Source organism: Aquila chrysaetos, chromosome 17 (genome assembly GCF_900496995.4).
Source record: "Aquila chrysaetos chrysaetos chromosome 17, bAquChr1.4, whole genome shotgun sequence".
Taxonomy (NCBI): domain Eukaryota; kingdom Metazoa; phylum Chordata; class Aves; order Accipitriformes; family Accipitridae; genus Aquila; species Aquila chrysaetos.
The window spans coordinates 28452088-28505693 of record NC_044020.1 but is presented as its reverse complement, the minus strand read 5'-3'; the positions used below and the strand labels follow the sequence as shown (position 1 = coordinate 28505693).

Genomic DNA, 53606 nt, shown 5'->3' with positions numbered 1-53606 from the left:
TTAGCTGGTCAGCAACAGAATGGTTTAAGTTGAGAAACACCCCAGAGGAAAAAAAGCTATTTCCTGGCAATGTAGTTCCTCCAGCTGGTCTGCTGTGCATGGATGTTTGTATGAGCACAGCCAAGGGTGGCAGAGGGCTGGCAGTGACTGCTCAGGTCGGTATTGTTGCCCAAAAGCTCACTGGAAATTTTTGCTTTGCGAGATAAACTGCGTGAACTCCTCTGGGCAACATTCTGTGGCACTTGTGAAGTCCCTGCTTCTTTTGTGCTGGCGTTACGTGGCTCTATCATCCAGCCCGTGGGTTGGTTTAGCCATCTGCAAGGTGCAACTGTTTGGCATAATTTTCTTCCCTTCTCTAACTGGAAGGAAAAGATCCAAGAATTTTAAATCCCTGGTATTTAAAGAATCAAGGGAACCAGAACTACAAAGGCCTATATCTATGCACAGTGCATATGTTTATAACCCACCCACACACTCTGCTAACAGCGTCTTCACCTATGTTCAGCTCCATAATCTCCTCTCCAGAATTTCTTACCACATTTTCAAATGTTAAGAAGGGGCTAATGCATGCTAAGCAGCTTATGGGTTACTATTTACACAAGCAATGATTTTGTTTTATTACAGATGTAAGTTCCACACCATTCTCATGAATTTCCACCTCTCAGGAGTGCTGAATGAAGGACAAGCTGTTTCTGTGTCCACAGTTTCTCTACAGAATGGGAACCTCTGTAAGCAGGTGAATATAAAATAATCTTCATGTGTATTTCCTGGCTGATGGATCATTGTGCTGCAAGACAAGATTCAAAATGCATCATAACTCTTGGGAAATATTCTGCCAGAGAAATTGTTCCTTATGTACACATCTATCTCTAGAATAATTCCCTAAATATTATTGGTCCTAGTCTTTAGAGCAATAACAGGTTTGAAGTCTTTTCTTAGGTCAAGACCAAGGAGGAGGCTTTGCTGAGAATCTGTCTCAGCAGCTGTTGTTAGGTGCTAATTATTAGGCCTTTTTATGACAAGATATTAGGTCTTTAAGATGCAACATTATTTGCCACCCAGCAGTTACCAGATATAGTAATATCCATAATTGTAATTAAAAATAATAATATAGTTAATATAGAAATGACACAGCTTAAGAAAGAAAACAGTAGCCCCATTACAAACAGAAAAAGGAACTTGCGCTCTGCCAGACAAGATTTGAAAAATCTAACTCTGGAGGCTATCTGAATTTCCCCCACAGTTTGTTAGCCATGCTCTTTTTTCTTAGTTTTCTGTCTTAATAACAAATCCTTCAAGAGTAACAAATAAAAAAAAGCTAAGGTTGCAAGTTAGCAATGGCCATGGTCATTGCTGTGTCTCATTTGTAGGATATATAAAGCTGTATGGGATCTTTTGCAATAAACTGTTGCCACATACATATCAGGCCACAAAGTTATGAAACAAAACCAATGTGAAAATATAAAATAAAAATGGACCCTGTTCATGTGAAAGAGTATTAGGCTATTTGTTCTATGCAATACTTTTGAAATTATGAAGAGTAAAGGCAATGATTGTGGTATCAGACCTGAGAAGCAAATTGTAACTCTCAGGATTTATCTGTTTAACTTTGAGAATGAAAAACAGAGATCACACCAAGGAATTCAAGGTATGAAAATTCATTGCTTCTCCTGCCAGAACCAGTTACACTGGTTTCCAGCCACCCTCCAATATGAAAATATGCTAAGTGCTGAAGGATTTTTCTTGCTTTTAGAAATAAATTGACAAACCAAGACTCGGGTCACAGAACTCCGTCACTGTTTTCACTCCTTTAGCATGAGGTGGATAGCCCTTGATTATTGGTGAGTGGATTACATGCATTGTGGATTAACTAGACCCTTGCCAGCAGCACAGCGATGCCGAGTGCATGATGCATAGCGTGTGCCCCTTGCACCATGCTCTTCTGTCATTTAAAACATGTTACATTCTTGAGACAGACCTGTTTACAAACAAGCTGATCAAAGGCAAATGTGCTCAATATGTTTCGTTAGCTACCACATGTTTTGTATTATCTTTTCTAAATTTGGATTACCACATTTCTCCCTCCCACATCACTTGGAGTAAGCGAGGGTTGGCAGCAGAATTAGCATTTCAACAGACAGAATTTTTAGGACATGGGATGCACCTAGATCTGAGAACCTCCCATATATTTTGAGATTCAGCAATAGTTAGAAAATAGTAACAATAAACACAATACCAGCCAAAGTAACCAGAGAAAGTACTTCCGATATAGCTTCCAAAATGAAGTTCCTGGTTTTTTAAGAGCACACAGCTTGAAACAGGGCCTGTCAAGAGATTTTTCAAAAGATAGCCCTACTACCCCCATGCTTCAGACATATTACAGAGAAAATAGGGGTCTACTTCTGCAGAATGACTTAGTGTTGGATCCTAGCAAAAGGCATGTGAAACGGATGCTTGATTTCCCCTCCCATCCCCCTTTAAAAAAGATTATGGCAGAAGCCTAGAGAAAAATCCACAGGTTGCTTTATCTATCTGGTTTTAGATTTTTGTATTGCTCCTTTCATACAGATCTTCCTAGCTGATCTCCCGTTGCCCAAACCGGAGCCTGTTAGTCCACAATCACAACTAAAACTCAGAACAGACCTCTTAGCTTAGTTCAAAGCAATCATGAGGATTGTGCTGTGAAGCTTGGAAGCTGCGCTAAAATTGCTCAAACTGTCAGCATCTACTGTATTAGATGTGTACAAACCAACTTTTGAGATCATACTTTTAAATTTCTCCAGCTTTACTATGCACTACCATAATCACTTAGGAACATAATCACCAGACAGATTATGAACCCAAACCCCAAAATCTTACTCAAACTCTAGAAGATCAGGCCCAAGGGAAAAGCAGGTCAGTAGCTTTCACTAAAATGACCTACTTGCCATCTCTTGCCAAAGAAACCTGAGAGTAGTTAACTTGAGACCTTTGCAAGCTTAATGGGCCATGATACGACACGCAAAGAGAAAGAAATCCCCACCAAGGGCCTGTGTCTTTGCTGGTTGATATCGCTGTTTTAAACAGAACTGGAAGCCACTAATGGAGCAAGAACGATGCTTGTGCTGAGTGTAGTTTCTCTGTGAAGGTTAGTATAGAGTGTAGTGAGGGTATTTCAGTTGGTGCTACAAACAGATTAAAAACTGTGAAAACTTATTTTGGCCAGGAAAATTCAAATATCCTTTCTCTGTCCCGGCTCCCCAGCGCCACAGCCCTGCAGCAGAAGTTGGTGAAGGGAGCGGTGCAGTGTGCCTGTGGGGCCTTGGCACAAGGAATGTAATGGGATTCCTTGTCCAGGTTATGATCAGTGTTTGCCCTCAGCTCACCTCCCTCTGTAACTCAACACTTCTCTGTTCCTGCCCTGTGGTTCCTCTTGCATTTTAAACAGTAAAGGCTGTTTAACAGTCTTCTGGTCACCGATCCAGTAGGATTTCCCTTATGGTCTGCCCAAGTAGGATGATCATACAGGACAATCATACAAAAGGAGTAAAATCAATTTCTGTTATTGATCATAGTTTCTGTGACAAATTGGCATCTTCAGGGGAACATGGACAGGAGTTACCTGAGTAACAAAGATAGCATAGCCCATACTTTTTCTCCCCTGCATGCACTGAAACAAGAGGGGTAAACTCACAGCACCCCATATAAGAGATCTCAAAGGGAGCGTAAGCAATCCCTCGGTTTTGCCCTTTGGGTCCTTTTAGGGAGAGGAGAACAAGGCTTTCTATCATGAGACAAGGTTGTATTATTCACCACAGGCAACTAAACCGTGCCAACAAATGCTTTGTTTCTTCAGAAATTTTTCACAGTAGAGCATTCCTAGAAAGGTGTTAGGCAGAGATGAGGCCTTGATGTTTTTAGATTAGGTAGATTATCACTTGATAAGGCCAGAATAATCTCTCTCTCTCTCTCTCTCTCTCTCTCTCTCTCTCTCTCTCTCTCTCTGTGCACTGACAAGTTAAGGCAATTTTCCTGGGTTCCAGAAATTCTAGTAGGTACTTTGTCATCCTTCTGGAGAAGTGCTAGGCTATTGATCTGGCTTAACACTCAGCAAATCAGGCTTCTCCTCCAACTTTGAAACTGGCCTTCCTGAGTGATATTGGGCTAACTTCACTACTGTATCCCTTTCCACCTCCCCCATGAAAATGGCTATCATGATACATCAATCTCTTCTAAAATGCTTTATGAAAAGTGAGATCAATGATTACTAATGAATCCCTGAAAATCAAAAAGATCATAGAAAACATTTGCTGTTTCCAAGCAGGGCTTAGCAATCATCTCTTGGAGCTCATATCCTCTTTCTGATGACAGAAATTCTCATCAGATTTTCAAGGCTGGCCAAGATCTCAGATCTGATGACTTGCCACCTGTCCAGTAGTGCTTTTGTTACCTTCTGCTGGTGTTCTATCTTACGTGGTTCCTTTTCCTATAAATTATATCCCTTCAGCTGGCCTAGTACTTAAATGGTACCTTTCTTCTAAGGAGTTAAAGGCACTTTACGAGTGCTCTACTGGTTTCTCTCTTCTTTTACAATAGATTTGATTTAATCCGTATCTTAGGAAAGTGGCATGCCTGTATCATAATTAACAAGGTAGCTAAATGGAAAGGATTAAGGGAGAAGCTTTTGGTGGTTAAATGATGGACAGATAGCATGCCTGTTGAATTTACATGCCAGACATTGGGTTCCGTTAACATCTGTTTACCGAAGTTTGTAAGCTGCATGCAGGTTTCCTGGTAGATTGTACCCTCATCAGACTATATTTGGTTTTCATCACGTGGCCTTTCAGGCCTTACTTCATGTTCCCGGAGTTACAGGGAAATTATTACAGACTGGATTCAGTAAAGGATTTAGGACATATCTGCTACACAGATTGCAGCATAGTATACATGTAGTGATACTTGAGATAAATGGGACAATCTTGAAACTGCATATTGTACAACCACAGTAGGGTTAGTTGGTAGTGCTTGTGATGAGGTTGCATCAGTTTTCTCAGATGTCCCAGATTTTAGAGCTAGCTCCACCATCTTTATCCTAAACAGCTATGCAGGGCAGCTAAACCTGTAACTGGAATTAAATAAACAAACTGAAAAATGTGAAGAAAAAGAAGGGATTAGAACAGGTTTTGGGAGGAAGGACAATTATCTTTATAGGCCTGGAGATAAAAGGGAGATGAGATAGCCAGTGATTAGCCAAAGGTTCAGTGTGTCAAACTAATCTACCTTTTTGATGAGGCAGCTGCTTTTCCTGGGAAGGGAAATGGGATCCATCCTGTCTATGTGTACCTCAGCTGATTTTTTTTTTTTTTCCTGCATGAGAAGCTATTTGCTAAGCTGGAGATGACATAGTGAAGAAATTGCACCATCTGTTAGGGAGCAGCCCAAGAAGATAAAAACAGGTACTGAAAAAGAGTAGGCATACGCAGAAAGGGGAGTCCGGTGTTGGGAACAAACTTGGTGTTGTCTACTGGGGAACTGCAGTACGTTTAAGAAAAATTGACCTAAGCTGAGACGGGGAAGGACCTGGATTTATCAGCTGATCATAATATGAATCAGTGATTCAGCTTTCCTAGCAAAGACTGTGTAAGGCTCTAACGAAACCCCAGCTGAAGGACTGGTTGCAGGACTGGTCAGGGAGCATTTGTAGCACCTTTCTCATGAGATGAAGCTAGAGGAGCTCAGCTCCCCAAGTATCACAGAATGAGGGCTGGCAGGAAATAAGGCTTATCACTCCAAACATTGTCAGTGACAGGTAAGAGATACTAATGTAAAAAGACAAAGTACAAGAGCAGATGGTTGTGAACTGCCCATGTATCATTCTATGGGATAAATAAGACTCCTCCTAACTATTAAAGAAATGAGGTTCAGGAACAGCTTTCCAGTGACAGTCTAGGGAAAAAGAATATTTTTAAATGGAGTTGATCCCTACAGGCAAAATTGAGATTAGCCCTGAAGCACCCCTTGATGGAATAATGCTCTGAAAATCCCCTGCTCCCCTGCCATTTAATTGGCTCTCCCTGTAAAATTTCTGCAGATGTTCAGAAAAGTCCCTCTCTGAATACCTAAGTGTCACTTTTCCAAAACCATGGATTAAGAAATGGTACTCTCCTGCACTTAAGCTCCGAGTAAATAGTGTGAGAGCACACATGGAGAGAATACAAAATACAGCCAAGCTGGCCCTTTCCTTTAGACGAGAATGGAAAAAGATAGGGGTCACAGTCACCTTTTTAATGAAATAGGACTCTTCTCAGAAGCGTGGAATATGGTTTCATCTCCCTTTTCAGCTCCCTCCTTCCCTGTGAACTGAAAGGAGTTCAGTCTCACACTTTCCTCTTCCCTAAATGAAGGGAAGCGCCTAAATGACAGGCAGGATTTGGATGAGGACACTCTCTGCTCTGCTCATTGAAATGGTGAGATGATGAATGGATGAAGATGCATAGCCCAGCAAGGCAGAGGTGGCTAGAGAGCTAAGTTAGAGGTGGGGAAACTGGAAGTATGGCCCAGTGCTTGTGGTGCTCAATAAGGGAAGAATCCCGAGTTTCTCATCATAGTGTTTTGTCTGCGGCTTGTTCAGAATCCCCTTGGTAAAACTCTGAGGAAACCAGCACCTTTTACAGAGAGCTGAACCCTGCCTGGATGTGTTCAGCCGCATTTGAGACTTCCAGAGGACTTGAGCAGAGAAACATTTAGGGCACACCTCTGGCCTGCAATGCAGTACTCCACAGAAATGCCTGAACCAGTGGTGAGGAAAACAGTCTGCAGAGTTGAAAGCGTGATGGTGTTGCTACACTGACGCAGACAAGCGTCAGGGCTGGTTGACACCAACACGGCACCTTCTTCATACAGGCATGTTGTGTACCAAATAGACAGATCTCACACAGTGCTGTGCTAATAAACGTATGGGCCTGTTTGCAACTAAGTTAGACATCGTGATGTGGTGCTGCATTAAGCAGTTCTGTAAAGACAATTGCAAGTGATCACATTAATCAGCTGGTGTCAATCACTGTCAGTGTCCTTCAGATTTTCTGGAGGTCTTCAGGTGCTTAAAGATGCCATTATGACACCTGGTTTTGATGGATCAGTCAGCTGGGTACTACTGAAACCATCCGATGACACTGTTCTGGACTTTGAATGGCTTTTAGCTGCTTTGTTTGTACTTCGGTCTGGAAAACGTCGGCAGAACACGAACGCGGAGTTGTGCAGTTAGTGTTCTGAGATAGAAAAAAGCAGATTGTTCCATCACCTTCCCTTTACAGGCCTAGTATTACCATCACGAACTTCCTTCTCGCAGAGTTTATTACAGGCTTATTAAGCAGCGCTTGCTCTTACAGCAGGTCGTGCAGTACGAATGACAGTAGGCGCCCACATGACGCCTTTATTCCTCTGAGCCTCGGATAACCGGGACGGTTGCTAAACCCGCACCTCCCGCTGCCTCCCCCGGGCTGCGGGCGCTGTGCCGTGTCCCGCTACCCCTCCGTGACTGGAAGCAGCCGCAGATCCCGGCCGCTGCCTTCCTTTCTCGTCCGAAGACCGGCAGGGCGCGTTCCGGCGTTACCACAACCCGGCTGCCGAGAGCCCGGGGGGCCCCGTTTCCCGGCGGACGGCTCTGGGTGGGCTGGCTGGTGCGGGACGGGCCCGGCGGGACCGATTCCCTCGGCGGCGGGCAGAAGCAGGGCGGAGAGCCGGGGCCGGGGAGCCCGCGGCGGCCGCCCTAGGCCGGGGGGACTGTGAGGGGCCTGTGAGGGGCCTCGGGGCCGCGGCCCCGCGCCCTCCCTCTGACGGGAGCAGCGAGAGGAGGCGGGACCGCATTTGCATCTGCCCTTGGGTTGGCTGGGGCGGGCTTGGGCCGCCGGGGCGCGGCGAGCGGCAGCGCAGGATTGGCTGCTGCGCGGGGCGGGCGGCGCCGGGCGCGGCCGCCGTGGAAACCGCAGCGACGGCCCCGCCGCCGGCGCCTCAGTCGCTCGGCGGCGGCGGCGGAGGGCGAGCGGGTCCCGCCGCGGCGGTCGTGGCGCCGGTCCTCGCCCGCCGGTTGACGATGCTGGACCGCGAGCGCGGCTGGAGCGTCTCGTTCGCCGGCTGCGGCTTCCTGGGCGTCTACCACATCGGCGCCGCCACCTGCCTGCAGGAGCGCGCCCCGCACGTCATCCGCGACGCCCGGCACATCTACGGCGCCTCCGCCGGGGCCCTCGCCGGCGCCATGCTCGTCGGAGGCGGCTCTCTGGGTCAGCGTCTCCGTCCTCCTGCCCCGGCGGCGGCGGCGGGGGGTCCGGCGGGCTGAGGGGAGGCGAGGCGGGGCCGGCGGGAGGGGGCGGGTGTGCCGGCCCGGCTGCCGCTGCGGCTCCGGGCCCGGCCCCGGGGAGCGCCTCGGCCCGCCGGCGGGGCCGGGCTGGCTCTCTTTCTCTCCTTCTCGTTTTGTGACCCCTTCTGGGAAATTAAATCCGAACGGGTTATGTGGCCCTGTGGGTGCCGGGCCGTCTTTTTTTTGGTTTGTTTTTTTTTTTTTTTTTTTTTTTCTCCTGTTCCCGTACGTCCCATCCCGTGCACATCTTACCTCCCGGTAAAATACACGAAAAATTGTGTGTTTCCTTGCGGGCGGGGAAAGAGGCAGGTGGTAAAGTTAGCGTGTCTTCACCTTGGGTGGGCTTTTAGCAACCTCCCGGGCTCAAGAAATGGTCTTGACGATGCCTCAGTCGATTTCAGCCCCTGGGTAGTCAAACGGTCGGCGTTTACTTGCGCCGGGTACAGGGACAGGTACGTGTGCCCGGCTGAGGAGTTCTGTGCCTCCTGGCCTCGGCGTTGCAAATACGGGGTTGCTGACGGCTGCTCCTGCCTTTGCGAGAAGCAGAGGAGTTAAGAGCTGTCGGGAGAGCGGCAGGCAGCTCAATCCTGACACCCTTTAAAGCAAAGAGGCTGGCTCTGTCGTTAGCTTGCAACGAAATATTGGCACTGTACTGGGAAATAATGCATCTCTTCTCTAGTTACATTTGCACATGAAGTTTCAGTTAGCTTTAACTTGCTTCCTCTAAAGCTTCTCCTTTCTTGGGGTAAGGCTAAGAGAGTTAAGGTCAGGGCTTAGGTTAGCTTTAACGTGCTTTTCCTCTTTAATCTGTGCACAGTATATATTGCATAGGTCACTTAGGTGTATGATTAGAAACAGTGGATTGATTAAAATCACTGATTTTAATTGTGATTTAAGTAATAGAGTTAATCTTGTTTTGTATTTATACCGGATAAGGATGTTAGCTTGCAACTAAATATAGTCTCTCTTGTGAAATAAATGCTTATTTGTAGCAGTAGGAAAAGTATACCTTGCTTTTACCTATTTAGGGCTCATGAGAACCCAAATATACACTTATCTAGTGAAATAGACATGCTAGACATTAAAGCAAGCTTGATACAAGTAAAATCAAGGTGTTTAAGATAGTGACTGGAATGCAGTTAAAAAGGTGTATGAAACATCTGGAAAACTGACAATGTTTTCCTTTTAAACCAAAGAAATCCACTGAATAAAAGCTTGTCTATTTCATGACTCAACACTGATTGTTAACAGTACCCTTAACAGGTTTAGAACTGGGAAGATTTTTGTAAATTCATATTTCATCTTATTTATAGATGGAGAAAAACAATGAGTACTTATTTTGAATTTGGAGAGGGTTTGGGTTTTGCTTTTGCTTTTAAATTTCTGAGGGAACAATTTACTGACTTAAAAAACCAGAAATTCTTTGTACGTGCAAGAGAGTGATGCTGTGGAATGCTTGTCCCTGCCACTTAGCCACTGATCTCTATCATTCACATATGCTTGATTTCTTCAAAGCTTTAGCAATAAACTTGTGCTACTTAAACTTTTTAGTTTAATTTTGCTGTAATGTCCTAACATAACACGCTTGAGTTGTTATGAGCCTAATACCAGCTTTTAAAACAAAACATATTTATCCACAATAACTATTTATTTTTAGAACATATCCAGTCTTAAGTCATTGTAAATGATTTAAGAGGGAAGCTGCTTTAAATATTTGAAGTGCTCTTAAGGACAAAAAATGTATATTGTTTACCTGAAAGTGCATGTTATTAACAGCTTTTGAAATTTTTAGCATTTTAATAATTGAGACTTGCAGACTTCAAATTATTCCCTTGTCTTTCCCTTCTCATATGCCAACTGAGATTTTTGCTTTTCTCTAACTAATAGAATAGCTAGTCTGTGTGCGATGACTGCCCACTTCATGGGCAAGTGTATTTCTTCTGGAAACTTTAAAAAAAAAAAAAAAAAAAAAAGCCACTTGGGAATGTTGGAAGATAATTCAAAACCAGCCACATTCTAAAGTCTGTGAATCACTGTAAATTTGTCAAACTAAGAAGGTATTCCCATGTTAATTCTATATCTTTTTAGCTGATAATTTTTTGTGAGTTTGTGTGAAAGCAGAGGATTGTAAATAAGCTCTAAAAAACCCACTGTGTGGTACAATAATTTGATATATTTCATCAGTTTGTATTGTACACCTCCCTCACATTGATATACTTTAATATGCAGTATTTGTTATTTCTGCAGTTGTGGTTATAAGTCCCGCATGGTTTCACTGTGGGAAGACAGAGCCAGACTCTTCTCAGAGATGGGTAGTTGAAGGATGAGAGGCAGCAGACACAACCTAGAACGTGGGAAATTCTGATTAGGCATAAGGAAAAGAAAATTACCTTGAGGGTGGTAAAATACTGGAACAGGTGCCCGGAGAGGTTGTGGGATCTCCATCCTTGGAGGTGTTCAAGACTTGACTGGACCCAGCCCTGAATTAGTACGCTTGTTGGCTCACATAAAACTCTGAGTGTATATGTATGAACAGGGTTTTTGACTAAAATTGACATGCATATTTCATCTCATCTTACAGGTTTGAAGCCAGATGTTTTAAGTAAACAGTTTTCTTTGTGCTTCATGTTACCTGTTGGGTAGGCAAACAGAGAGTCCATAGAATTTCAGAATATTTGAATAAATGTAAACATTAGCCATTGAATGGAAAAAGAAGTGTACTTTTCCAGACTGAGGAAGAAGTTTCCTTCACTGAATTTGGGGAAAGGTAGAGAGAGAAGCTTAGAGGTGACTGTTCTGAGGATGAAGTGCATTCATCTCCTGGAACTGTTAAGGTGCACTCCTCTTGTTACATCTTCCCCATGGATGTCTTGGAGATCTGGTATTTTGTTGGCAATGTGGTCATCCATTCTAGTGTGACATGAAAGAGAACAGGTTTGGTGGGGGCTGTAAATATGATGTCAGATTTTACTCTGTGGGAAACGAATTAATAGTTATTTAACCATTAAAACTAGGAGTATAGAAATATAACTAGGAATATAGAAATATAACTAGGAACAGTTCACATTTAATAGGAGCATTAATTTCTTTAGCTCTCTTGTGTTTCAAAAAATAAAACAGATGTACCTAGGTCTGCCTAAAATCCCAGTCTGACTTGAGCTCTAGCCCTCTGTCCCTTCCTGAGAAGATCCCATTTTGGAATACACCAGCCTAAGAGGTAACTGTATTTTAGTCCTGTTGGGGAAAGAAGGGAGAAGGAAAAGGAGTTGGAATACTTTGTTGAATTAATAATGAACAGCTTTTTAAATTTTCAGTGTTTTAATACCACATACTCTTGGGTAGACACAACATATATTTTTCTTTTTTTGCTCAGGAGCCCTTCTTGTATTTAAAATAGCTTACAATAACTTAAATATGTAAACTTGTTTTTTTTCTTTTCTCCTCCCCCCCCCCCCCCCCCCCCCCCCCCCCTACTACCTCAAATGTAGAAATTCTTGTATGCGGAAGAGATGGGTAAATGGAAATCAGATTTCATTTTGATGGGTATTTATTTTCTGAAAGGAAGTTGAAATGAGAGGAGTTCAAATCTAAACTTTTGGAAGTCATTGGTTTTGCAGCCCTTTAGTGGGTTATGTAAAGTGAGCTGATACTTGTCTGACATTTTTTACAGTGAGAGGTAAATAATGGCAACGCAAAGGTTAGTAGAGGGCACTGGTTTACTTTGTTTTTACTGCAGAAACAGGCCTGCAGTGCAAATGAGTGAAGATGTTACCATGCTTCAAACTTAAGTAACAGCTTGAGCTTCAATTTGACAGGATGCTAGCCAGAAAAACAGGGTCAAGACCTGGCAGAGAAGTGAGAAGATGTGTATTTGCTTGCTCATGTGTCCATGCACCCAGTGCTCTTTGTCTGGTTTTTAGGACAAGCAATTTTCTTGCTTGATGCATAAGTGTTTGAAACTGTACTTATTTTGCAAAAGGAAATCAATGCATGCACTAACACTGCTGTTCCTGGACAGAGTCCTGGTAGTTCAGTATCTCAGACTCCTGCAGTGTGCCTGATTTCTCTCTCTTTAGAAACTTCAGAAGATTGAACGTTGCTAAATTAGCTTATTAAAAAAAAGAGAGGTGGTAATTTATATCTGAGTGCATGAAGAATAGAACTGCTAAAACTGTCTACGTAACTCCTTTTGGAAATAACTTCTTCACTTGCCAGAATGTGACTTGTGCCATTTTTTTAATTGCATGTAAAATGTGTTTTACTAACATAAGCATATATTTGACCATGAACAGTGAGCTGTGTCTAAATTGTTTGCCATCTTCTGGGGTGGGAGGTGAGGTCAGACTACTGGTATCAGTGGATTCATGGCACAAGTCTTCACTCTGTAAGGATGGAATGAAAAAGTTGTAGTAGTAAAAATGGAGTATGTCTGATACCTCAGATATTTTGAGGGATACTCTTTTGAACATAGACTCTTGGCTTACTCTGTTAAGAATGAGAAAGGTTTAGGTATTGCTATTTGAGGGGGGAAAAATAATATTGTAGAAAGATAATTTTTTGGAAATTAATCTGAACTCAGAGGCTTAAGCAGAGTTGTTTCCAGTGCAGTGCTCACATTTAACTTGGTAAGTTGAATCCTATCTATTCTAGACAGAGTCTGTGTAAGTTAAAATATGCAAGTTCTGAAAATACTTCTAGATGACCTTGTAGCATATCACTCAGGTTAATAACCTGTTACTTTGACCTTCCTTCCCACCCCCGTTCCTCCACCAAGTTGACGAGCTTATCAGGCAATTTTCTCAAAGTATGCTTTGAAGAAACACGACATTAAAAATTCAAACAAAACATTGCAGGTGGATGAGCGGCTGTTCTTACTATGACTAGGTGTGTGGTTGTTAAAATTATTTTAGTGTTCTTTGGGAACAGTTGTGTCTTCTGCAGTGGTTTGATCTAGTTCCCAAATGCTGATTTTAATGTGAGAAAAAATTACTATGTGTCTGTTACATATTGGTAAAAGTGCACCTATTTAGGTAGAGACCTATGTGAGAGATGTTACAGGTCTCCTCCACGTTCCTTACCCCCTGCTTTAAAAACTTTCCCCTGAAATGCATTACAATAAGTTCACATTTAACGTTCCCTTTATTGTGTTTATATATAAATTAAGATAAATGGTGCCCTGAAACCTTAAGTTTGGTTAAAGTCCAACAAGTGTTACTAGCTGTGGTGAATCCAGGTGCTCTGCTTCCTCAGCAGGCAAACTGTGGACCTTAAATCTGTGCATCATATGCTGTAGGTTTTTATGGATGTTGCATATGGAGTAAGTCCATGTATACATGCTTACAGAAGGTCACTCATCTTTTTTTTTTTTTTTCTTAAATAATGCGTTTCTGGAATGAATAATTCCTAACAGAAGCATCTTATATGGGTATTTTACACCTATGGTCTATGTATAAATAACATGTGAGGAACTTGGCACCTGAGTATTCACCAGGAGTTCTATTTGAAAGTCTGAAGTGACTTTTTTTTCCCTCAGAAAACTCCTAAACTCTGTTAAACACTAGTGGACAGTTATTTTATCTGTTAAAAAACTCTTGAATTGTCATGCTAGGAATCAGAGAGAAAAGTTGGCGCTCTAGACATGCTTTATTACTGGAAGTGCATTTTTTTGGTTTTTGACATATCTTCTGTTCTTAAAATTCGTTTTATTTTCAGCTCAGGCTTGTGCAGATGTTCTGGCATTAGCCAAAGAAGCTAGAAAGCGAAATCTTGGTCCTCTTCATCCTTCCTTTAATGTGATAAAGATAATAAGAGATGGACTGATGAGAAATCTTCCAGAAAACGCTCACCAGTTGTCATCGGGCAGACTATGTATTTCACTAACCAGAGTATCAGACGGTAAAAATGCATTGATATCTAATTTTAACTCTAAAGAAGAAGTTATCCAGGTATGTTTATTTTTGGCAACTTTTAAATGGACTTAAGATTATAGAAACTTTTAACATCATCCATTGGATTTCCATTTTAAACATTTTAGGATATTGTGACTTTGACAGTATTTTACAGATTAATTCAAGCTTCATTACGCTAAATTCACTTACTAGTTTTCCCAGTCAATGTATCTATGAACTATTTTAGTGAGTGGGTGTGAGGGATCAATCTTAAAAAGGATAAATGCCTTTAAAGTGCAGTGTATCTAATAAAACTGTATCCTTCATGAATGAGATTTTTTTTTTTAAGGTCGTTCTTACAAAAGGGGTGATCAAAAATAGCTTTTTCAAATTCTTAATACCAGTTACAAAGCTAGTTTAATATGATCCTAGACTGTTGATATTTGAGACCCTGGTTAGTTACTTCGATTACTCAGAAAATGTATAGCTTGAGTGAATGATCATGAACTTTTCCTTGCTAATTAGCATTTCTAGAAATGGTCTATTAGTGAGTCTTACAATTTTTTTAGATGGAGTGTGGTTACATTCTAAAGAAGAAATATGGAAAACCTTAATCCTGTTTCAAATAATGCTTGATAATACCTTTTTTTTTCCCCTTTCTTTTTATTCAAGTGTACTTACTGGGGGTTTTTTTGGTTGCTTGCTCAGTTGTTTTTGCTAACATCTAAAGAGATAAAGATAAATGATAATTTCAATAACAGAATAGTTACCTTTTAATTTACATGGTCTCATTTTCCTACAGGCTTTGATCTGTAGTTCATTTGTCCCTATTTATTGTGGCCTAATTCCACCGTCATTTAGAGGTGTGGTAAGTATTGTTAAGACCTAAAAATAGATCTAGCTATTCTGAAAATATTAGGAGACAATGTATATGTTTTTTTCAGTTATCCTACTGTAAAATAAATACCTTCATCATAGCTTCTAGTACCGTAGCTGTTTGTTACAACTTTTCAAAAAAGCAAGGAAACACTAAATGTGTGGAAGACCTGTTATGTATATTTCTTCTCCACCCTGCAAAACACATACATGCTCTCTCTTCCCCCCCCTCCCCCCGATTTCTTGCTTGCTGATGCAGTAATTAAAAGAGGGTATTCTCAGTTAGCAAGTATTTAACTTAAGGATAAAGTGCTCATTCATCTGCACAAATTTATAGGAAGGGTCATTTATACTTGTTTGTTTAAAAAAAAAAATCTTGTAAGATAGTTTCTTGTATATCTTTGTGTTCTTGCTGTAGGTAGATCTGCCTTAAAACTGGATTGAAGTTCTGTGTTCAGTTAGATATAAACAAAACTTTTTAATGTCTTCTGCCATTTGTATTCAGCATAAGAAAGGTTGCTTTTTAAAGGTAAAGTGTCAGTATATTAGTCTGTTCTATTACTTCACAGGAACTGTTGGTTACAAAACCTCTTAATACTTCATGGCTATACTGGGTTTTCTAAAATCCCCCATTAAAGGGGCAACAACTGTAGAAAAGTTAGTATAAAATGCTGTAGGTGTTTTGATTAACAGGTCTGGAAGCAGACATGCATTTCAAATCAAGGCAGTGACATTCATGGCTTTTTGTTGTAGTATTGTATTAGCTTGCATTTGCTTTCCTTCCAACTTTGGTGCTCCTTACACAAGGAGACGGGAAGAATATGGAAAGAAAACTCAAAACATCTTTAACAGTGGTTGATTACAGACTGTTCTCAAGGCAATCTGGAAGTGCTAAAAGGTCAAGGAAAGACATGAAATGTATTTTCTTCTTCATGCTGAAATTTAAGCAAAAGTGATTAGAACTGTATAGGGATTTTTCTTTATCTGTACTTCTAAACCTTGTATGTCTCCTTAAACTCTTCCAGATTAAAGGTGTTATGAAAACAGGATGTTGGACTGAATCCAGGGTTTAGGTGGATCCAGGCTAATCTGGCTGTTCAGTTCTTGTCACCAGACAACAATGTTATTTTAAAAGGCTTAGTTCAGAGTACAAAAAACATAGGAGTGATGCTTCCTTTGGTCCTATTTTGAGGGAAGGAATCATTGTATCCTTTTGATCTTGCCAATTATTTTGATACGATTTTAACACTTAGGAAGCGTTTTTGATGTAACTTGGTAAGAATACCACAGTTGCACATGCTTGGTGTGACTCCTGTAAGGCTTAAACACAGTAGAATGTCAAGTGTGTAAAATTTGTAGCATCTTGCTGTTTACTGGCTTGGTGTGTCAGGCATGTGTACTTTAAAACAAAGACTTAAGGATAACTTTCAATAGGTATATCTAACAGCCAGCTGTGAAACTTTTGGGTGTGGTGGGTTTTGTTTGAGTTTTTTTAGCCCTTTCAAACACATCAATGATTTTAGACTAAAAAATTACTAGGGGGAACAGACAGGCAGAAACTCCAAATAATTAAAACCATTTACCTCTGTAGAACAGTGACCCAGATGTGTACTTCCACCTTTTAATAATTTCATGAGAAGGCTGCATGCTATGGCTCCTCCTTTGCCAAACCTGTTGTATTGTACTTGAAACTTCCACAAAGGACTTGGTGATTGCATTGTGCACCTATAGGAAGTTTGTCAGTAGCTGCATGCTGCTGGGTCTAAAGAGTGCCCAAGAAAGCTGACAGGCAGGAGCAGGCTGCTGTAGAAGAGTATGTTGGATAAATTGCTCTGAGCTGTCCTTTTCCTAATTCCTAGTTTGTTTCTTAGAATGGTCGGGGAGTGAGTGTGAAGACAGATGAAATTGGTAATCCAGGTTGCTCGTGGTCAAAACACCTGCTCTGTTACCTTTACGTTTTACAAGGACCTACAGTTTATGTCTGTTGCCTAGTTAGGAAGAAGGAAAATGCAGCCACTAAACCAGCAAAGCTGGTAATGTGGAGTGGTCTTCTGCCGCTGTCCGAACAAACTGGCTACAATTGGTTATGCTGGAAAGATGGCTCTTGCGAGTGACTGGAGGAGTTGTCTTTGGCCATAGCAGCTGCTGCACTATAGATTAGTTACCCTGATATAGAACTCTTCAGTTCTTGGATTTTAACACGCGTGAGGTGATGATGCACTAAAACTGCAGAAATGGGCAACTCAACATGGAGACAAAAGTGCAACCTGGAACAGCTTCTAAACTTGCACTCAAAGCAGAAGAGATAATCCATGACTGTTGGCAATGCTTCTGAAGCATTATCCATTTTACTTGCAGTTTCTTTATGTCCAAATATTTTTTACACTTTATATCATATTCTAATTACTAAGACTAATTTTAAGTTACTGTTATTCTAACTGAATGGTTTAGTATCATGGAACTTGAGCTTTGAAGTGTAGAGCTATTCTTTTACTCGTATTCTTTTTAAAGTACCCTGGTAGCTCTTAGGTTGGTGCTCGCCTTTGAGGAAGAAGACAGCTGCACTACTTTTTCTCTGCATGTTGTGTAGGATTATGATCTTTAAAATGGACTTGCTCTTTCTTAAACATACAGAAAAATCCCAAATAGAATACTCTTAGGCTGTCTATGGAACAATAGGTAGGAATGCTTTTTAACTGGCATTAGAGGACAGAGCATGCTACTCAAAATGTTTAGCCTGGGAGCATAGGCAGAGACTGTTCTGTTACAGTCTTAAATGCTATTTAATTCTTGCATGGGAAATCTGCTAGTTAGAAATTTTCAGCCTTTGAAACTTCTTATTTCTGTTAATTTTTGTAGCGCTATGTGGATGGAGGAATCAGTGACAACTTACCTCACTATGAATCTAAGAATACCATTACAATTTCGCCTTTCGCTGGAGAGTGTGATATCTGTCCAAAAGGGAATTCTGCCAACTTTCATGAAATGATTGTGACTAACACCAGCATTCAGCTTAGTTTGGGGAATCTTTATCGTTTAACACAAGCGCTCTTTCCACCAGAACCTAAGGTAACTCACTGCCTTGATGTGGTTACTAAAACATCTTTCCATATAAAAGCCTTGCTTTTGCAGAAAGCTACAGTAATCTTAGCATTTCCTCTAGTCATTTAAACCTTTCTGGTGACATTTCTCTTCTTGTTTCTATTTTTTTCATACTTTGTCTTCATTCTCCTTATTTTCAGTCTCTCTCAGACTAAAAATGCATGTCCTGTTGTTGGCTTTCAGTATTTATTTGGGAAGTAGCACAGGATTCTGTCGTAAAATCAACATTGGTAAATTAATAACTGTCAGTTTGTAGTCCTTTCATGCTTACCTGCTAACCAGGTGCTTCAGAACTTAGCAGAAGTTCTAAAGCTTCATGGTTTTGTAAGGTTCTCAATCAATACTTCACGCAGGCAAGTTGCCTTTAAACTTCAAGTGCTGTTAATTGCAGATCTGATGAGGGAAATGCTCTTGAATTGCTGTTGTGGAAGCTGAAAAAATGAAAGCAGACTTTGACAATTGGCTTGGGATATATTACAGAGGAGAAGTAATGTTCCTGACTGCTATAGATATATTTTTTTAATTGGGGGCTTTTTGACCGCTTGAAGAAAAATGTTAAATTCTACTTATGTAGGCTTTAATTTTTACTTTTTTTTTTTTATCTAGGACTACTGTGTAGGTGAGCTGGTGTTGCATCTGGTGAAAGATATTTTCATATGGAAGACTAAGTCTGAGTTTGAGCATGAGAATTGCACAGCTTACTTTTCATAGTTTCGGGAAGTGGGAAGCACTGGGAGGGAAGAAGGGGAATTGGCAGACTCCAAGCTACTCTCTTTCATTGTTGCTTGCATCTGCTGAAAGGCTAGTCAAAGAAACAAAAGGGGAGGAAATTCTTGCAAACTGTTAGAGTGCTGTCCTTTTAGGTGAACAATTCAATGCATCTGTAATAGCTGAAAGATAAGTTCATGTACACGTGATTGTGTATGCATCATCACAGTAGGCATATTAACCCGAACCTGTTGAATTATAGCAATTTGTAATGTAAATTTTTCTTACAAGAATGGAGGGTGGATATAAGTGGCTTTTCGTTCTGGAAACTGTTGATCTTAAGTTGAATCTCCTTTTATTTGTCTGACTCATTTACCCTATGCTTGCAGGTACTAGGAGAGATCTGTGAGCAAGGATATTCAGATGCTCTTAAATTCTTGAAAGAGAATGGTATGTTACACTTGGCGATAATTATTGATGATGTGGTCTTAACCTGAGTTAAAAAAAAAAAAAAAAGGATGAGGGAGGGGGTTGTATGTAGCTAAGAAGGGGCTAGGTCTTTGAGTTTTTTGAAGGGATCATGGTAGGTGTAGTTCTCATAGAAATCACATAGTTGTAGTAACTATTCACCTGAGGTAAGTTGTGGTGCCACACAGAAATTGAACTTTAGGGTTTCTGTCAAATTTGCGTGAAGTGAATGTTAAGGTATTGTTAAGTGAAATTACCAAATAATTCCAATTCTAGGGAAATCATATTATTAGTTTCTTTTGTGTTAATCGTGAAGGATGGGAATAGCCTATTGTTTCCTACTCCTGTGAAACCTGTATCTTCTTATTACCTCCTCTCTGCTATCATCCAAGTGAATTTCTAGATAAAGCCTTATAGTCCAGAACTGGGAGCTGGCTAACAACAATATAAACTCAGTCATCAGACAAATCCTTAGTCTGTATTGTGAAAGATTTTAGAAGACGACAACTTGTAATGTAGCAGTTGTTGGGACCCAGATAAGTTTAGGAAGAAGAATTGAAAGTTGCTCTGCTCTACTCCTAGAATTCTAGTAACATATTTTATATAAATAAATGTTATTGCTCTGCACACTTTGAGACAAATGAGTTAACAATAGTAACTTGATATTAGCATGAAGTTAACCATGTGTTAAATGTACCTAGCCCCTGTAGTCTTTGGATGCAGAAGCAAATTGGTACTGGGTTGGATTAGAGGAATGGAAACTGAAATGTGATGTTTGCACTAATACAGGTAGTACCAGCTGCAGTATTGTAATGCAGTCATATATGGATGTGCTCACTGCTTATACCCTGTTGTAACTAAACATTAAATATTCATGTTTTCTTGGAACAAATTTCTTCACTGTGAAAGAATGTCACGGTTCTGCTTAAGGGTTTGATTTTTCTAGTGATGTTATTAAATATTTGAGAGTCCTGCTTTATACCTTTTACCAGGTGATTAAAAGCACAAGCTATATAAAGAGCCTGTAATTTGAGGGTGTCTGTACTAAGATGGGTTCTGTTGCTGTACTGCACCCACAAGTTCCCTGTGTGCATGTTTCCATCTCTGACACTAATATCTGAGATTCTTTGCAGCTCTTCCTTAGTGTCTGTCCCCAACGTCCTCTGTGTATTGCACTATTGTCCTCCTTTTTCACACTACTGATCCTGTGATCATCTTTGTTCTTATTCTGTCACAGGTTTGTCTTGCTTAAAGCTTAATCAGTCATAATTATAACCTTTCTAAACTCATTCATGATGCATCTCCTTTCTTGTTATTTCAACTGTAGAAGTTATTTTTTTTTTTTTTCCCCCCATCTGTAACCCTTCAGATAACTTTTCTGCTAAATTCACTGTATATTCTTTTGACATTTGTCTTTTAGGAGTAATTGTAAGTACGATACAGATTCTGTTATAGGTATGGATCCTAGTCAAATTTGGTAGTCTTTTTATATAAATAACTTTGTAACAATTTTCTGGAAACTGAATATAAATACCCTCCTTGTATTTTTTCACTTTCTGCCCATTATCTAGTGCTTGTTTCTAAGGTAATTATCAGTGCTATTTCTTAATTGGCACCAGTTTTGCAAGGCAACCAATGTTGATTTAGATCTGTACTTTGTATATATCTTAAAACAATACCCTGCTTGCTTTCCTTCTCCACCCTGTTGTAATAATGCCTCAAAGTACTCATGTGATACCTGCCATGTCAAATTTCCCAAATGTCTGATGTGGTGTAGGTGTTTTCTTTCAAGTAAATATAAATCAGTTTTCCTCCTCTCCTTTAAATCATTTGCGCTCTCTCTCCTTTAAATCATTTGCTTTCTTGCTGGGAAACAACTTTGGTAAATGACTGTATGTTTCCAGTGCAGTTTCAGTTAATTGTTTACTTTTTCCTTTTCTTCAGAACCTGTTTTAAAATAAGACCTAAACCTTCAAAAGAGTATTCATCAGTGTGATTAAACATATGTGGGATTATAAGAGCAAGTGTATTTGACATGGGGTAGATAACGTTTCCTTAGGATAGGCCTTTGTACAGATACAGAGACTACAGGTACTGTACAGGTACTCTGAAGACCTGTGGAACAAGCCTAAGTGGAAACTCTTGACTCTTCCAGGTATTCTGAATGACTCAATCTATATCCACTTGTCCTTCACAAAAAGAAATCCTCATGAGGTTGCACAACATGTTGACCATATGAAGAAAAAAAAAATGTCAGAAAATAACACAATAGAAACTTTGAAAATGGAAGTACTTAATGACCAGCTAAAGCAAAATCCATGGCCTTTGGAGAAGAGCATATTTGAGAGTCTACCTCCTAGACTTCGTAAAGGTACATTCTTCAGACTGTTTCCTGTAACTTTGAATGGCAAACTTTGATTTATTTTTTCCCCTGCTTACTCTTACAATTTGCATAAGATGCTTTCTATTTAATCTTATAACTGCCTGTGAAATTAGAGACTATCTCAACCCGAAAAAGTTCTTTAAATACTTATTAAATGTGAACATGTACATTTTGATTTAGCTACAGAGGTAAGATTGAAGCAGGAGGAAGGAGCTGCTTTCAACACTGCAGAGTCGTGAATTGAATTCTTATTTGGTTTTGGATAAACTTTGTATGTGCACAGTATTTTTGTAAGCATATATTTCACACCAAAGTTGAACCTCACATCCAAACACTGGTTATCCCCATCTTATTTTTAAAACAGACTTCTGTAGACTTCTAATTCTCTCGCTTTCCTGTCTTTTTAATAAGCTGTTAATAGACCAAAACCACTTCTGATATTTCTTCAGTCTATAACTTTTACCTAGGTTTTTTTGTGGATGCTGATGGGTATTTTCAAGATCGGAAACTTGTGATCCCAGTGACCTAGGAGAACAAAATTTGAAGTGTGATATTTCTTACAGCTATATGTAACAACTGGAATATGTGGAACTCTAGGATTTAAACAAACTCCTTAGAGTTACAGAGTTTCTAACGAGACAGGAATGTTATCTAAAACACATAAGTATTTTTGGAGAGGTGAACTTTACATCCTTTTATTATCTTATTATAAATTAATTCTTAGACTTATTGCTTAAAAGTTCTGGGTAATGCCTTTTATCCCTGTGGTATGAGTCTGTGCATCCCATATTTTAAAATAGCGTAGAGAAGGTTTATGGAAAGAGTGCCTTGAGATGAATTCTTTCATTTTCTATCTGAGCCTTATTCAGTTACACTTGATAATGTTGACTGAAGATTACCAAACTTTGAGCAAATTACTTAAACTGTTTCAAATAGTCTAACATCTTTTTCAAAAATAATTATTCTTAAGCGCTGCAGGAAGCTTGTAAAGAACAGAATGGATTCTACGCTCAGTTCTCTAAACTCTTCCCAATGCGGGTGATATCCTATCTGATGCTACCATATACGCTACCAGTGGAGTCCGCTTACTCTGTTGCTTTACGGTAAGAAACTTTTATGGAACCATTTTAGAATTACTACACTTTTGGAAATTTACTTTTTGAGAACTTATTCAGTGTTGTAGTTATTCTGGTACTCTAGAATTCAAATGGTAACTGTCCAAAGACCATTATTTCTACCTACATAATGCATCTTCCTAAGGCCTCTATAGTCTAAGACTAGATAAATAAACATACTAAGAAGATTTCTAAGCAATTTACTCTTATTACTGATAGCTGTCTTGAAGGTGCTTCTTTCGAAAGAAGCACCTTCAATTGTGTTTTCCAGGAGCACATTCTTTATTACTATTACTATATTCTGCAGTGATATTTGAACTCTATCCAGATAGTTCTTGTGCTTTAGCTTCTTTCTGAAGTCAGGAGTGAAGTCCAGTGTTTACTTACCATGTAAATTTTCTTACCAGGTTTGTTTAGGTTGACTGGAAGTTGTGCTCTTGAAACAGAGCTTAATCTTATAAGTTTTTCAATTCTCATGAAGGAGAAATTATGCTAAATGAATGCACCATGAACCCTAAGCTTTGTGCTTGCTTAAGAGAATTCCAGTCCTTGAACAGCAGATGTCATTACTATCTTTAGCAAATACTTGAAAAATCAAATGTTCTATAAATGGAACCATGCAGAACTCCAGTAAAATATTTCGTTTCTGTGCCACTTCATGTGGCACTTCTGTGCCATTTTTTGGTGGATGGGGAAGAAGCAGGTTTCAACAGAATTTTAATATTTTTTTTTCCCCCTCATCTCCCTCCAGTGTAACTATCTTCCGTTAAAAGCATCATAAGGAAAAAAAAAACATTTGTGGCATTGTTCTGTTTCTGCCTTCTATTTGTTCTTCCATTGTGCTTTTCTTTTGTTCTTCCTTCCTCTCCCACCTAACTTCAAACTGACCAGAAAGTTCCCACCATACAGAATGAGGTCTCGGAGACAGGAATTTTTTGCAGGCTTCCTAAATGTTGGTCACAAGGTGTGGACCACATACTGGTCAGCCACTCAGCATAGATCAGAGATGCAGTGGTCTGTGCTGCCCTTTGTCTTAGCTTATAGAAAAGCAATGAGTGGTATAGATGGAAATTTGAGAGGTTAGGAAGACCTGGAGACTTTGGTGGGGGAGTTAACTTGGGGAGAATGAAAGCTGTGTTATTTCGTTGGATGTTGGACGAATGGTAAGAATTCAATGCAGATTGGATCTACTGCTTACGAAACAACAATTGTATTTTGGTTTTGATTGTAGGTTAGTAAACTGGTTTCCTGACATGCCTGCTGATGTTCGATGGATACAAGAACAGCTTTGTCGGATTGCTGGCACAGTTTATTCCCAGGCTAAAAGCAAGCTGTTCTGTATGTCCAGGTAAAGTGGAGTGCTGCTGCATGCAAATGATGCATTTTTAGAAATTCTCTCTTTTGTCAGAGCTTCAAGTACTACTAAGTTTCTCTCTTAAAACAGGATTTCATAATTTTCTCAAAGGTAACACAAAACAGTTCTCACCACCTCTAATCCTTAGCATTGTTTCTTAAGTATATTTTCTGGTGCTGCTTGTTTATAACTGATCAATGACTGCTACATATTGTAGATAAAGAGGTGTTGCCTGTTGGTAGGCTTATGCTTTTTGGGGAGAAGGGTGGGTTATGGAGCAGACATTGGACTGAGAACAGAGACCTTGTTTGTTCTCTTCTCCACAGTAGCTGGAGCAATCAGGAAGAGGAGAAAAAGGTTGCTCAAGATGTTTTAAATCAGATGTAGCAGGTAGGAACTGGAAAACACTGGGAGAAAGACTAGATTCTTAGGAGTCTGGACAGGAAAGGTTGTAAGAGTTAAAATGTAGATGAATATGAAGGACAGTCTTGTAAGATAGTTGGGAAGAATTAAAATAAGACACATACAGAAAATTTTTAGGACCTTCTATTTCCGTGGAAGAGAAACCTCTATTCTAACCTGGTTGTAACTAGGTTCATTATGCTTCTCTTAGCAAACTGGTGTAAGACTTAGCCTTTCAGACTTTTTACTTCTGTTAAACTTTGTAGCACTATGTGTATGGAGGAATCGGTGACAACTCATCTCTCAGTATGAATCTAAGAATACCGTTACTGTTTCACTTTTTGCTGGGGAGTGTAGTATTTGCCCAAGGAGCTCTGCAAACTTTCACAAAATGAATATGACCAATATTCAGCTTAGACTTTCGTGCTAAAAAATGGACTTGTTGCTGAAGCCATGTCAGAAGAGTGCTATAAGCAGAGAAATGTAGGTGCTCTCTGAGGTCCAAATGCTTATAAATATGAAGTCTCCTAAGATTTGGTCTGAAAAAGCATGAATCCACACTTCAGCAGAGTAGATAATTTCTGTTTTTCTGATGATTGTCTCAACTCCTGGAGTTGCTAGGTAGGAGGTAGAAGAAGGGAGAGAGAAATTAGCCCAAAAAGCTCTTAGGAGTGAACAGAATTCTTAAACGCTTCATAAAAGCTTCCAAGAGATAGCTGTAGCACTGGAGACTCCTAACTGCAGCAGTTATTTCAATTAAAGCATTGCCATTTGCTATATACAGCACATTTTTAAATTAAAATGAAAAATATGCTTTTATTCGAGCCAAGATTTCTTGAGCTTTTGTCTTCCTGGTTTTAGTAATAAAGTTAGATAAGGAGCAAAATCAAAGATGCTCTTTTGTGCCCTGACAATGCTACACACTGACCCATCAGAAATGCAGGTTTGATGTCTGAGAAGAACTGCTTGATCCTACTTCCTTATAAGAAGCTTTGCCAAGATCTGGATTGGCGTCGTGAAAGATCCGATTCATACGCTCCATCCCTTAGAAGACAAGTAGTCAAACTTACTGTTCAAAGGTTCTGGCTTAATAATGAGGTTGAAGCTTGTGTTTCCTTCCCCCTCTGGAAGTATTAAATGGTGGCTCTAATATTAGGTTGTAAAGATGTCTTCTTTTTACAATATTCAGTTTTATCCAGAATTCAGAAGCATTTAATTCCTGTGTACAAATAGCCTCTCTTCTCCCTTTCTGAAATCAGTTAAAGCCTTTTCTTGTATAACACTAGTTGGCTTTTCAGGCCATCTCTCTGAGGAGAAATGTAGTTCTTGGTATATATTTGCTATTGTCCTACTATCATCTCTCCAGTTATTTGATACCACATGTAATCCATTGTCCTTTTTTCCTTCTTAATGATATTCTGACTCCTTTCCACAATAAATTTTGGTATAGTCATCTTCCTGCTTTTGGCCTTATTTAGCAGCTTCTTGATGTTGTTCGTATTCCAGCCTTACCAATCGTGAGGCTCTTCATCTGAAATGGGCATTTGGAAGGCACAATATTACAAGACTGTCTCAGATCTAACTTCTCAGAGGGGTTGTTTGGTCATTGCGTCCTGATTAACCAGGAACATTGTTTCTCTTCTTTTGGAAAGAGCAAGCTCTTGGCCATAAAGCAGAACATGGTGGTCGGGTGGCTTTTGCTGTATGCTTTTATGATAACTTCACGGTGATCAGCTCCCACTGAACTGTTTACGCTGTCAAACGTCTTAAGTTTTCTGAAGCCTTCCTTTAAGTGGATTCCCTCTTCTGGTAGCTAGGTCCCAAGGCTCTGTGTGTAGAATCCTGCTTTGTATTCTACAGGTGACTGTGGGCTTGTGCCTTGTTTCAGCATCTGCCAAGACCTTACTGCTGCTTTTGCAGAAAGTAAACACCCCCCCCCCCCCCCGCCTCTTTTTTTACGCTCTTCCCCTTGTGTCATCAGATCTAGCTTCTGTTTTGGAATCAAACTTAAATATCATGAAAATTTGCACTGTTTACAGTTTGAAAATCCTTTTAGGAAACTTAACCTGCTGGATGGTATCTTCTAGTGCACCTAAACTTCAGGTATGGAAACTGGTGTTGAAGCATGCGTATGGCAAGTTGGGTTTTTTTGTGTGTGAGTGGGGGGCATTACGGGTTGTTTTGGGTTTTTTTCCCAAAAGCTCTGCAAGAGAGGAGGGAGAACTTTAAAGACAAAACTGGGTATTCTTGGTGACAACTTCAGTTCCCTGTTTCTCAGACTGGAAAAGACTAACCTGGTGATTCAGGTGCTGTTTTAGAGTGTAAGAAAGTTCTGTTCCAGCTGTTCAGGTTGGTGATAATTAGCTGGTTATCAAGTGGAATGCAGAGGTGGCATTTGGGAAGTTGAACAACTGTATTTTCTACTCAACTTGTAAATGTTGAGGCTATTCTTGTTAATTTTCAGTTAGTGCTGTGATTCGTAAATCAGCAAATGTTCCAAGTGGATAGCTGGGGGGAGATCAGGACTATTTAAGAGGTAATGTACAAACCTGGGTCTGCCCCTCTGAGCTCATCAGAAAGGTGTGACTTCTAATGTAACTGTTGTATATCTATTTCTGAGGACAACAGGTAATGGTAGACTGCCCCTCTTTTAGATGTGATCGTTTCAAGGTCCCTTTCCTGTTGTCCCATACCCTAACTCACTAAATGCATTTAGAATTAACTATTTTCCTCTAGTGTTCTTCCTTGTATGAAGATTCCCTGTCAGACATCTGAACAGTAATAGAAATGTCATTGAAACACTAACAATCTTTTTCTTTTTTTCTTTTTTAAAACAGGAAAGACAATTATGCATCACTGAGAAAATGTCAAACTGTCCCATCTACTATGGAATTTCATTCTTCATACTGCCACCTTAAAATGCCTCACTCTTCTGCGGACCTTGAAACGCGGCTCTGGGAACCTTCATGCTTCGTGCACTCAGCTATGAAAAATGCTTCTGCTAACATGCAGGAGCATTCAGACTTAAACTCCTATCCTAATTTTCTCCCAAATTCTGATGAGTCTGGGTTGGAAATAGATTTTGACTCTTCCTCAGAGAAAAGTTTCCAAACTGCTCCAGAGTATTAATTTGGAAGTAGATTCCAAAGTTTCCAAAATTCCAATTTGGCAGAGACAAATTTAAATCCTAAAGGACTAAAGATCACTTTCTTTATTGCCAATAAGTCTTGGAAAATAATTTGTTTACAGCTTCCTGAAAAATCTGCCTTGGGAACTCTACTGTTTTAAGGATTATAAAAACAGTGGCTGCTACACTAAGTAACAGACTACAATTCTGTCGAGGCACCACTCAATCGACTGTAGTAAGACTTGTAGTAAACAGTGTCTCTCTGGAAATAAATTTTTTTTAAAAATCTACTTTCAGCATAAAAATGTAAATTCTGTAAACAGATTGTTAGACAAACAAGCATTGATAACAAAAGCTTTTTAAAAATATAATTTTTAACCATATTATGTGTTAGAATTACTTTTATAGCACTTAAATGAAATTGGACTTTACTTCATAAAGGGAAACACACGAATGAGCTTTTTAGTGGCCTCCACTGTCTGTTTGCCTTATGTTTAAACATACTGTTGTGTTTATCGAAAAGTTGTCTGCACGAGATACTGTAGGAACAGTATTATTCTAGGTTGTTGTATGTATTCCACAATTGATATTACTTCTCCCCTATGGCTCTTTTCCCCCTGCAAATGCTTCAAGGGAAAAAGACATAAGAAATGGGGCACATTCCCCTGAAGTGTAAACAGGTACAGTTTCAGTGATTTCAGAGGACTTTTTTTTATACTTAATAAGGGCTTAATACTTGATTAAGTATTGAAAAGTAGGTAAAATAGTGACTGTGATTAGTAGCAAACAGTAATTTGAGAAGGTGTTAAACTTTACAGAAGGTGTTTACAAAAATCAACATATAGCAAGTAGTGAATGATGTTGAGGTCTTCTCTCTAATTGCTGCCCAATCAGTCTCGATTTTTTTTCCCTTTCAACTTGAGAGATTTTTCTTTCCTTCTCTTGCTTCCCTCTTGCTAAAGGAGGGAAGAAAAAAGGGGTCCCTCCTGTCTCAGTGAGGCATGATAACCCAAAGGAAGTTTTCCAAGACCGATTGTTAGAAGCAGCAACTGTGTAAAAATTAGTGGAAGTGTCAATATCCCAGAAGCTGCGCAAAGGCCTCAAATAATGGGTTGAAAGTCTGCCAAATCCTGCCTGTATTGAATGATAAGCGTTTTAAAACACTTTCCGCTACAAAGGTTCTGCATAATTTTAATAAAGGCAACGCATTAGTGTATGAATATGTCAGGAGAAGTAAATAACTGTTAAGATTATCTACTCTTTTGGTGTTTTGTTATCATGACTTGTACAATTTTTTTAAAGTAGAAGGAAATAACGATGGCTTTAAAGTTGAGTTTGCACATGTGTTTGGGTGCAGGCGTGTGACATTTGAGAGGTTCTCATTTGTGCAACTCGGGTGCAGCCCAGGGAAGAGACTATAGATGCTTACTGAGAGCGTCTTGTACAAGGAGAAGCAGTGATTAGGTTGCGATGCTCAGGAGAGGGAAGTTTGGGAGTGTCAACTGTGGTATCCAGAAGGCTGTCAAATAGCAAAATGTAGCATTTCTGAATTGGACCAGCCTTTAAGCAGTTTCTCAGCTGTGATTTCCCTAAGCTTGAAGTGCTGAATTTTACAACATTAAAATTGATTTTAGAACGGTGGGGGACAGGGGAGAAAGTGTCAAGCTATCCATTTCCATACTACAGAAGACTGGTGCTATTTTACTTCAACTCTCTTGTTTGTTTCTTCTGTGTATGTATCTTCAAGTTTGCAAAGGTTGGAAATGTTACTCTCACTACAATTAAAAGATACAAGATCTGGTTTAGATTGTCTTCATTTAAAATTTTAAAGTTTCTAGAATTTAATTTCATAATGTTCTGCAAAATGTTAGTTTTACCAGTAGGCGTTAGAATTTTTAAGCAGGAATGCCGAGTTTTGCTTCCTGTGTACTGGAGTAGTTCTATTAACTACCTTTAAATCAACCTTGACCACTTCTTCTGTTGTGCACAGCTCCAGTTCTGTCTCCTTTTTCTAAAATAAAAAGACAGTCTCTTCCATGCTTTCTAAGCTGTTTTGAGTGTAACTCAGGTATTCAATGTGCTCATTTCATTGAACGTTTAAGATTCAATGGTTGCGAGGCGTCTTTTTTGAAGAGCAGCGACTTTGGTTACTGCTCCCGAGAGTCGCTGGTTCGTGCTGCAGCTGGCCCTGAACGTCACCCCGCCTTCAACCCTCCTTCCTCCGCAATCCACTAGTTCACAGACAACTTTTTGCATTTAAACAGAAGCAATCCCCAAACCAGAGGACGTTCCCAAACCACCCCTGTTTTAAAACGCAGTAATTCGGCACGGCGCAGGCACCAAGCGCTAAAAAAACTGCTTGAAATCCTGTCAAACGTCCCAAATCCCGGCGTCCGTTTCGGATGACGCCACGGCAGCCCCGTCCTCTCCTTCCTGCCTGCCGGCGGGAAACATCCGGGGCACGCACGCTTCGCCCCGCCTCTTCCCTCTCCCCCGGCCCAATGGCAGCCGGGGTGGGGCTTCCTGTCATGGCAGCTCCCGGACCGCGGCCTTGAACCCCTCACGGCCCCTCACGGCCGCCGCCGCCGCTTTTCTCGCCATGGGCACCGTGCACGCACGGGTAAGCGCCGGGGGGGGGCCCCGCCGGACCGGCGGCCGGCGATCGCCGTCCCCCCCGCCTCCCCGGGGCCTGGCCCGAAGGTCGTCGGTAGACGACCTTCGGGCCAGGCCCCGGGGAGGCGGGGGGGACGGCGATCGGCGGCCTGGTTCCTCCGCCGGGTCCACAACCCCGGCGAGCAGCAGGTCTCGGTGAACAGACGCATCGCTCTTCCAAGGCGGAGAGCTGTTGCTTAAAGAAGGAGCGTTTGGTTTCTGTCGCGGTAGGAGAAAGAAGCAGCGGTTGTAATGGCAAGAGGAAGAAGCCTGGCTTAACCCTCAGGAAATAATTTCCAAGAATAAGGATGCGTAGGCTCTGAGGTACTTTAGGAAGGCAGTGAATTCTCCGTGCCTCAAGGCTTCGTTGGAGAAGCACCTCTCGGGATATTCTAGATGAGCGGTCCACTCTGTGGAAAAGCGTAAGAGCCGTGCGCGGCAGGTTATGAGAAAGTCAAGCTGTAAGAATATCAGTGTAACGCAGAAAAGGTCCGTGGTGCTGTTGGCTGTAAAGCAAAGGAATCACAGAGCAAATGTTAAGTCCATTTGGTGAAATACCTTGTGAATTTAGCTTAAACTACTTTCCCCTTAAAGCAACAGCGGGGAGCCCGTGTAGGGGTGTTTAAAACTGCGATGTAGGTAATTCAGGTATGATTAATGAGTGACTGACTTATTTGGGGGCTAAGAATGGCCTGGATGATTCCTCAGGATCCCAGGTAGAATACCTCTTTTCTGTGAGCCTGTTGAAAACCATCAGGCTTTTACATAGTGTTTAATTAGACTGAGGAACAGTTGCAGGGGGCTGTTAGGGCTCCAGAGTATCTAATTACCATGACTAATTTAATTTCTGTTTCAAACTTTTTTGTGTGTTCTTGGTTTTGTATCTATCTGTAGTATAAACTGATATACAATATTGTGTGGATGCAGAGTGTTTTATGCTTGGCTGAAAATTATTGGGAGTGAGATTCAGTCTTTATTTAACTTGATTCTGATATGTAACAGCAATTTACTATTCCAGCAAAACAGCTATTCTTAAATAATGCAGCAAGTACTGTATTAGTGACTTAAGACTAAAAGTAGATTTACTGAGTTATCCAATCCTGACCTCTGCTTTTGCAGATAACCCTCTATTCACTTATGCTTGAATCCATTATCTTCTGATAAGTCTTATTTTAGGACTCTTTCAGGTATAGTAAATAAAGCCATGCTGCGCTGGAAACCATTTTCATTAAAATGTTCACTTCTGATGGATAGGGCCTGAGGTTCTTGAGCATTACTTGGAAAGTTACTTTTAAAAGAAATATTAAAATATAAAAATATAAAATATACATATATGTAAAGCAAAGTAACGTGCTGAAAACACCTTTTTTTCTTTTTTAATTGTTTAACATTCATGCTCCTCTCCCTCCCAAAACCCCAAACTAAGTAGTGACACCCTGATGCTTTAGATTTGTTTGTTTGTTTAAGAAGGTAGAATTCATCTTTAACACAGGAAGCATGCCTTAAAAATAAGGTTATTTTTGGAAGAGTGCAGCGTATTTTGGAGAACTCATTCAACATGGAAGCTATTCAGCTTTCATTAAATATTTCAGCAAGCAGGTAGGTAACAAGCGCGCTGGTAATTCCTCTCATTTTAATTCTTCTCTTTTGCTCCTTTTCCCTTAGGATCTGATGAGCACAGTGTCAAGAACCGTAGTTTTTTTCCTTTGCAAAAGGCATAAATCACAAACGCGTATACCATATTAAACGCAGTTTTCTTTTATGCTTTCAGAGTTTGGAGCCTCTTCCAATGGGTGGGCCAGACTTTGGTGCCCTGGGAGAGGAAGCTGAACTGGTTGAAGTTGAACCTGAGGCCAAGCAGGAAATTCTCGAAAACAAAGATGTAAGTACCTGAACAACATCCTGATTTTTTTTCTTAAGAGGAATGTCTTGGCACCCTTGCTTGCTTGTTTTTCCTAAGGGAACTTTCTAAACTATGGTTTGAGATGTGAAAGAATTAAATTTAATACTGTGAATTTAATCTGATGTTGTCTAGTTCATGTTCTTTTTTTCCCCTACCACAGGAGTTGTTACTAAAATTCAGCTCTGAGCTAACAGACCTGTTTCCAGATGCTGCTTTCCTCTCTCTCTCCTAAGAGATTACTGCTCCTGCAACACTGCTTAGGAACAAACCAAGCAACTGTCCTTAATCTGCTAGAGTGCAGTATTAGCCAGGTTAGGGTAAAGTGCCACCACGTGAATTATGTTACTAAAGGAAATACTAACTTCAGCAGAGGATGGTAACTTTTTTTTTTTTTTTTTTTTTAATATTTCACATGTAAGAGCATGTCTGTCTTGGCTCATATGTTTAGCCATGCTAGAGGCGTGAGATATCATGTGTTATCTTAGTTTTTATTAAAATTTTCCTTTCCCTTATGCTATTCAGAGTCATCCTCACTAGAAACTTGCTAATAACATTTAGTTTTTATTTAGTTCATTATGTATATATTCTGATAGGGTTTTTTAAAGCATTTTGCAGTAATGCTAAGTCGCTCTTACTCTGCTGTTTTATTATATGCAAATACATGAAGCATTTGCAGATTTATTTTTTTTATGCTTACCCCTAAAATTATAATACACTGAAAAGGTTGGAAAAATAAGGGAAATGCAATCACTGTAGTCCATTTGTACCAGCTAACCTGGACTGTTTTTGTGATTTTTAAGGTAAAATTATCTCAGATGATTATATAAAAAGATGAATGATTTTAAGAAAGTATAAAACCTCATAATGCTAGTGATCTTAGTATGCATTTTAAACTACAACGCTCCAGGGCTTGTAGGTTTGTTTGTTGTGTTTTTTAACTCTTTGCTTATGTGTAGCTGATACAAGAAATAGCTAACTGCGACTAGCTACGTGTTTTGTCTTACATGTCTCAATATCTCAGTGTGATTTCTGCAGTGACTTACTTGTCCATGTAACACTTATGACTAAAATCTCAGCAGCTACAGTCTGTTGCTGTCTCTTCTGCTACAATCAGTATTAGCTTTGGTATTAGAATTCTTTTTTCTTTAATTTTCGTGTTAAGGGAACAACTTTCCAGAATTGTAGTTAGCACTGGTTTCTGATAATGTAGGTTAGCAGTAATTAGCCTAGGAATCCTCAGGGTTTTTCACTTGGACAACAATATTTTTTTCTGCATTGGTGATTTTGATACTCATTATTAGATGCAAATTCAGTGTTTGTGTTTAAACATCTGTTCTGTTTAGGTGGTGGTTCAGCATGTGCACTTCGATGGACTTGGAAGGACCAAAGATGACATTATCATGTATGAAATCTCTGATGTTTTCAAGGCTAAAAATCTCATTGATGTAAGTACTGTAGTGAATATCAGAGCTACTGTTTAAAAATTCATGTTACGATTTTCTCTCTCTTTCCTGCTTTGGGCTACTCCCTTCAGACATGGGGCAACTTTGTCAAGTTTTGTGATGATTCTGATCCTGTGATATGCAAGCCAAACTTAAATATGAAATACTGGCAGATACTGTATTTTTTGATGTATTCAGGTCAAAGATGCTGTGAAATGGCAGACAGTACTCTCAGATACTTTTTCAGCTTCACTCTTCCCATTTGAGAATTGCTAACTGTGTAGGTGACACTTTCAGTTAATTTACTTAAGATAAATTATTGGATCTCAGCACAGATAACTGATGCCAGTCTCCGCAATGGATCAAAGTGTGAGTTAGGCTGTATGTCCTTGCACTTTTAGGTGATGATTTCTTCTGGAGTATGGCTGGCAATTAGACCTGTGAACTGGTCTAAATTTAAACAGATTAGGGTGCGTGGGTTTTTAGCAAAAAGCATGGGCCCCCTAAATAGGTGTATAAGTTTTAAGTACTGAAGCCTCTTTGAATAATAGGTTTAAGTATTATAACAATTACATTGCAAACTAACAGAAGGTAGGAATTGAGCTGGATGCCCTGGGTTTAATTTATTTCTTTACAGATTCAAGTGTTAAAGTGGTTGTGATCTGTTTTGAAGGTGCATATAGGTGTCTTTGTATACAAAATCTGTGAATATTGTATGACTTTGTTGCATTTTAACTATTTTGTCCTAGTTATTTTTTGATAACCTGAAAGACTGAGCTACTTACCTCATCCTGTAGGTGATGAGAAAATCGCATGAAGCTCGTGAAAAGTTGCTTCGTCTAGGAATCTTTAGACAGGTAGAGGTTCTGATTGATACCTGTCAAGGTATGTATTGCCTCATTAATCCTCACCTTTTTTCCTCATACACACATAGGCATGTGCATACCTATGTATATTTCCCTATGAAACAGGTTGGACATTTTTTGTATATATAACTTTCTTGTATACCTTTATATATTTTAGATGTACATGTATGTGTGCTATGTATACAACTGTAGGTGTCTACATCCATTATCCTTTTGAAAAAGATGTATTTGCATGTGTCTGCATGTCTGCATATATAAATATTACTTGTGTACATGCAAAAATGAGTGAATTTCCAGCACTAAAATGATTACAGTACACAACCCTTAATCCCAAGTTTCAGAGGAACACTTGAGGAAAAGCTTGAAAATGTGTCCTGTGCTTCCATGTATTGCACATCACCTAACTGACATTGTAGCAGCACCTCCTTGGTGCTTAAGGAAATACAGGTAATTGTATCAGTGCTTGTGATTAATAGTATCTATGGGGCAGCTGAATGTATGAGGGCTTCACAGTAAGATTCAGTTGACATTCCCAGGCTTGCGGTTGCTTTTCAAACCCATTGCTGTTCTCTTCAGCAGAGGAAAGTCATGTTATTGAGAAGGAAACGCAGTGCAGTCCCACAGGTTGCTGGTGATGGGATGCTGTCTCATTTGTTTCAAGCAGAATTAGGTACCCTTGACACCTGTGTTTTGTAACAGCTGCCATAGCCAGAGCCCTGAGGGAACTGGGCGGTTTCTGTTGTTCAGCACTTACCTGCAGAGTGCTGGGAGCTCTGCCCTAGTGATGGTGTTCTTGCCACGTCTGGACCACTTTAATTTCTGTTTATTCTAGTGTAAGGATTTGTGTACATACTTGTTTTTAGTGGGTAGGTAACAAACAAATGTTACTACTTCATAATTAAACTAACATGTTGATGATTAAAGCCAGTCATGCTATGATTGAACCAAATTCTGCACTCATATCCGAACGACATCTTTTTCTCAAGCCATTTTTCTTTGTAATGTAGACTTTCATTATCATTTAATTCAACTAGTTCTCAAATAATTCAAGTCATCTTCTGTCTGCTTTTTTTTTAAATAGCTCTTTAGAGATAACATAGGTCTGTTTGTTTGTTTGTCTGTGTAGGAGATGACGCCCCTTCCAAATGGTTTAGATGTAACCTTTGAGGTAACAGAATTGAGAAGACTAACCGGAAGCTATAATACTATGGTTGGCAACAATGAAGGCAGTATGGTATGGATTATTTCAAATAATTATTAATTCCTTTTGATATTCCTCTTACTTTCATGTTTCAAACCTAGCAAGGAATTTGGTGATTAAATAAGTGAGGACTTTGATCCAACCCAAATTATTTTCTTGATCCAGCTTTACTAAGGCTTTGCCAGACCTTTGTCTCTAAATAGTCTTTGTATTAGTCAGGCTTTCATTCAGCAAAAGCCTATTTTGAGCTAGGGGAGAATGCTGTAGCTTCCAACTCAGTATGTTAATTTTTTAATTCTTAAAATGACTTAAATTATTTCTTGATAATACTTAAGACGCTTTATCTACTGGAGAGATTAGTAAGGAGTTTGGCATTTAGTTTCTATGAGATCTATTTAAAGTGTTTTTCTTCTCAGTTGAAATGCTTTATATTTGACTTAGAAACTGTTCTTGGTTTTCACTGTTTTAGTCCCAGTACCAGTTATTCTGGGCTGCAAAATGCAAGGTTTTCCAGAACCATACAAACTGTAGAACTTGTTTGCATTTGCTTCAATTAAGGATGCATCAGATTAAAATGGTGCGTGAAAAATATTTACCAATTGACAGAAAAAGTAACAGCCGTACTGTTGTTCTCTTCATGTCCTTTTAACAGACGTGCTGGCGTAAGTAGATCATGCTTTCAGGTGCTCATTCCTGCACCCATTCTGCCTTCTCATGTGCACAGTGCAGCTGTGCCTGGTGCTGCTAGATAAGCCAGATCAAGGGACTCATCCTGTTCTTCTTAGGGGTATTTTTAACCTGGATAAGATATGCACGACTCAGGTGAGGGTGTTTTGCAAGTGGAGGGAGAATAGGAACTCAGTGAGTTGAGAGCTGCTTATGTGGCTCTGCTGCTGAGGGCAACGTCCAGGGTGTCATGGCCTGAATGAAACCAGTGGGGAATCCGACCTGCTGGTTCTAGTGCATCTAAAAACAGTTGGAGAGCTACTGTGGATTCTGTTTTTGTACTCAGCTTCCCCCTCTATTTGATTGTAATTTGTTGTAGAGAAGTAAAACGTTTGAATGATATAAAAGCATGACTTGTATACACTGGTACTAGCAGCAGAGGTTATGTTTTCTTAAGAGTTAAATAGATTTGACATTTATTCTAATCCCTTAAATTCATTTGAAGCCTATAGATCTAATATTTCATAGTAATAGCCCTTTGGATTAGTGGTTTCTGGTTAGTTGGATAATTACATAGTAGCCATTATCACAAAGTTCCGGTGACTGATTTGCTTCCAGTAGCGGTTAGACAAAAGCGATCAGGATTTGGTAGCTTTTTTACATTCTTTTAAAATAGAACACACAATAGTAGAACAGTCCTGGTAGTGCCTGTCCTTGGAGGAAACCTGCTCCATCCTTGCTGCCAAAGGGCCAAGAGCTGTCAAAGGGATAAAGGAATTTGTGTCAGAACAGGTGAAAGTGTTTCGTTTCTGGAGATTTGTAATGGTATGTTGTACTGACATCAGGACTGATTGCAAAAGCGTCTTGTTACTCAAAAATACAGGGGAGTGACTCTGTATTGATAATTTTCACTTGGCTTATTGCTGTGGTTCTGACGAACTCTGCCTGACAAGTAGTTTTCCTGATGATCAGCTGGCAAGTCTGTAGTTGCAGAGCAGCTGCTTATTATGCCAAAGACTTACCCTTCTGGGCTTGGAGACTGGCTGGGAGATTTTGCTTGAAATAATAGCAGTACTGATGATACATACAGTGAGAATGCAGATTAAGTCAGCAACAACTGGACAGCAACAAAAACTGGATGATTAAGTGTAACTTGTGCTGTTGTGATGGCTTTTGCTGCCAGTGCAAAGAGAAACCTAATTTAAAAGAAAAAAACATTCAGTTACAGCTATTTTTAATGTCTTCATTTCTTATTCCCGTGGTAGATATGCTTGTCTTCAGCGTACAGTAAAGATGCAAGATGGCAAACTATATGAACAGTTGTGGGTTTTTTATGTTCCGTAGGTACTTGGGCTCAAGTTCCCAAATCTTTTTGGACGTGCAGAAAAGGTAACCTTCCAGTTCTCCTATGGAACAAAGGAAACTTCATATGGCCTGTCATTCTTCAAACCACAGCCTGGAAAATTTGAAAGAAAGTAGGGGATGCATTTTTTAGTACTTCTTTTTTTTAGTGAAGGAATATAAACCAATTAATAAGATCTTTCATTGAATAATAATTTATTCCTTTGCTGAGGGTCTGTTAATAATGTAGGAGAGCTGGTTTCTTAAGTTTTTGTGATAATTTAAAACTCCACCTGCTTAAATAGTTTCACTTTCAAACCTACCAGTAATGTTGTGTTTCAGTTTTTCAGTTAACCTGTATAAAGTAACTGGACAGTTCCCTTGGAGCTCTCTTCGTGAAACTGATAGAGGAATATCAACAGAATTTAATGTAAGTGTAGCACAAGCGTTTGTGGCACACATGCTTCATTTACATTTAATGCAGGTCACAGCTGGCTTTTGCAAATATTTGGTTTACTTTTTTTTAAATGATTGAAACACTTGTGCACAGGGCTGACTTGTCATTATTTGAAAGACGTCAACAATTTTAAAATGACAGAGGTAATTAATACACCTTAGTCTTTTTGTTAGAACTCAGTCTTATTTTGGCCGTATAAAAATACTGATGTGTTTTTCTCCAAATTTCTAACGTTTAAAGTATCATTTCAGAGAGGCAGCTGGTTGCCTAGCTGGCTGTATCAGCCCAATTCAAGATATTTTTCATTTGGGATGGATTAAACAGTGTGCACCTACTTGGAGAAACTGTCTTGGCTGGAGCAGAATTAGCATTACTCTGAAATGAAAAAGGGTTTCTCTCTGATCCAAGAAGTTTGGAAAGAAAAAGCATAGACTCATGTATAAAAAACTTTAGAGAGAAAGATTTTTCAGGGAAGTGTTTATTTTACTTTTGTGGCAAAAATTTTTTCATGTCTTACTCAATTCTTTATTTGTAGTTTCCCATCTGGAAGACCAATCACACACTGAAGTGGGAGGGTGTGTGGAGAGAGCTTGGCTGCCTTGCTAGAACAGCATCCTTTTCTGTTCGAGAAGAAAGTGGACACTCTCTTAAATCTTCTCTCTCTGTAAGGCTTTCTCCTGATAATTTTTAAAAACACATTCTTTTGAGTCATTTGATACTTATGAATGATACCAAAGGAGCTTTTTGTCATAGTAGGTAGTGTGTTTTACTTCAAATGTCTTTCGCTGTGTTTGGTCATTCACACAGAGTCATCCAGGAGGTCCAAAGACAAAACATATTTTCATAGTGGACCGTTGCATTTTGGCTATTGCTTAGGCTGGCTTGTTCTTTCTGCAGGGCCTCCCTCTGTGTCATCTGCCATCTCTTTTTGCAGAATTGTTTTGCTTTTGCTTTGTAGAAGACAGGATCAGTAAATTTCCTCATCCTGCAGTTGCTATGCCCTTTCTAAATATTCTTTCCTATGCCGGTTTTTGGTCACTTGTCATCTTTAACTTGTAGCTTACAAATTGTAGGAATAAACTATTTGCAGATTACTGTCACAAAGTCGGTGACTTACACTGGGGCATTGTTGCTGCCATATTTCTGGTGTGTACCATGGTCAAAAGGTATAAATATATACATATTTGATGTGGCTTCTAAAGTTAGTCTGTGGGTACATTGTTCCCAAATCCATGGAGCTGCAGTAGCCTTAGCTGGAGCTGTGGCTGTCTTCCACTGTGTGCACAGTTTTTGAAGGAAAATAATAGTGTCACTCTGTGGTATTCAACAGATATGAGAACCTAAAAGTAATTATTTGATTCTTTTCAGCACGCTATGGTAATTGATTCCCGGAACTCTTCAATCTTGCCAAGACGAGGTGCTTTACTAAAAATTAATCAGGTAGTATTAAATCACTTACATTTACAGATAAAATCCAGTAATAGTATATTTGAGTAAGTCTTAATTTATCTGATTGATGTTCATGTTAAAAATGTCTAAAGTTAGAAATTAATCATAAATTGATTAGGAGACAGTGATGGTCAGTATTTACTTTTTATCTTTACAGTATGTGCCTTTTAAAATCATGAAATCTTTTTTATGATGGCAAATTTTCATTTGTATACCATTGGTCAAGCAGCACAGCCATTTTATCTCACCATTAGCATTAAATATTTTATTAGCTGAGATACATTATCCCTGACAGTATTTACTCTGCATTTTGCAGTGGGTATTAGTCCTTGTTTTCTAACACTGCAATGTAAGACTACCAGACTGTGGTCCTGTAGCTACTTACAAAGTTTGTAAGTCTTAGAATTAAAAATGAAAGACTGGGTAAAAATAACTCTCAAAGGCATACACATGAATCATTTTGGCACAGAAAATGGTTTTCATTCTTGTTACTTTCAGAGCTTTTAGAAAAGCTGGCTTTTCTGCTGTATGGGTTAATACTTCAGAAACATTGACTTCTGCAGTGCTTTAGAAGCAGATTGCTTTGAAATGTCAGTGGAACTTGAAGTGCTAGTGTTCCTGTAAGCAGCAGTGAACTATTCTGTTTGTGAGTGAGAAAGGTGGTTATAATTCAGCTTTTAGTTAACATACCGTTTCTTAGATGCTACCTCTAACACCGACTGAGTCACTTCACTTGTTATTTTCAACTAGCGCTGGTGTAATGCAGCTGTCTATCTGATTCTTCAGCCCTGCTTTAGTACATATGGAATCTGCTCAGGTCTAGGCAAGTACAGTAAGAGTTTTAATTTCGGGTGCTGAATTTTCCAGCCTCAATCTATTTTGCTGTCATTTACAAAATGGCTTAGAAAACAATACCTTAGTTTAATATTTGGAGTAGAAAATTGCAGCTCTTTGTTCTGACGGTCATACGTGTTTTTTTCATTGGTCCAAAATTCAGTTGTCTCTCCATACCAGTGTATCTGTCTTCCCTGTACAGAAAACACTGCTTATGCTGATGCAGACATGATGAACTTTTAGGGGGAAGAACCATGTAAAATCCGTTACAACTTTCATAAACTTATGTCTTTGCAGGAGTTGGCTGGCTATACAGGTGGAGACGTGAGCTTTCTAAAAGAGGATTTTGAATTTCAGCTGAATAAGCAACTTCTCTGGGATTCGGTAATTTTTCTGAAGATAATTTAGTAATTGATCTTGAGTTAACAAACGAGGTTATTGAATCTATGTCTTATGATGATTTTTCACCATGGATTAGAAAAAGATCATGGAAGTGAAGGATGGATGGTGTAGATATCTTCATTTGGTTTTTTTTGAAGTGAAGTATTCTTTATTTTTAACCTGACATTCCTGCCATGCACAGAAGTGGGCATTTGGAAAGAACAAGTTGTTTGACAGTTAACCATAAAAACTATTTTCCTTTCAGAAGTGATGTTGGGCATGTCTGTTCTTCGTGATCTTTCTTTAGAGTGATTTTTCAGAAACTTATTGCAGCCTTTGTTCTGTCTCTTTCACCTAGTTATGAATATTCTGACTAATCTTGGTGTAGTTTTCTTTTATCATTGTAAATTATGAATATATGACTACTAATTTTGTTATCATAGCATGTAATTATTTCTTCGATGTAAAATTATTGGTCAAGAATGGGAAGGGTCATTTTACTACAACGCTAAGCTTGCACTACAACATTTTGAACTTCATATTTGTGCACAATAGATGATTTAAGTTCCAGTAAGAAAGACACAAGGTAGCGTGAGTTTATAGGAGACCCCAGTCTGCCACCCTGTAGGCAGAGCACATCACAGATATTATGGTCTGTCTACATTAGTACTTTGGTTTGGAGTCACTGTGTGTTTTTGAAGCAAATCCCTGTATCATCATCGCTTAGAAGTCTTGGTTTGGTTGGCAGAGCAGTTCTTGTGTATACCAACTAGATTTCCTTCAGAGGAAATGACACTGGATAACTCCACTCCATGTTTAATGTACTCCAGCTTCTTATGAGAACATAGATGTCTTAAGTTTCAGGCATCTTTAACAGCATAGAGCTAGCATTAGGTGGAAATAGGTGTTTTTCTGCTTAGTGAAATAAGAATTTAGCTATATACTAGAAATATTTCTGTCTGTATTTAGAAAGAAGTTCTTTATCATATGGAGATAGTGCAGTAAGTTCTTGTCTCGTAGCTGAATGGAGAATTAAACAGCAACTTCCATGATGAAGATTTAAAAATCGGAGGTTACAATAGTTTGCATCCCAACGCACTAGGAAAAACCAAACCAAACCAAAAAAGTGTTGAGAAGATCTCTGCATCTTGAAAGCTTTTTAAGAAGTATTGGAATAATGAAGAAATTCTAGGAGACTGGAAGATTTCTTAGCATTATGCCAACAGTACAACTGAAAAACTCCAAGCTGCTTCTGTAGTGCAGATACTAGTGAACTGATGCTGTAAGGATCTGTCAGTCTGCTGTTTCGTGCTTTTGTTCTGAGGCGACTCGGTGCAATGAAGTTCTTGAGTTAGACCAATGAGGCCAACACAGAAGGGCATTTTAAGGCTATTTGCTACATACCCTTTTGTTATTACATCATTATATTTGCACCTTCCATGTGGTGGAAGAAAAGGCATTGCCTTATGAGTGCACTTCTAATCATGTTACATTTATTTGCTGACCTTCAGCTGAGAAAGACAGCATATTCTCCTATGAAGTAATTTAATGGCTTCATGGCTACGCTAAGAGGACTTTGCTCTTTCCCGTGACTGCTAATATGCCCACATCGTGAATGAAAGTGAAGCGTATCTCATCACGTCACGTACATAATTTTATGTCACCCATTGTTCATGAGCGTAGACTTGTGTGCAACCAGCTTTTACATATGCCGTGTGCTGTGTGACCAGATACGCGTGTACCGCCTGATGAGTTCATATCTGATAATGGCAGGGGAGGCATCTGGGGACTTTGGGGGCAGAAGGTAGCAGGAGTGTGCTGTCCAGTTAGAGACATTATCCAACACCTTTAGCCTAGGTATTGACAATAGATCTCACCAGCTGGCAGTAGTACTTCTACTTGGTACACAGGCAGCAAGCAAATGATTAAATGTATTTATTATAGTGATTTGGCTCCCAAGAATTACTGTACAGATAAGCAGTAATGCTGTATGTGTATTCGATGTCAATATAGTGAGTTGCAGAAGGTCATTTCATTTAATTATAAGGTTAATTTACAGACAGGTAATAATTGTACGTTTTTGGTAGCTATTTGCTGGACTTAGCCTCCTATGGGTTTAAAATTGCCAGGAGTAATTTATATCAGCAGTGTTGTCTTATGTCAAGACATGAAAATTCATAAGAAAATAGGAGCTGGATGAGTGTTCCCTTTAGCTATTGTGAAAGTAGCACTTGGTTCAAATGTGGTGTATTGACTTTTTCAGGATGTAGCACTGCATAAAAGAAAGAGGGCAGCAATGATTAAGAGTTTCCTGAAAATACCATTACTGTTGGTGTGCTATCCATGCATACGCTGTGATCATCTGTAACTTTCTGTCAGACTAATGGTGCTGCCTGTTACTGAGTGATGAAATTTTACTAATACTGTTTTTAGGGAAATTAAGTAATATGTATTAATAAACAACTCTTTTTCTCTCCAAAGGTTTTTTCAGCATCACTTTGGGGTGGAATGCTAGTACCTATTGGAGACAAGCCATCCAGTATAGCTGATAGGCAAGTTTTTTAAATGTTTCTTAATTTTTTTCAGTCAACCCAGATAATGTATAAAGAAAAGTATAGTAGAAGAGAGAAGCAGTAGTAGTTCTGGTTCTGAGGAGAATAAAACGTTTCTAGTTAGCTTTAATAGCATGTTAGTACTCAAGCCATGCCTTCTGGTTTTGATTTTCATATTGGGGTAGTATAAATTTATAATTTGTTATGTAGTAGCTCTGCCTGCTAATATTTATGGTTGCAAATTAGTATTTACCATCTGCAAAATTGTGTATCAGGCATAGGTAACACTGTAGATATTTTTGGAAGTAAAGCCATATTGTAACTATGTTGGCTTTTTAGACAATTTTGCCCTCTAACACCTATGTTTAAAGATCACTAGCAGAAACCATTTAGACTTAAATTTATTTACAATGAATACTAAGTGTCAACTTCACATGTGGTAGATCTTACCTACAGTATTTCTATCAAAATTATTAAAACAGAATCAGACAGTATTCTGATTCTTCTTCAGTGCTGGGGATCCTTCCCTTTTGATCTTTGTAAGGGATGGAAGACTGATTTTTATTTTTAATACTTCCATTTATTTTTATTTTTTTTTGCCAAATGCATCAGGGTTTAGATTTAGATGTAATTTCTTGTGTTTCTTTAAATACACGTTACTAAACCTGTTGCCAAGTTACCTGGAACTCTGAAAAGCAATCTTAGAAGTAAGCTAGATACTTTCAAATATGTCCTTTCACATGAAGCATAAATTAAATTTGACTGTATTCACTAGGTTTTACCTTGGTGGACCAACAAGCGTGCGTGGATTCAGTATGTACAGCATTGGACCCCAGAGTGAAGGTCTGAAACTTTTAAATCTCACTCCTCTGACAATACTGTAAATATTAGTGTGTAACAAAGAATCAAATTCTGTCCTTAAGCTTTGTATAGCTTAAAAATAATTGCACTCATTCTGCAGTCTGAATCTGAGAAGTGTTATTTCTTTGATCTATCGTTATATATTAGTTCACAGTGGAATAAAGCCCAGTAGTTCTTAGTCAAGCCATAAGCTAGTTTTGTAAACCAAGTGTGTGTTCAGACTTGCATACTTCCAGTGTGTCACTTTAATTACTAAGCAACTTTCAAGCTGAAAAACTTCCAAAAAGACGGTTATAGCGACAGTCACATTAAATGTCTGTCTGATAGAGCATATGTTCAGGTAGCTTAGGGGAAAGGTAATTTGATCAACAAAGGTGTTTTGAGAGCGAGGAGCTTCCTCAGTTCTATTCCTTACTCTGCTGCTGACTTGCTGTTATCAGTGGATTCACCATTCAGTATATTTTAAAGCTATTTGTTTAATTGTATCAGTTTCCCATTTTTAAAACTAAGGCAAGTATTTCAGAGGTATTTAGGAGGTAGTCTGTGATGAACCATAAGTAGGTGCATGCCTCAGGCTGTTCTGGTGAGGGAATGAAAAAAAGGGGCACTTTACTTGGAAGGTTCAAAGAATTGTGTAAGTGCTAATTTTTTTAGATAGTGGTAAGGCTGAAGAGAGCTAGAAGCAAGTGGCAAGAGTTGTAAAGGGTAGAAGTGCAATGTAAAACAACTTAAGGATGTGTTCTTGTACCTTTAACAACTGGTTCATTTAATGTATTCCACAGTAAATGCTTTTATTCCAACATTTTACCTAAATAGGTGATTACTTGGGAGGAGAAGCCTACTGGGCTGGAGGCTTGCATCTATACACCCCTCTCCCCTTCCGGCCAGGCCGAGGAGGGTTTGGAGACCTTTTCCGAACACATTTTTTCCTTAATGCTGGAAACCTCTGCAATCTTAACTATGGTAAGACTCAATAGAATTGTATATAACAAAACCTGCTTCTCTCTATATAAAAGCAAAAAGGGGAGCTGTTCTGTGTCTGTTTACTCAGTAGCAGTTTGTTTACTGCTTATATTTTGGTGCCTGTCAAAAAGCTGCTGCTATTAACTTATATATTTGACAGATTGCCAGTAATTTTTTTAGAGCTTTACATAAATTCTAGCACAACTTGTAGGAAAGAGAGCCAGGATGGTAACTGTAGTATCTGTGAATTGGTGGTGTTCGCAAACCAGTGAGGTAATTGATTAACACCTGCTATCTTAGACCATTCTGAAGGGAGATTGGAAGATGATGTTTTAGTGGGATTCTAATGTTTACTGGGATGAACTAAATAAAAAGTGGTGGCGTTAGAGTGTAGATGAGGGTGTGGTAGCTGCTGTGACTTTTTTTTTTCTCCCACCCCCAACTTTTTTCAAGATACATTTCAGTGTATTAGTGTATGACATTTCCATATCATTTCAATCAATTTTGGGATATAGTGATATTTGATGTCTGCCTCTCTTGATGGAAGAGAGGCAGCATCCATATGGGAGTGAGACACTATGCACAATTGAAAAGCAGATTAATCAACTTTAAAACATAGAGACCACTGAAGACATTTAAGTCTTTAGTACTTATTTCCAGATTCATGCAAGTATGGTGGGAGATGAAGATCAACCAGCAATCCAACTAAAATCATAGTAGTTTGAGTCCAAGGTACTTGGCGCTTATGGGAGTTGCAGGTAGTAAATAAATTTTGAATCTGCAGGAGTTGCTCCTAAGTAGTCTGTCTTTTACCTCTGAAAATCCAGTTAGCCTTTGACCACCTTGACAGTCTACTTTGATTCTTGTTCTCCTGCTCTTTTGCTTTCAGGTGATGGTCCCAGAGCTCACCTGCAGAAGCTGGCAGAGTATATCCGATGGTCTTACGGTGCTGGAATAGTGCTCCGACTTGGAAACATTGCTAGATTAGAACTGAACTACTGTTTCCCTATGGGAGTACAATCTGGTGACAGGTTTGTTTTTTACACCAATTTCTTTAGTAGTAACTGGTTTCAAAGGTTACTGCGCTTCTATCTGGTTTTGTCAGAGAGAATTGCTGCGTTTTAATTTTGTTCATTCTATACCAGTTTAGAGATTTTTCAGCACTTGATGCTCTTCTTTCAGCTTGCTATATTCATGTTGGTGTCACGGTAGTTCTTGGTTTAAGACTTTGTTTCTCAAGTTTCAAAGTTCATTGAACTTGAGATCAGCTGTTGAAATGTATGAATAGCTGTGTAGCAGGTTTTATTTCTTTAGGGGAAATGATTGCTCAAACAGCTCATGGGATTTTCTTAAGCCTTCCAAAAACAAGTGATTGGATAAATACTGAGTTTAATGTCTTTGCTTGAAAAATGAACATAAGTTTAACTATAGATAAAAAGAAAGGGAGAACAAATTAATTTGTTAGCAACGAATTATCCTACATCAAGCAAATATTATAGTACACAATAAAAAAGCTTCAGGGGGTGTTGTGGTTTAGGCCCAGCTGGCAACTAAGCACCATGTGTCTGCTCGCTCACTCCTCCCCTCTCTGGTGGGTTGGGGGGAGAATCAGAAGAAAAAGGTAAAAACTCGTGCGTTGAGATAAGGACAGTTTAATAGGACAACACAAGGAGACAAGAAATAATAATAACAATAATACTAATAAAAGAATGTACGAAGCGAGTGATGCACAATGCAATTGCTCGCCACCCAGAACCCTATGCCCAGCCTGTTCTGGAGCAGCGCCTCCCTCCCCTGCGCCCCCCCAGGTCCCACAGCTCCCCCAGTTTGTATACTGAGCATGAGATCATACGGGATGGATGTCCCCTTGGCTAGTTCGGGTCAGCCGTCCTGGCTGTGTCCCCTCCCAGCTTCTTGTGAGAATTAACTCTATCCCAGCTGAACCCAGGACAGGTGGCCTCTTCTTGCCGGTGAATATTGTGTGAGATACTCTGTATTTCGTACAGGGGTTGGATTATGTTTCTAGTTGTCATTCATGTGAAATGTGAATGAATAATAGCAATTTGAAAATACGGGCTTTATTTTGCAAACGTAAACACTCCATTTGGATGACAGATTGGCAAAGCATTTATTTTAAAAAGCCTTTGTCAGCTAAAATTTGGATTGTAACTTTCCAAAGATTGAAAACCTTGGGAATTTGGGGATCGGGAGAATTGATTTTAATTTTATCGGTACCTTATCTATCACTTACGTTGTTTATTATTTGTTTCTTTTCAGGATATGTGATGGTGTTCAGTTTGGAGCAGGAATCAGATTTCTATAATATGGAAACATTTTACATCAGTATATGAAATTGTGCTCTGTAATTGAAATCAAGACTAATACAGCTCGATACGGTCTAACTTTTTTCTTGAAATACAGATACACATCTGAGTGATTTACATCTCAGACTCCACAGGAAACTACATTAAAGAATTATGTTCTAAAGGTTCATTGTACCTCTGATCCTTATCAAAGATGGCAGTGTTTGTAGGATTCTAGCTATTTTAACTTACAGCTGTTACTTAAAATATTAGAGAGTTGTGTCAGAAATTGGCTCTGGATACGGTTCACATGATTATAGTTGTCATTGGCCTGCACAGCCTTCACTCTTCCAACCACAAGTCTCATGAGTGTTGGGATGACCAAATGTGAGTGTGGCTGGAGTGGAAATTAAGGGGGAACAGTTTTTCTCCGTCATCAACTTCTGTTAGCAAATGACGCTAAAAAAATTCTGTTACGCATCAAAAATTCTTTTATACAAATAATGGTTGTAAGTGAACCAAAATGTTCTTATTTGAATATATTTCACTATTGTAAATCATCTATATTTAATGCCTCCTACAATCTGAATTGCATATTGTAAAAATTCGAGTCAGCTTTGTAGCACAGTAAATACTAAAATTCAGGAATAACTTTGAAAGGTTCAGGGTTCTCAACTCTGGGGCAGTTTTGAGTGTTTTAATGCTCTGAGTGAAGCCGTTGATTTGGGTCTTGCAAACACATCTTTTTGTAGCAGTTGCAAGAAAGGATGTCTAGACATGTGATCATGTGTTACTACTTTGTTTGCTTTTGTGTGAGGGGCATGCTTCTACTGACTTCTTTAGATGCTATTTTCACTTAAAAGTGACCTGCTTTATCAGTTGGCACGTATTCCAATTTTTATAAAGTTAGACTAATTCACTAGTTTAGTCCTAACAACTCGTCTTTGAAGATAGTTACATATTACTTTTTTTATATGTGTCAATCCTGAGTTGTTATCCTAAGAGAATCTGAACCTAGAATCCACTTCCCTGCATCTAAATTTACTTTTTTTTTTTTATTAAATGTTGGCAAATTTAAAATCATAAAACCAAGAAGATTCTGGGAGAGTAGAACAGAAATACACAAGCTATTATACTCCTGATTTCTACTCAGCTAAAGACACAGGTTTGGACATACTGGCATGCTACTTGACTTTGCTGAATGCTGTCAGGACTGCCATGAAATCTTGTTCCCAGTCAAGTTAGCACCGAGACTCCACTCTCTTAAGAGACCACAGTTTTATACGTTGCTTTAGCATTGGTATACATTGCTCTTGCTGTAATACAGTAACTAAATCTGTTTATGTTGGTAACTCATTTTCTAAAATATGAAGGCTAGAAACTGGTCTGCCTAGTTTTGCAGAGCTCTGCTTGACTAAACATCCTTCCCTTCTTATAAAGTTGTAGCAACAGGCTCACCACATATGTTCAAAACAGAAAATTGTGTGAATGCCACAAGTCAGGCCCACTTCAAATACCAAAATTTAATATAAAAAAACTTTTTTCAGTGTATCTAACAGCTACTGTAGCAAATACATACTTAACAAAGTGTTTCTGATGATTTTTTGTTGTTATGAGATACAATATGACACTATGTTAAGAATGTCAACAAATGTTACTAGTTTTTCTCCAGCACTATCTACATTTTGACATATAAAAATATTTTTAATGGGAAAGTTTAGATACCAAAATACTGTTAGGATTTTCTCCTAGGAGTTCAAAGTTTATTTTGGTCCTTTTGATAAAATTAGATGTATTCTGTTGCCTTAAGAACTCTTTTTTTGTGCACGTCATTTGTTACTACAGGCTGCTCAAGTGTAGTACTTTAATACTACATGAGAGAGCCCTAAGTGAGTATCAGTCGGCCATTTTAGAGGGCGTAGTAGTTGTCTTGAGTTGAGCAGGCCTACAGAAATAGCCTCAGCCTCAGTCTGCACCCTAAGCAGCAGCTAGTCCACCATTAAGTTTTGCGAGAATTAATATGAGAAATAAGGGATGAATGGGGGAAACTGCTGAAGGCTGAAGAGGCCTTTCAAGCACATCTGCTGACAGACCACGCTCTACTGCACACCATAGAATTGTCCGGTAAGAATAAAGGGAGAAAAATCATGTTATGTGAGCCTTTACCTGGGTCAGTGTTTCCCTACCTGCATTGCACTACATCGAAAGATAACATTTTCTTACGGCATACAAGAAGTGCACAAAAGCTATCACAATATATAAAGTATTCCTGTATTCCTCTGGAAACAACATCTGGATTACGTGGTTACTTCTATAGAATATTGATATGATTAATATATTCCCATTTAAAATTTTTTTGCAGAGGCTCTAATAATTAGGATGGTAAAAACAGAAATCAGAATCCCACTAGAAGCTGCCGTAGTGCTAAGCAGACTCAGTGGTGTAGAAGAGCTCTGGACAGATCTGAAGCAATCCTCCTCTTGGCTGATTGCATTTCTGGCCAGAGAACATCTGTGAAAGGCTAAAAGGCGTAAGGATGGCCTGCAGTCATAACTGTGATTCAAAAGCATGGTATTTGCTTAAATAGGTAGTTTGGATATCACTTTACCTACTGAGTAGTCAAGATGCTCTTGCTTTTATAGTCGTGCCCGCCATTAGGGACAGTAAGATGGCGATAAATGCCTCCAAATAGTACGCTTGAAAAGACCACTCACGTGCTTGTGGGCTCTTCAATTTTATGTGAAGAGTGCTGAGGTTGCAAATACCACCTGAAGCACAGAGTTTCTTCAGCTGTGTTGTTACTTTACTGCTTACAGTCCTTTCTAGGGGCTAAAGGAGGCCTGGGGAGGAGAGGAGGGCTTTTGGGGACAAGGGCTGTACAGTCTTGCTGTGCTGGGAGCTCCTCCGAGCCAGTGAGAAGGCAGCAATAACGGGTCGGACATAGGGCTAATATTTGTATCGCCAGTTGTAAGACAGTGAGTGATTTCTTGGAGCTGTTCCACCTGCATAAAAACATTGAAAATGCTCTTTATATTTGGGAGATTGGGTAGTGTTAGGTACTGCTCATGAGGAAGCTGCTAGGGAGCTTTGGGGCAGGATGGAAGAGGTGATTAGAGGTTGTTAGAATGTAGGGGGTGGGTTTGCTGTCACATTGTTAAGAGCATAACTGCATTTGATTTAAAAATACAAGCTTTAAAAATAAAACATGACACTGACCTCTGTAATATGGAAATACACTTCAACGCAAGTACGTTTGTTGTTGCTCTGTGCCTTTTTTTAGTACAGGTCTGTACTTGCTGCCAATGGAAATCTCTGTGGAGATACAGCAACTAATGTTTGATACTTACTACCTTTCCAAAGTACCTGGTTTTGTTGAGCATCTCTGTAGAAATTGCTGTCCCTGTCAAGCCCTTTGAGGGAAGCATACAGAATCTTCCTCTCCTGTATGCACTAAAACATACAGGCCCACAGAAGAGTGAGTGGGGGTCAGGTTGGCTCTCCCTTCTCGGGTGCGTGAGCAGTTACTCAAATGAAAAAGTATAAAATTTTACTGTGACGTTACCAGGGGAAAAAAACCTTACTCCTTTGTGGGAATATTAAGGAGTTGGTCAGATGCCTGAAGAGATTATCAGGGAGATTATCGTGAACTTTGTACAGGATAACGTAAGAAAACCATCCTAAAATTACAGAATTTGAGTATTGAGGATTGTAGGTTTGTTCCAACGTTCTTGTCTTTAAAAGGACTGGAGCCTGGCAGCCACAGCCATAGTGTAATTGAATGTACGTTTTATGACAGCAGTGCTAAATCGCTGTTAGCAACTGCAGTGCTCTTGGATGATTTTTAACTTAATTGGGATGAGACTTTATGCTGGACGTATTCTAAGCAAGTCAGAGCATTTAGCTTTCTTCTGTCATTTAGCAAAAGATGCAACCCATCTGCAGCTGGTAGAGCTATTGTCTGCATGGAATAAATGGTCTTTTAAAAAGTTTTTCAGTTAAATAGAATACATAATAGAAACTATTCTGAAGCGAGTAAGTAGCGTCAGTTAAGTGGTACATTTCTACCTCAGTATTAAATAAGTAATGTTATTTAAAAAAAAAACCCAAACAAAACCACCACACACCCCCCCCCCCCCCCAACACATTTTCACTCACTTGGTAGACCAGGAAGAAATATTAACTCTAACTGTCTTATGTCTATAAGATATCTATCATCTTAGAAAAATAGTAAAGGTAGTATTATAATAGAGCAAGACCGTTATGTAATGATTTTCTAGTTTAAATAGCAGGTTGTTTTGCTTTGTTCCAATACATGAAGAACTATGAGAGACCATATATTCAGTGTCAGCATTATTTTGTGATACACCCACTTACAGTAATCTCATGTAGTCTAAAATTTTGAATACAGTATAAAATGCTGTAAGGCTACGGTAGAGGAAACAGAAAACCTCTATAAAAAAGAAGGTGAGCGATGTTAAAATGAACAAATGTGAATTCAGACTTTCAAATGTTCAGCTAAATATTAAAGCTAACAGTTCAGGGCTGAAATTAAAAACAGATTTAGAACTAGGTTTAGTCTTTCCAGTGTAATTCTGTATTTGTGAAAAGATAGGTTTATGCTCTGACAGATTTCTTAATGAATATACACGCACAGGAATCTCATCCCTGATGAGAAGTAGGGTACCAGAGAGAATTTTCTGGGACACAGGGTGCTGGTATCTTATTCAGTATGGAAGGTTTAAACGAATAACGCAGCTGGCCTTCTTCATCCTTCTCTTTAGAGAGAATACACACCTCAAGTGGAACTCATGCGGCGGCGGCAGCAGCTGTGTCACTTTTAATGGCCATCAGCCAGTTGAGTTACTAAAGACTAACACACACTTGATGAAAAGTACTGATATAAGCTCTTCATTTCCTATTTAGAAGAGCACTGTTTGTTTGAACCACTGTGATGTGACTCAGAATGATTCCAGGTTTTGTTTTGGTTTTCACGAAGTGTAATTTTACTTTTCTTTTGCCATAGGCTCTTTCTTCTTGTCTCTAACAACCCGTCCTTCTTTTACTTTGCAACAGGCTGACATACTTTCTCTACTTATGCTACAAATTTAAGTGTTTCTTTATAAATACATAGGACATCAAAGTCAGAGGTGAATGGAGATCTCTGGTTTTATTTCAATTATTGGAAGATACTTGCTTATAAGTGGTTACGTTTTGAGTGCTGTACTAAATCAGTGAAGTTTCATATGCTGTTTGGACTGTGTGTATAGCTTGTGAACCAATTTGTGTGCTTTCTTGCTTGAAGTTTGTACTCAAAAGATTTTCTGATTACAATTTCATAAAAACATTCAGGTATGGGAACCAATTGATTTTTTTTTTTTTCCCCCAGAGGCTGCATAAAATGCTTTTTTTCACGCTGCCTTAAAGCTAAGTGTAACCTAAGACTTCGGTATGAATTTTATGAAATGAAACATCCACTCTGCTAGTCCTGCTGCAGATCAACATTTATGTGTGCTTTAGTGTTACTGGTGCTTGTCATATGGATTCAGGTTATTTTTGATGCATTGAAAATGAAGCTTGAATTTGTAAATTGTCTCATTTGGCCTGCACCAGGAGAACGCAGTTGACTTCCTTGCTAAGTATTCAATCTTGCAAAAATGTATAATCACCTTAAATGAAATAGGCAATTTAAGCAATGAATGTCTTTCTATGTACATCTCCAGCATAATTAAGGCTACTCCATTTTTTAAGTTACCTTTTTTTTCCCCCCTCCTATTTTCCTCAAGTATTGATTATAATGTTAAGTTACAACGTAGGAAGAACTGCAGGGAGCGTTGTTCTCACAATGCATGCCTGGTCTTTGTCTTGGTGCATTTGCTGCATTAATTTTACCGCCAGTGCTTGTATTGTGCACACAAGTCTCATAGGTCCTGTAAGTTCCACTCTATGAAGATTTTGAGAGCATTCCTCCAAAAAGCTG

General features: G+C 39.2%; 2 protein-coding genes across 4 annotated transcripts; both read left to right on the top strand.

Annotated features, from left to right (window-relative positions):
• The first annotated feature begins 7952 nt into the window (after window positions 1-7952).
• LOC115352620 (patatin-like phospholipase domain-containing protein 2) lies at window positions 7953-29559 on the top strand. 3 transcript variants are annotated; one of them, XM_030041086.2, is made up of 10 exons: window positions 7953-8258; window positions 14048-14280; window positions 15026-15091; window positions 17959-18168; window positions 19299-19359; window positions 21533-21748; window positions 22731-22863; window positions 24107-24223; window positions 26688-26734; window positions 27469-27737. In XM_030041086.2, exons 1-9 carry the CDS (start codon window positions 8072-8074, stop codon window positions 26716-26718), a joined length of 1254 nt encoding a protein of 417 aa, XP_029896946.1. In that variant the 5' UTR covers window positions 7953-8071; the 3' UTR covers window positions 26719-26734; window positions 27469-27737. The 3 variants fall into 3 exon arrangements, with proteins under 3 accessions (XP_029896946.1, XP_029896945.1, XP_029896947.1); XM_030041085.2 differs by lacking the exon at window positions 26688-26734 and having other exon boundaries at window positions 27469-29559; XM_030041087.2 differs by lacking the exons at window positions 7953-8258; window positions 26688-26734 and adding an exon at window positions 10437-11552 and having other exon boundaries at window positions 27469-29559.
• A 659-nt stretch (window positions 29560-30218) lies between these two features.
• Window positions 30219-47813, top strand: SAMM50 (SAMM50 sorting and assembly machinery component). The gene is given in 16 exon segments (XM_030041088.2): window positions 30219-30378; window positions 32182-32292; window positions 33657-33758; window positions 34553-34640; window positions 35748-35758; window positions 35760-35855; window positions 37833-37963; window positions 38172-38259; window positions 38822-38950; window positions 39655-39726; window positions 40867-40953; window positions 43432-43502; window positions 44278-44345; window positions 45180-45326; window positions 46216-46357; window positions 47604-47813. Coding segments are annotated over 16 exon segments (1410 nt in total). The 5' UTR covers window positions 30219-30357; the 3' UTR covers window positions 47650-47813.
• The last annotated feature ends 5793 nt before the right edge of the window (window positions 47814-53606 follow it).

Excerpts from the sequence above, each read along its gene's own strand:
- LOC115352620 (XM_030041085.2), top strand. The coding sequence starts at position 8,072 with ATGCTGGACCGCGAGCGCGGCTGGAGCGTCTCGTTCGCCGGCTGCGGC. Across the intron at positions 14,281-15,025 it reads CTAAAGAAGAAGTTATCCAG|GCTTTGATCTGTAGTTCATT; the intron begins GTATGTTTATTT and ends ATTTTCCTACAG. Across the intron at positions 24,224-27,468 it reads AAGCTGTTCTGTATGTCCAG|GAAAGACAATTATGCATCAC; the intron begins GTAAAGTGGAGT and ends TTTTTAAAACAG.